The sequence below is a fragment of the Ascaphus truei genome, chromosome 7, assembly GCF_040206685.1.
Source record: "Ascaphus truei isolate aAscTru1 chromosome 7, aAscTru1.hap1, whole genome shotgun sequence".
Taxonomy (NCBI): Eukaryota; Metazoa; Chordata; class Amphibia; order Anura; family Ascaphidae; genus Ascaphus; species Ascaphus truei.
In genome coordinates, this window is record NC_134489.1 from 79,918,026 (window position 1) to 79,990,114 (window position 72,089).

The following is a 72,089-nucleotide window of genomic DNA, read 5'->3' on the forward strand; positions in this document are numbered from 1 at the left end:
TTTACCAGGAAGTAATACATTGAGAGTTACCTCTCATTTTCAAGTATGTCCTGGGCATAGAGTTACAGATGCAGCGGCCGTTATTGAAACACTTCACGCGGTTTATTCCTCGAAATACCCCTGTCATGGCGAGGGATTTCTTCCAACTGTACCGCCTTAAGACGCGAGTGCATAAAATGGCATTTTCGTGTTCTGGCTTTTAAACAACTGAAATTGACACAGTAGCACAGTACTGTACACATTACAATTCGTTCATTTCATTGCATTTAATTGCGCACAATCCATGAAATTCAAACAAAGCAACCGTGATAAACACGTGTGCCTGTGGCGATTGGCAGCGTTAATGCAGCATGGAGTACCCTTGGAGATTGTGATGGCAGATGCAATAGATTTGTTCAAAAAAAGGTTGGACATCTTTTTAGATAGGAAAGGTATACAGGGATATACCAAATAAGTATACATGGGAAATATGTTGATCCAGGGATTAATCCGATTGCCAATTCTTGGAGTCAGGAAGGAATTTATTTTTCCCCTTATGAGACATCATTGGATTATATGACTCTGGGGGGTTTTGTTTGCCTTCCTCTGGATCAATAAGTAAATATAGATAAAGGATAAAGTATCTGTTGTCTACATTTAGCATAGGTTGAACTTGATGGACGTATGTCTTTTTTTAACCTCATCTACTATGTAACTATATGTAACTACTATGTAACTATGTAACTATGTGTACAGCAACGCACACGAAAACGGCACCGTTATTTGTTCAAATAACGGCCGCTGCATCTGTATGATGAAAAATACATGGTTACAAATACATAGTTACATTAAGTGAACAGGGTATACATTATATACAAGATATTGCATGCACAGTTAAACATAATATTTGTTATAGGCGTCTGTAACAGTTACAGACCAGATTAAAATGTGAGACAGCTTTGGTTTTTAAAGAAATTACACTCGTGGTGGCTGTGAGAGTCTCCGGTAGATTGTTCCAGTTGTGGGGTGCATGGTAGGTGAAGGAGGAGCAGCCGGATACTTTGTTGAACCGTGGGTCCATCAACAGTCTCTTGGAGTCAGATCTCAGATAAGTGCTGCATGTGGTAGGGGTGAGGAGCTTGTTCAGGTAGGCGGGTAGCTTGCCCAGAAAGTATTTGAAGGCAAGACAGGAAAGATAAACTTTGCACCTAAACTCAAGTAATTGCCCCATAACATCTATTATGCCTCAGTGATTGCTCCCTCATTACTACTTTACCTATTTGCGGGGAAGGGGTTAATCAATGCTCTGCAGGTCTCTCTCTGGTAATCATGTGTCAGCTCCTCTTTGATTGGTTGGTAGGACAGCCTATCAGCGGTTAATGACTCATCAAGGGTGACGCTGCGATGACTGGTTCCAAATTATAATACAGGTAGATACCGAACGTATACCAGTTTGATATAAAGTAAAAACGAGCAATTGGTTGTTTAAACCTACTATATTAAACATATCACTTCCATTAGTTCAGTTTGGAACTGCAACTTTAATGTTTAGAAGGAGGAAGAAATCATTCTGTAACTTATTTTGCAATAACAACATATTTCTTTTTAAAGTCTGTAAATAAAAAAAAATAAACAAAAGAAGAATTTGGCAGCAAAGTATGGTACAATTATGATCGATTAAAACAATTTGTTTTGATTAGCATAATCTTCATTCCTGTGCTCTCCGGAATAAGAAAAGCATGCACAGAATTCTGTGTGCTGTATGGATTTTGCACAGCATGCTGACTAAGGTTAACGTAAGAGGCGATTCAATTAAAGGACATAGTTCTTCTCAACGTGAATAACAATTTATGGCACTCAAGAAAACCTCATTTCAGCATGGTGCTCGTGAATAAATTGGGGTATACATGATAAACATTTCTGAACTTGAAATAGGTGCGCACTATATTAGTTCAAAAATAGCAAGTTGACACTCAGATCAACATTTTGGTCCCCTTGTAGTTTTGTTTGAACAACAGGCAGAGGACTACTGTATCTATTAATGTTACAATGTGTTGTAGCCAGCAAAGCATTATTCTTGGGAACTGGTTTTCATATAGAGTAGGCCATCTTTAGTAAGATGTGCAACTCATTTAGACACCTTCCAGGCTGTATGACAGCATATGGCCACTCAATGTGCAAGGACAATATTCAAAAAGCAGTGCTAGACCATAGAACAGCTTTCTGGCTGGAAAACACCATACACCCTATTCATTTCAAAGAGCTGTAAGGAGTCATATTTACAAAGTGATGCCAGAAAGTATCTCACTACATAGGAAATATGGCCCAGAAACGTTCAATCAAATAGATCATTGACACAACAGTAGCAGTATACTTTAGATGGAAAAGTTCAGACTGGGTGAGTTCATTCCCAGCTATAGTTCTGTAAATTAATTTAAGTCTCTATAATAATAACTTTATTTAAATAGTGCTTTTCTCCCAATGGAACTCAAAGCGCATAATACAAGGAACTCATTTAAATCTATAAAAGACAAACACAACATAAAAATATAGGATGAACAGAATATAGGTTGGAAGGACTGAATGTCAGATAGGTTGAGGTTCACTTATCAAATGCCAGGACAAAAATGTAAGTCTTTAGTCTGTTTTTAAAGATTTCCAAGGAGGGGGCCAGTCGGATCATATGAGGAAGAGAGTTCCAAAGTATGGCAGCAGTGTGACTACAAGCTTGGGCTCAAAAACACATCAGGGAGATTCTGGGAACTGTTACAAGTCCTTCACATGTGAATGGGAGAGTAAGAAACCAGGAGTTCTTTCATCTAGTTGGGGCCCTGATTAGGAAATACTTTTATATGTCAGCATGTTGAAACAGATTTGCGATTGTACACGTGGCTGGTTCAAGGGTATTCTGCACCCTAGGCAAACCTTTTTTTTATGTTATATCCCAATTCTCTCCCTCCCACCCATTCTGTCTCCCTCTCCCCATTCCCTGTCCTCCTCCCCATTGTCTCTCGCCACCCACTGCCCCTATTCTCTGTTCCCCTCATCTTCTCAACCACAATCCCATCCTCTCACCCCACACCTCATCCTTTTTCTCATCCTCCCTCCTTCCTCACTCCCCCCCCCCCCCCCGCCACCCTCCTCACCCTCTCTCTCACTCCCTCCTCGCATCCTAGCACCGGCCCTGATCTTACAGGCATCAAGTGCAGAGAACAGGTATTGTGGCAAGAACAGGTCTGGTTAGTTAAACACAAAAGACAGAAATGCCCAATGCTACATCCAGTGTGACAAAAATACATAGTAAAATACTTCAATATTCTCGTGAGTAAGGGTCATTTAGTTAAACCCTTTGACCAAAGTGTTATAAGCCTGCAAGCCGCATCACGGCATGACCAGTAAGCAGGTCCTAACTAACTGTGAAAATTCTCATTTGTGTCTCTATGGCCCTTATTCTTTAGCCATTTGAGTGCCAGACGGGCGCTTTGTCAGAGTGCCATGGAGCCTCCGGCCCTCCCATCATGTGACCACTTCTATGATCGATCTACTGTATCACTGATCTGTTCCTGATCAGTGCAGATCACGTCCGATCTGAGTGCGGATGAGGCATTCTCAGTTGCAGAAGTACTTTGATTCGTTTGCCTGTTGCCTGCTCTGGTTGCACGTAACGTTGCTTATTCTGCCTTTAAGCGTTGGGTTAGTGAGGGGCTTAGAGACATTTGTGGTTGGGACTGTATATTTTTTGTAATCTCTGCCTCTGACTCTATTTTCTCTTAGAGGGGGAGGCACATCAAAGGACATTAAGGGAAGTACCACAGATTGCTTGTCTTCTGGGAGAATGGGCCAGAAGGGGCTCACCCCCTGAAACGTCACCCCCTGTCATCCTTTTGTGCTACCTTTCTCCCTTCCTTTCCCTCCCCCTCCTTCACTTGTTCACTTTACCCTGTTTTTCCCCTACATAGTCCCACCCCCTCTTTTTTTTTTACTGATTATTAGTCCATTTTTTGGACCTCTGCTTTATATCACTGAACCTATGTATGTACTGTGTTTGTTTTCATTTATGTATGGCTATTTGTTAAGTTTTCTGCTTTACACCATTTATCCTGTGTATGCACTGTATCTGTTTCTATTTACATATGCTTATTTGGTTCTTTCTGTTTTGTAAAATATGACATATTCCTGTGTGCTTGACCTATTATTTCTTCATTGAGTGCTTGGAACGCTGAGTGTTTTATAATACATTTGAAGAATCAGCAAGCTTTTTTGTAGTTCTGGTCCAACAGATTTTTGACATTATAATTTTTATAAAAATGGTAAAGCTCTGCGTACCTGTTTCGTGCAATAAAAATATACATACATATATTTATGATGTTGACCTATGACACTGTAACTAAGGGTGGAGTTTAATGAGATTAATAACTAAATTGCTCTAGCTCCTGCTTTTTCCAGGACAGCCCTTGTCTTTTGCCATTCTTTTGTATCAGCTGAAGAAGAAACGGTGAGTGGATAACTTTTGGCCTTTACAGAAAATACTTTATTTTGCTATGCCTCAGTCTATGAGGTGGGGGCCTGAGCCCGTACAATTATAGTAACCCTCATACATGCTTGGGACCAGTAAAAACGGGACACCACACCAGGATATATGTAATAGGTTTATGAATAGAAGGAGTAGATATAATACTCAGGTTATCAGTAATCATGTGATCCTCATGACTAAGATCACTTCATCCAAAATACAACACAAATACTAGCTTCACAGTACAACCATGCTGCACATATGTGTGTGTTATAGTCACTGTATCAGGCCTCCCAATCCTGGGAGATCAGGCCGTGCTGTGTGATACCGATATCTCGTTGGAACGCATGTATTAAAATGTAAGTTGCAGGCCTGTACTTCACAAAGATATGTAGTGTGGTACCACTTTCCTCTGACTCTGCAGGAGATCCCCTCCATCGACGTATGACTCCTGCTCTGCTTATCTGCAGCTGGGTTCACTCGCTGACCAGGTCTCCTGCCTTCTTGGGGGACAAATGCAGGTTCCTCTGTGCAGGAGGCTCTGGACACAGCCTCACTTTGTTAGCTCTATGCAGATCTCATCTGTTATGGCTGCCCCCAGCGCTTAAGGCTTACCCCCCCTCGTAGTCCCTCCTCCTTCAACAGCCTTCTTATTGGCTTAGCATAGTCATATGTCCATGGAGAGGAACCTGCTAGGGAGAAGTGTTTTGGTGTTGCTTGGCAGACAAAGGGGGTTACATACAGGAGGCAGATTAGTAATACATCTTCAACTTTATCCTTTTATAGTGTCATATATATATAACATCACATATCCAAAATGGAATATCCTAAATTATTATGGATTATATTTTATAGAGATTTTTTAACTATCCCTAACACATTAAGCCTCTGTGTAAAAAATGAAATTGTCGGCCTTTAGAACTATGTCGGTTAGTGTTTTATTCTTGACGTTTATTTGAAACTTTCTATGATTTGTAATATTTTTTTCTTCTTTCGTTCTATTAAATCCATGTAACTGAGACATCTTATTTTATGTTGAAATATTTCCACAGATTATTAAAGAAAAGCAGCGATTGAAAAGCAAGTAGCATCCATGTGGCCTATATTTACTAAGCAGTACTATGCCATAAGACAGTGGTGCTCAACTCCAGTCCTCAAGACCCCCTAATAGGTCAGATTTTAAGGATATCTCAGCTTCAGCACAGGTGGCTCAATCAGTGGCTCAGTCAACTGAGCCACTGATTGAGCCACCTGTACTGAAGCTGGAATATCCTTAAAACCTGACCTGTTGGGGGCTCTTGAGGACTGGAGTTGAGCACCCCTGCCATAAAACACCTTCTGTCACCAGGAGACATTGTAAGGCTCATTCAAGCGATGTTAAGGGGGATATTCAAGGGTGTCTTATAGCATGGGACTGCTTAATGAATATGGGGCTATATAAGAAGCAGGAGCAACATACAATAAATAATTCATTGTCCTTGCCTCATCTTGTGAGCAATACAGTGACACTGTTTAATTCTAATAGCTTAAAGAGAAGAGCCTTGGATTATTATAATCAAATCATTAAAAAATATATATTAGTAATGTGTCAGCAACATGATACACTTTCATCTACCGGAAACAAACATATACATACATTTTCAAATATATTCTTCGTTATGGTATGGATAAAGCATTTTAAAAACCCTTTTCCAATTCTTACAGTATATAAAAAGACACAAAAAACACAGCGCACGACGCTCATAGTGCATTAAAAATTATATTGACATAAAGAATATTAAAGGTGAGTATTAAGCGTACATCAGAGTAATAATAAACATGCAATTTTGGGATAATGTTACCCAACACCACGTGGAAGCCGGATCAGATGTCCTCACATAAGGATGGAGGCTGGTTCCTTTCACACCGGTTCCTGGTCAGGTAAGTGGGAAGTCTTTGTTAGTCATGCATAGAAAAGGTATTAGCAGCATATTGGTGGCGCATTTAACCTCCCATCATATCACCTTTCTCGAAGGAAAAGCACGAAAAATAGACTAATATGGACTTGTAGAAATTCTAATTAAAAACACAATAAAAAATGCATGCTATATTTTGGCATACATAAACAAAAGATGATATATGCCTTGCACAAATTTAAAAGGACAAAGAGGCAAAAGTTAAAATATTAAATAATATTCCTCTCTTTGGTTTTAGAATCACCTATCGCGTTTTAATACTGTCTATGTACATTTGTGTCCTTGTATTTGCTTGCTAATAAAGTTCATTTTGTTTTTGTTATGTTGTCAATGACAACAGATTGGGCGTGCAGTCTGGGTACTTTGACTCCTCCCCGCCATTCTCTCATTGGTGGAGAAATTAACCGATTGGACCAATGGGGTCATGGCGTGGGGTATTTAAAACCCAAGTAATTTCATTTATACATTTATTCCCTGATGAAGAAAACTTCGGTTTTCGCAACGCGTTGGATGAGTTTAGAGCAGTATTATTCCTAACTTTACTGCCTTACTACGACGAGCATACCCAGTGTAACCGGCGCCAGTATCGGCGAGAAACCCCGCGGTGACGTCACCAACCCGGAAGCGTTCCAACGGAGGGGTGTGAGAGAGGATCTCAGCTGGTGTGGAGCTTCGTCCAATGCAGCGATCGAGGACAGAGCTGCAAACGTGTTGATTCACTCTTGGGAGCAAGGACTAACAAAGACTTCCCACTTACCTGACCAGGAACCGGTGTGAAAGGAACCAGCCTCCATCCTTATGTGAGGACATCTGATCCGGCTTCCACGTGGTGTTGGGTAACATTATCCCAAAATTGCCTGTTTATTATTACTCTGATGTACGCTTAATACTCACCTTTAATATTCTTTATGTCAATATAATTTTTAATGCACTATGAGCGTCGTGCGCTGTGTTTTTTGTGTCTTTTTCTGTTAGCTATAGGGGGTTCCTGAGCCCTCCCTTCTACCGCAGCTGCAGATGCTCTTATTACCAAGGTCACGTATTTTAATTCATATTCATCACATCACTATTTACATTAGTTGCGCACTTTTTTCTTCACCCATTCACTCTTACAGTATATCCCTGGGGAAAAATAGCTATCACAAAACTTGAAGTGAAATAAAATGCATTACGGTGGCAACACATATTGGTAGCTTCACACAGGAACTGATTAATGGGGTGGTTGGGCAGCCGTCTCCCCGGTGTCAACTCAGTGAAGGGCCCCCACCTCCCCTTGGCAGCAACGGTTGGGATGCAGGTTATAGTCCCACCCCAGAGGGCGAGACAACACACACTCAATCAATCTAGGGTTGCAGCTTCCCTAGTACAGAGGGGGAAGGTACAAGGTCTGAGCCCAGGATTGGGCAGAACATAGATGCTTTCCCACCTCCACCCCTGTCACTCAAGGAACCTGCCGTTGTGGGGGAAACCCAGGATTGAGCCTGACACTGCCTGCACTTATCAGGACCTGCATGTCAGGGAGGGTAGACTGGTAGCCAGACCAGACATGGCTACATAAGGATACAACCAGATTAATAATTTGCTAAATTTACATTTATTGTGTAGCATTTATAGTTTTTGAACTAATGTTAAATATTACTAAAAAGTGTTTGGGAATGAATGCTGGCTCCGGTTAAGAAATTAAATCTTTAAACCCTGGATTCATTCATTATAACTCAATAAATTAGTCTGCAGTGTCAGAATTCGTCTAAGTTTACTGACAAATGAATAGATGTTTGCTCTATAGTGTTTATCTTTGCAATATGTTTGGTTTAAAGCAAATGTTTTAACATCAGCAGAGAGCATGGAATGATGATTAGTCTGAAAATCCTCCTCTGAGCCTAGTCAGCAGTATATCTGTTTATCTAATTAATAACCCTTTACAGTTTAGAGGCGCCAGCAACGTACAAATCTGAAATTAATTAAACGGCAATCGCTGTCCATTTGTTGTCCATTTTTTTATTGAACCACTATGGTTATTTTTCAAAACAACATTATTTTGTTATTCTATTTAATGTGCCTATTTACATCTAATCACCAGGGGCATGTCTGTATAGCGCAGGGGTGCTGAACTCCAGTCCATGTTTTAAGGATGTCCCTGCTTTAGCACAGGTAGCTCAATAAGTCCCTGCTTCAGCACAGGTGACTTAAAAGACTGAGCCACTGATTGAGACACCTGTGCTGAAGCAGGGATATACTTAAAACCTGACCTGTTGAGGGTCTTGCGGACTGAAGTTAAGCACCACTAGAATAGAGACTATCAAAGGTACACAAGCAGCGACAATGCTTGTCAAGGTCACTGTCTGTTAAGCCCCTTCTCTACCAGAGGGATCACATAGCAAAGCGAAGGAATCAGAGATAGAAAATCCGTGATGGGCAGACTTCACCCCTACAGCTTTTCCGCTGTTTTAGGGCAGCTCAAGAATCACTGAGTCACATAACATGTATAGCACATCTATAGTACTGTATGTACCTTATACAATGCAACCCATTATTTATAAGGTCACCCATATTTGTATTTATACAGACCACTAGATCAAGAGCGTTATTCACTAATGCAATGCTTCTCTATTCTCCCCTCATGGAACCCCTTTCAGACTAGATGTGTCTGTTGCTTTTTTTCTATGGGAGGAAGCCTTCAGTATGTGTGAACTTTTTGCTTAAGTTTGAGTACCAGGCAGAATTTGCCCATTTCCAGAGACATTTGCAAGAGAAAGATATAGGGAGAGAGACCTATATACAGTAGTTTACAAAAAACTTTGGCAAAATGAATTTTGTTAAATTCACATATCTCTTGGCAAGATCAATGTCACTGGCCTAGGTAAAGCAAAACACATGTCTTTCTTCTTCGAAGAAAACTGCCTATTTTTGAATGCTATAACAGGCATGTTGTTTAAGACAATATGGGGTAAATTCTATATACTCCAAATTACCCGTTTTGGCTGTTTTCAGCTGAAAATCCCCATTAACTTTAACAGCCACTTCGGACTCTATAGACTGTACCCCTAAGAGAAGTTAAGATTCCAGAGCAGAAGGAAGCATGTTTCTCCTTCTCTCTCGAAGTGGATGCTCCTAAGCTAAGCCTGGTTTTAGGGAGAAATAATGAATTTCAAAGCACTCATACAGTATATGCATGTATCCTAATTATGAATATGTGAGTTAATCTTGCTGGCTATTCCCAAAATGTGGCGGACTGAGGAAAAACTTAAGAAAACGTGTGCTGGAAAAAGTAAGGAAAATACTAAATAAATTGAATAATATTGTGTTAGGGTCAGTAATAGCAAAATCTTACATACAGTACCTGTTATTGTTTTCTGTTGTTGTTTCTTTTTAGAAATTGAATTTAAACGTATTTCTAAATCACGGTTTTCCATGTGAAATCATCAAATAGATTTTTATTTTGGAAAAAATTATGATATCAAACTCATAGTAGCCTTAATATTATTGTTTAAAATACATTATTTGACCCAGCCTTCATTATTGCAACTATGCAACTACTGAATCATTATTCTTGTCTAAGTATCAGCTCTCAATGTGCTGCCAACAATAACATTATATATTGGATGTTCCTTGGTAATTGTCATTTTATTGTTTTAAATTAAGCATACAGTCCTATATTCCAATAGCTACTAAACATTACTTACATTCTAAAAAAAAAAAAAAAAAAGTGTACAGTGGCTGTTGCACGGCCTAAGTGTTCCAACAAGGAATTCATTTATCAAAGCCTCATGGTTACAAATCCTATTGGTTCTACAGCCATCATAGAATGGATATATATATATATATATATATATATATATATATATATATATATATATATATATATATATAGCTAATGGAAATATTACTGTATGCTCATTTGCAAGTCTTAGACAGGTCTGCAACCCCGCCTTTCACCATTATCACCCAGCACACAGCACTTCCACTGCAAGGGATTCTGGGAAATGACATGCAAGTGAGCACAAAGTGCCACCTTTTGCTTCAAAACCATTCAACAGGGTTCCCCTATAGGCTTAAGCTTGCTGCATGGTCACAGCTTTGAGCACAGCCAGGGTTAAGATGCATAACCAGTGCACCCACAGACTGTTTCGACCTTAATGGGTCTCTTCAGTGTGGGGTTGTTTATACTGGCTATGCAAAAAAAAAAGCAAGGGATAGGTTTTACCATACTTAGTTAAGTTATGGTGGGTAAAAAAAGTGACAAAAACCCTCCAGAGCAAAAGCATATAGCAAATGGAAATATTACTGTATGCTCATTTGCATGATATATATATATATATATATATATATATATATATTTAGTAAAATGGTCTTCCACTTTAGTTGCTCAATACAGACATTTCAACTGCAAATACTTTCCTTTCATTATCACTGTTAAGAACCAGCACTACAATATCACTGATTCTGGTCCTTGGTGGTTGACATTTCTATGAATGCATGGAACAGATAACCACTTTATTCACAGATAAGTGCTGTTTAGTAAAAGGAGTTAGTACTTGAGTTTTAACTAAATATAGCTGTGAACCTGTAAGCCAAACATACATGTAAAGCATCCACTTGTACCTGTCTCAGGATAACTACTAACGAGGAGCCTTTTGAGCACCTTCACAAGTAAGTAGTGGTTTATCTTAAGTGATGCAGGACACTGAAATGAATGTACAGTATGTCCTGCTCACTTCATTTTTTCTGGCATATTGGCTCTCAGCTGTTTAACTGCTAACAATGAATGTTACTTACTGGGCAACTAAGCTTAAAGTCCCAATTCACTGGTTTTATATAAAAGTTCCTGGAAGTGAAGAATGACAGAAATGACATATGAAGCGTTAACGCTTACTGTAAGTCTACTCGTATCTCCTATGTCTTTTGGATGAACCAAACCTAAGCTTGAAACTTATGCCACTTCATATTTTTTTCAAAGTTTGCGTACCCTGTTGGTGTTTAAAGGGTTAAACTGTTTTGTTTTAAAGACACACTAGTTTAATTTTGGCCCAAGTCTTTGCATTTCTAAGCAAAATGCACCCAAAGCTTCTGATGCATGTTATCGGCTTCTTTAAGTATTATAAACAAAAGTATCAGAATGTGCTTCCAAGGACAAAAGAGGAGCCTTGAAAACCCTGTCATTGGCTGCTTGTTAGTTCTCTCCCACAGTTAGTTTTAATTGGCTTTGACTTTAGCTGGGATCACAAGTTTTTTTTTGCCTGGTGCAGTGTTCCAACAACTATGAAATATTTAACGTGCCTGCATATCTTGGACTATTATTCGTAGTTTATACCTACGAAGAGCAAACATGAGTTTGTATGCAAGAAGGGTAACTTTGCCTGCGATCACTCCACTGGTTCTACAGAAAAGGGTAGGGCATCTGATTATTTACAGTACTTTTGCTTTGGGATATGTTCTGTCAATAACTAAGAAAAAAAACAGCCTTTGCATGGCTGTTGAAACAGTAACTTTGTCTGGGCAAACTAAACTGATTTAGGAAAGCATGGGATAATGCAAAAGAATCATCTGAAGATATATATAGCTTTATAATTTTGCTACAAAGTAATCTTCTGTGTGTAAACAAATCTGCAAGAGTTATTCACTGTCAAATTGTTTAAGTACAGTAAATTGATTACAGTGAAGAATGTAGTTCAGCATACAATGGGAAAATGTAATATTCTTAAGAACGTAAGAGGTTTAATATTAAGAACTGCCAAAGTAATAAAATGTCAAAATCAAATTGTTTGCTATATATAAATGTTTTTGTTTAAACTGTAAAATATGTAACAGAATATTTGTATTTTTTTTACATACAAATTTTTAGTTATACGTTTAACATTTCACAGTCATGGTTTTTGTATACTACTATATTATGTAATCTATTATGCTACTACTATATAATATACTATATAAAACTGCTCTTGAGGAAGCCCTCTGTGTAAAAAGAAACGCGGTGACCTATTTCGTCTTTCATATTTTTGAAGAATAAATCAAATATCCCATTTAAACGCTTGAGTGCTGAGGATATTCTTTTTATATTATATATATATATATATATATATATATATATATATATATATATATATATATATATATATATATATATACACACACTAAATGTAAGACATAAATATTTACATATACAAATACCAATGTTATGTTACTTATTGTATACAATATATAGGTAATGTGTGTGCGTATATATATATATATATATATATATATATATAATCATATGCATACATTGCTTCTTATATACTGTATTATATAAATATTAGTGTTCATTTGCACGCGGACAAACTGGACAAACTTTACATGTAAAGCATCATCCTATATATTAGAAAACTTTAACAGCAAATTTTAATTATAACTAGAAATGGGTGAAACTGTCAAAATCTGTTTCCGGGAATTTCCTGTTCCACGTTGTAAAATCTGTTGACGGATTTTTCCAGTTTCAATCCGTGCGGCTTATTCCAAAACCGACATTGGATACAATCCATTGGCGGATTTTTAAGAATTGAATCTGCGGATTCCACAATCCATTGGCGGATTTAAAAAATCCTCAGATTGGATTCTTAAAAATCCGCCAACGATTACGGAATCCACAATGATTTTTTTCCCCAGAAAGACCATTTTTTAGAAATCCGCAGATCAAAGGAACCGATCGATCTGCACCGGATTCAAATACACACAAAAAAATAAATAAAAAACATCTCTAATTAACAACACATTGGCAAAAGTGTCATTACAGTATAATGTGAGAGGCCCAATACAATAACATAAACGGTAACTGGAATCTATTAAGTAAAAAGGCATTCAGTGATAATGGGTAAGGAGATACTCCCTTCTGTAGGAGCTTACAACTGAACGTCTTTGTCTTTCAATACATTAGGGAAGAAAGGAAACTGCAATGAACCCCCTTATTTGTTTATACAGTTTGAATGGAAGCCAAATCAATCCAAATGGATAGTTCACACAGTATATTGTACGGCTTAAGTACCATGTATATGTATATGTATATATAAAATAAAAAATTGTGTTTTGTTTGCACATGTAAACAACAATGTTTGTCATATGATTCTCATATTTTCCTTTTAGGACTAATGGAGCAGATATTTTAGACTCCCTACAATATTAATAATATTCAAGTTTTACAGTACTTCTAATAGCATTTTCAGTCTCTCATTGTAGCACATCTTAGCACATTCAGATCTCTCCACGGTGCACTTACTGTACATGCTTTGTTATATTAGGTGAATGTTACAATATTGAGACATTTATTGTAAGTCTGAATGCTTTAACAGCTTTGCATATGAGAAATGTACACGAAAAGGTTAAGCAACATGTAGACATTGGAATAGAAGGGGATATAGTGGAAATGTACATTGACATTTACATTCCAAATGCTTTCATAAAGATGTTTAAACAGAATATTACTCATTAGTTTACTCTTTGCTACGACGCACAGTAAACTAGAGATTAATTACATTTTTGTGATCAGTCCAACATTAACTGGCAAAGATGAAAAGTCGCCGATCAAAGGGCAGAAAAAAATGTGGGAGGTTTTGAAAGCTCATGTACAATACAAACTATATGCAGTAATTATTGATAGTAATAATAAATGTGTTACAAAGTACTGTACATAGAATTATACTGACACAATGTAACTCTGTCACCTTACAGCTTGTATTCTGTTTTTTTAGCTTTGACCAAAATCACAAGGAACTGGCATTTGGATGGTTTGTTCACCCATTTCAAAGATAGTGCCATTTTCTCTTAACTATGTGTAGCTCCATGAAATTCGACAAAATCTCAAATCTTCAGTTGTAGTTAATATGTATTTAAAGTTAGCCAGTAAGAAATAGCCAGCTTCAATTTTACCTCGGATTTCAAACTGGTTAATTTAAGATAGTGATTCAGAAATGTGACAACTAAATCAATGGTCATATTGCTAAATATTCATATATTTATATTGATGTACATGTCATTTCTCAATATTGATTATTTTTTAAATTGATTACCATGTGGTTAATGTAACTTTTCTATGTCAGAAAAAAATGTACAGTATATTTAAATCACCTACAGCAGGCAGGTACTGTAGTTAAGTACACAAGGTGTGAATTAATGAACGCAATATATAAATATATATATAATGTTATCCAATATTAAAGATACAATGGCATTAATTAACTTATCAAAGGGGACATTACAAACAAATGTTGGAATGTGTACGATATTTGGTTGGGGTGAGTCTGACATAAAAACTAAAGATTAAGCAGGAAACTTGGGCAGACAAAGTGGGCCAAAAATGGTCTATCAACGGTTGTCAAGTTCTATATTAATTGCCTGGATAGATTTCCTTAAAATTGCCTTGGGTGTGTGAATTATAACATAAAATGAGTTTATTTTACTATACCATGAAATAACCTCCCATATGGGACTCAACAAGGGATAGTGGTGTGATAAACCATAATCTACATTATATCAGAGCTTTGTGAATATTGGCAATAGAAGTGCCTTTTTTTTTGTATGAGATGCCTTTTTGTATGACATTTCTTACCACTATAAAGAACCATGGATACATGTGGCATCTTTTGTGCTAATGACTGGAATTTAGAGCACTTGTCTATAAAAGCAAAGATTGAATTGAGATATTGATTGGGTAATCCTAAAACATATTCTAATATAATATCCATAAACGTTATGTACATTTTTAATTCTAAATGTTATTTCTATTTTGAGCAGTCATGTTAATTATTTATTATTCAAAATGCAGAGATAGCAGTCATAAATCTGGTGATGTTTAGTTTTTCCTTTACCGTACTGGAAATAGATACTTGGTCGTGACAATAAACAGTTATTAGAAGGAATAAATTGATCATTTTAAAACCAACCCGACCTTGCAGTCATGAAATGTTACTCAAGTACTAAGACTAATGAAAATATGAGGTCAAAAGTTCACTAGCAACAACAGGTTATTATCTAAGTTCATTATATTTTCTTTTATATACAGTACCTATTTGAACATAACAGATTAGGACCTATAATTAAAACACTTTGGTTAGCATAATGCTCCATGAAAAGCATTAGCACCTATTGTTATTTGACATTTAGAATAGTATAGGGACATTTATCAGTTTCACTGCTGCAATATTTGTACAATATGAATATGTCACAGCTCCAGATTTATCAGTGAGAAAAAAAAACCCCATTGATTTTAATTGTTGTTTTTTTAAATATACAGTACAACTCCTAGTTCTGTTTCGGTTGCTGTATTTTCCTAGCTATAGAACAGAGAGACTTTGCTTTTACATTTATAGGCTCTTGATATTTTTCAGTAGTTATGCTGTAACATTTTGGCATAGAGTTTCCAAAGGCTGCTATTTAAATTAAATTGTGTCAAAAAAAAGGTTTGTTGTGCAATATGTAGTATCAGCGTTGGCACACGGACAGCGATTGCTATGAGAGCCAGAATTCTGAATTACTGTATAAGGCTCCATGATACAAGCTTGCTAACACCATTCATGATCCTTTGTATTATTGTGTGTACAGTAATTAATGTTATAATATGTTAACTGTGTTTTGCCATAAATGTAAACATTTAAAGAAATAAATACACAGCTATGATTTTAAATCCATCCATCTGTTGTTATTTGGAAATATTGGGGTTGTACAATTACTATTGTAAACACAAATAAGAAAAAAAAACAGCTAGATAAATATAGTACAGTTAGGGTAGTGTATACTACGAACGAGTAATATGATTGTATTATTTACCCTGCAGAGGCCCAGATCCACAAATCTCGGTTAACTCAGGGCTCACGACGTAATGGTGGTAAAACCGGTAACGGACTTTATGTTCCCTGAGGTTAATGTGAATCCAGAAAGCTAATTATATGTAAAAATCAACAGTTGTTAGTTATCTCATTAACATAGGCTTAATAATGTTAAAGTTAGCACTACAGTACAACAGGTTGGCTTCAAATAACTTGCGTTATGCCTGTCTAAAGGTAGCATTAGCTCCCTCCAGAGTCAGGGTGTTGCTGGAGGAGAGAGATTTATCTGCGTTAGTGAGCTTAATGCCTCAGTAAGTCAATATCGGAGCTCTGTGAATCTGGGCCTGAATTCTTTCAAGGGACCACCATGAGATTTCTTTGTAGGTTAAATTATAGTGTGCCGAGTTTACGTAGCCTCACAGCTCTCTTCTTCTTGTGTCTCGTCCCAGTATACATGAAGAGGACACCTGTGATGTTCTGAACACTCAGTACAGATCTACACTTCTCCTGGTGCAATCCTTTTGAAATAAATGATCGCTTTCTTTACAATACTATAACTAAGTATTATATACATTGGTCGTGTGGTGAATTGAAACTAAACCAATTTCTATGTTACACAGGTAATTAAAGTATACAGTGAGGATGACACCAGCAGAGCCTTGGAAGTGCCTAATGATATATCCGCTCAGGATATATGCAAGTTACTTATTGTGAATAATCATTACATTGATGACAATAACTGGACTATGTTTGAGCACCTCTCTAACTTATGTTTAGGTATTATCAAAGTTACTATCTCTTCTTGAAAATGTGTTCCACTTATTATTATTATTATTATGAGAAAATATGCATATTGTCTAATTTTAAAACATATTTTGCCATATGCTTTCTTAACTGTCTCTCTTCCGGAGATGCATGTGATGCATTGCATTATGTTACAGGTGCCACTAACCGTGAAAGGGTTAAATGTGCCTGAATATTTCATTTTTTTCATTCAGCAGTACTACATCCGTATGCATTAAGTTAAATAACTTTACACCCACCTCCTTTTATTAAAATAAAGTCTTCTAATCATGTCCAGCCAAGGTTTGATTTGTGGTGTACATGACAAATCGCGCGATTTCACACAGCAATAAGTAGCCGAAACAATTTTGTCATCATTCTGTATTTTATACATTTTTCCACTTTGAAAATATCTAGTAAAATCCCACATTCCAAGCGAATAAACATACAGTACAAATTGCACGATGTTAACTTAAAAAAAAAACTTTTTAAATGTTTTAATTAAGTAATAATCCCCAAAGAACAGGGTATTACAGGTCAATAATGCCCTGGCTGGAAGAGTTGAAGGCCCGAGGCGAAGCCGAGGGACTTTAACCCAGCCAGGGCATTATTGCCCAGTAATACCCTGTTCTGAGGGGATTATTACTATTATAGGCTAAATGTAGGCTTTTTTTTTTTTTTTTTTTACATTTTTCATAAAAAACATAGAGACTTTTGTAGTCATATTAATTTTTATCAGCATGACCGTCTACATTGTTATGCTTTTACTGCACATGTTTATGAAAATGAAATTGTACATACACACAGCCCCTCTCTATATACACACACTCTGCAGTTCCCCCACTTTACACATACAAACACACACTCTGCAACACCCCCTCTATATACACAAACACAATCTGCAGCCCCCCGTACACACGCTCTGCAGCTCCCCCTCCTCTACACCCACAAAACAGACTCTGCATCCCTCCTCCACCCTCTACACCAGGGTTTCTCAACTAGGGTTCCTGCTCCATGGAGCAGTCCCAGGGGTTCCACCGAGCCGCCCGCACTCACTGCAGCCCGGCGACGGCTTTCCTGGCTCTCCCCCCTCCTCCTCCCTAGGAGCGCGCTCTAGGAGTCCGGCACTTCCGGTGCCTGCTGCTATAGAGCGTGTGCAGTCTTCCCGCCTCAAGCCTCCTACATGCTTCTGCCCGCTGCTGCTGCGCCCGAGGTGCGGAGATGAACCCTGGTGGTGGTGGGTACAGCTCCGGGGGGAGGGGGCGCACGCAATCACAACCTTAGCCTGCCACACATTGCTCATACTGAATGGGTAAAATACAGGGGGGGATTGATGTGACATACAGGGGGGATTGATGTGACATGCAGGGGGGGATTGATGTAACATGCAGGGAGGATTAATGTGAGATGCAGGGGGGATAGATGTGACATGCAGGGGGGGTGATGTGAGATGCAGGGGGGTGATGTGAGTTGTAGGAAGGATTGATTTGAGATGCTGGGGGGGATTGATGTGCCATGCAGGGGGGATTGATGTGCCATGCAGGAGGGGGGATTAATGTGAGATGCAGGGGGGGGATTGATGTGAGATGCAGGGGGGGGGATTGATGTGAGATGCAGGGGGGGGGGATTGATGTGAGATGCAGGGGGGGGGGATTGATGTGAGATGCAGGGGGGGGGGGGGGATTGATGTGAGATGCAGGGGGGTGGGTATATTAGGAGGACAATGATGCCGTATTTAGGGAGGTGGGGCTTTTTGGTATGTATTTTGTGGGGGGATTGAGTGAGAGTGGGGTAATTGACGGAAGGTAGAGACAAGTAAGAGGAGAGGGGGGGAGTGAGTGAGGAAAAGAGGGAGTAAGAGTGAGACACAGGGGAGATAAATACATGCGAGGCAGGAGAGTGAGTGAGGCGAAGGGGAGAGAAATAAATGGGTAGAGGGTGGGAAATAGAGAGGGCTCGTGGGGTGTGAAATTAACCTAATATGTGTCAGCCAAATAGGGGTTCCCCGAGATTTTTCAAAAAACTTCAAGGGTTCCTCCAAACAAAAAAGGTTGCAAATCACTGCTCTACACTCACAAAACACACAGACTAACACAGCTGCCCCCCTCTACACCCACAAACACTCACTGCAGCCCCCTGTAAATCCACAAAACTGCAGAGACACACACACAAACAAAACACAAGCTGCAGCCCTCCTCTTCACTCACTGAAGACACACGCTGCAGGCCCCCTCTACACCCACAAATCACATTGCAGACAGACCCACACCCTGCAACAAAACAGATTGCTGCACCCTTCTACACCCACACACTGCCGACACACACACACATACACACACCAACAAAACACTCTGCAGCCCTCCTTCACCCACAAAATACACTTAAGTTTAGACACAGACACACACACCAACAAAATAGACTCTGCTGCCCCCCTCTACACCCCCAAAACACACAGCAGACAGACACACAAACCTTCCTTCTCACTCTCCTGTGTGGAGCTCTCTGTAGGCAGGATGGGGGTTGGAGTCAGTGCCTTGCTGCTGCCTCCTGTCCAATCCCCTCCTCTGTCTGTGAGCTGCTCTCCCTCTGTGTAGATGAGAACTGAATGCTGATTGGCTGAAAAACTTGGCATGGTTCCAAAAATTCCGGGCCATTACTGAATGGATAATGCCCGGAATTTTAATCAATCAGAGAGCAGGAATTTCAATAATGCTTGAATTTACCAGCTTTAGACTATAATGTTTGTTATATAAGTGTTTCTATATTGCAAAGAGGTTCAGTACATTTTAACATTTCTCATGGGGTATTTAATTAAGTGATCGACGTTTCGGTCTCCGTTGTGACCTTTGTGAAGATGTCAAGATATTTACACACACCACCCACACCATTTTATATATACCCCTTGTACCCCGGAGGAAGGTCCCATTTTGGAGGACTGAAACATTGGGTTTCTTGATGTACCACTATTTTCACCAATACACTTTGTGAAGATTTCTACAACTGTCTCTTGCTTTACCAGACCTTGGAACGGTAATGTATGTCTATATATATATAAAAAATTGTATTTATATATATATATATATACACAAAATTATATTTTTATTTTATTGTTAGAAGAACATCCTACAGCACGTTCCGGTAAACTATTTTACTAAAATTCTACATAGAAATGGGCATTACTTTCCACCATCAGCTTCGAATTGGCCCTTCAACTCTTCCAGCCAGGACATTATTGACGAGTAATGTTTGCAGTAGTGTATATAATTACGTAGACAATACAGGAAACAATTAGAAAAGGGCATGAAAAAGGTAGTTGAATAAGGGAGTGCCTGCCTAACAGAGCTAAAACAGCTAATCTTGCATCTAATGGGGCAATCTGGCCAGCCTTGAGGTGCCAGGTTTGGCATTTTGGATTTAATAAATGTACTAGAATACCAGAAAATTAGCAAGGTTTGCGAGATTGGTTTATTTTGGCCATATTTCATGGATTTACAGAGTCGGAATGAAATTGCTTCTAAAACGTCTTTCTTTCATGGTTTTGACATACGAGAAAGTGTTTACAATGCGGAAAGGGTTCTTCTCGCATGGAAATTCACTTTTTACCGCTACTAAAATAGGCCGCTCCCTTAATGTACTAAGTCCTTGGCAGACAGACAGTCTTTGAGTCTCTGTTAGTAGCCCATGGTTACAATGCTGCTACTGGGCCCTTGGAAGAGTGAAAATTCGCCTTTTATTTAGAAGTGGCTATGCTGATGGCTGCCATAAGTATTGCTCATTGGAGAGTACCATTTGTGTTGTTCAGATCAGATAATAATTTGACGTTAAACTGTGACCTGCAACAGTAGTGAAATATACCCTTTTATTTCAGAAAGAGTTATAGAAGACCACGAGATGGTGATTGAAGTGCAGTCAAAGTGGAATATGGAAGAAGAATGCAGGCTGTACTTTAGGAAATATTATGCAAAATATGAGTTTTTCAAAAATCCAGAGGTAAGTAGGATACATTGTCTGATACAGTAGTAGATTTTTTTTTAACTACTACTGTATTTATTTACAAAAAGTGCATAAAAGATCTTACAAAGACTGCTGAATTGATGTGGGAGTTAGCACTGTATATGAAATTAGTGAATATACATTTCACTTAAAGGTGCAGTGCTTCTACAAAAAGTCTTTGAGAATCATGATGCTTCACTTTCTAGATACTCCAAGATATCTGCTGTTGTATCTGTTGCCTAAAAGACACAATATGGCCAATGTGGTCATCAACACTCCAGCGGCCAATAGGAAACCATGACATCATCTATTGCCCATATTGTTTGTTTGCTGTATTTCTAATTCTTGTGTCAGATACACCAAACAAATCTGGAACCTCTCTGGAGTGCTTTGATTTAGTTCTGAGGGTCTCCACTCACCCATCTCAAATGCTGATTGAGAAAATATACCCATTTAGGAAGTATTACTGTCTTAATGATATTTTTTGATTAAGGATGCTGAATTCTAGTTCTGCAGCACATACAGTATGCTTTAACTTAAATGGCCAGCTTAAAAATAAATAATCTCCTTTCAGTACTAATGATAGAAGTATGACAATAAGCAGAGAGCTAAGAATCTTTTGGTAGTTTAGGCCAAATTACTATTTGTAGGTGGTGGTATGATACTTATATTTGCAGAACTAAAAGGTTAAACAGTTTTATTTGTATTTTAATGATTTTATTTTAACAGAACTATTTTCCAGATACAATGGTGACCTATTCAAGTGAAGTTAATTGTGCAAATACCCCTACAGACACATTAAAGGTAAGCATAATCAACATAAATGATGAATCTCTTTGAGTGACTAATGTCTTTCTATCTCTCTACATATATATATATATATATATATATATATATATATATATATATATATATATATATACAATCTATGTCTTGAGATAGATTCTTGTATGAACCGAAATGTTGATTATTAACCCCTGTGTATTGTATTTAAGACCTCTGAGTCCCTTACTTCTTCTTCTGTGAATATCTGCTTTTCTTTTTGAAGCACCCACTGGTTCCCGAGATAGTTAAAGCTGCAGTTCAGTCAATATCCTGCATGTGTGTTTTTTTTTGTAACAAATTTTTTATTGGTCACAGTCACAGATAAATTTACATACAGTAGTGTCGTGGGCCCACAACATTTGTGCTCATTATTTCCAGAGAAGGACCAATAACAGTTTTCCTTTTTCAGTAGGAAAAAGAGTACGGGGAAGAGGAGGGGGGGGGGAGGAGGAGACAAACATGGGAGGGGGGGGGGGGAAGAGGGGGAGGGGGGTATGTGGGCTTGCCCAGAGGTGTCCCGGTGTAGCTCTCCAATTGTTTGGGGGTGGCTGCTAGACCTATGTGCTTTGACTTTTTGGGGGTTTATCTCTCGATCCAGGGGTCCCATGTGTTCCAGAACTGGGGCATTTTCTTTTGGAGCATGGCCGTAAGCTTCTCCATAGTCATGACCTCGTTAACCCTTCTCACTACTGTGGTTCTCGAGGGGGCCTTAATTTGTTTCCAGGCTGCTGCTATAGAGCATCTTGCCACTGTCAGCACGGCCCTGGTCAGCCAGGACATTGGTCGGGGAGGTCATCTATGGGTTTGCTCAGCACCATGGTCAGGGAGTCCAGGGGGAGAGGGATTCCAGTGATCTCGTAGATAAGTGTCTGGATCTTGGTCCAGAACTTCTGGATCTCCGGACATGACCACCAAATGTGGGCCATGTCTCCCGTTTGACCACATCCCCTCCAGCACAGGTCTGGTGTGCCGGGGTAGACCTGGCTTAGCCTAGCCGGGGTCAGGTACCACTGGAATATAATTTTATAGATGTTTTCTTGTATTGTCGTACAAATTGAGGTTTTAGGGGCTTGCTCCCAAATGTCCTCCCAGTCTTCCAGGTCTATTGGGAGACCTAGTTCGTCCAACCATTTTTGCATATAGCGGTGTTTCGGGGGGTCTGATGTCGGTTCCGTGCTTTTGTATATCTGTGATATCAAGCCTCTCTGGTATATGTCTTTGAGACATAGGGTTTCAAATCGGGTCAGCGGGGGGAATTTGGAGGTTGGAGACATTGAGTGTAGGAAGTGCCTAAGTTGTAAATATTTAAATAGATGAAGGTCTTGGATCTGGAATTTGTTTTTTAATGCCTGTAAAGTTAGGATCTGTCCCTTCTGCAGTAGATCGGCAACCATCCTAATATTGTGACCCTGGAATTGGTCAAATTGTCTTGTGGAACACCCTGGCGGGACGTTGGGGTTCCCAAAGAGTGGGGTGAGCTGGGAGGGAGAAGCTAGCAGACAATACTTCCCTTTGCTTTTGAGCCATGCGTCCCACGTGCATCTCATTGCTCCGAGGCCAAGCCTCTGTGGCCCACTCCCTCTCCCTCCTGTGGTCCAGAGTGCCACTTGGATGGAGTGAAGCTGTGCGTAATGTGACTCTATTGCGAGCCAACAGGCCGAGGCTGGGTCGCAATTCCAAACTACAGCCTGCTTCAATTGTGCTGCGAGGTATTATCTGACTAAGTCGGGGACCCCCATGCCTCCTCTTGCTCTTGAGGAGAGCATCAATGACCTTGGAACCCTAGGTCTCTTATCGTTCCAAATGAATTGGAGCATTAATGACTGGATGTTCTTTAGAGCCGGGCGTGGCACTACGATGGGGAGGTTTTGGAAGAAATATAGTAACCGTGGGAGGACGTTCATTTTTATGGACACTATCCTTCCAAACCAGGAATTTGGTGTTTTTTCCACGTTTCCAGGTCCTTTTTAATCTGGTCAAATAAGGGGGGGTAATTGTGTTGATAAAGGGAGTTATACGAGTTTGAAATTTTGACCCCCAGATATTTTATATAGGTGGAGCTCCACTTGTATTTGTAGTGGGCTTGGATAAGTTTCCACGTCTGGGGAGGGAGGGAGATATTTAGGGCTTCCGATTTGTCTATGTTGACCTTATAGTCAGAGACCTGCCCAAATTGAGTCAGATGCCTTTGAAGGCTAGGAAGGGAGGAAAGGGGGTCATCGAGGGTCAGAATCACATCGTCCGCGAATAGGGAGATTTTGTACTCTCGGTCCGCAATTTGAATCCCCTTGATACTTTTTTCGGCTCTAATTTTGGCCGCTAGAGGTTCAATGGTTAGGGCAAATAACAAGGGGGAAAGCGGGCAGCCCTGTCTGGTCCCGTTCCTGATTTTTATTGGATCCGAGAATCCGCCTGATAGTTTGACAAACGCTGTCGGGTTTTGATAGAGGGCTCTCACTCCCTCTAGGAAAGGGCCACTGAAGCCGAACCTCAGCATTGTTTGGTCTAAAAAAGACCATTTGATTCTGTCGAACGCTTTTTCAGCGTCGAGGCTCAGAATCATTGCTTTGGATCCGGTGAGATGCACGTGGTCTATTATATCCACAATTTTGCGGGTGTTGTCGGAGGCCTGTCTTCCTGACACAAAACCTACTTGATCTATGTGTATAAGTCTAGGGAGAATTGGATTTAGCCTGTTTGCCAAGATCTTACTGTAGATTTTGAGATCGGTATTTAACAGGGAGATGGGCCTGTAGTTACCGCAGAGGAGCGGATCTCTACCCTCCTTGTGGATTATAGCCAGATTTGCTGCTGTAATCGTAGCGGGGATTGGGGGGGGGTGGGGAGAGGGGGGAGGGTGGGGAGAGGGGAGAGGGTGGGGAGAGGGGGGAGGGTGGGGAGAGGGGGGAGGGTGGGGAGGGAGGAGAGGGGAGGGGAGGAGAGGGGAGGAGAGGGGAGGGGAGGGGGGGGAGGAGAGGGGAGGGGGGGGGCTAATGGTTTGCTCGCAGTTTCAGGGGTAAATAGTTCTTTTTTTGGATTGTTTGGGAGCTGGCGTGTTGATGGGGACCCAGGTCTGGGCCTCTCTGGGGGAGAGGTGGGGGGAGGGGCATAGGGGATCAGAGAGGGGGTGGGAGACAGTGGTGGTGGCAGAGGGGCAGGGGGGTAGGAGTAGACTGGTGGCATATCGGGGTCAGGGGGAAAAAGGTGGATCCAACCCTCCGACTCCAGCTCCCCCAGCTCTGGTAGGTGGCGGTAGGAAAGACGGGGGGCAGGTAGGGGGGAGGTGGAGGGGGGGGATTCAGGAGGGGGGTGGGTGTAGGGGGGGGGGAGGGGTTGGGGGGGGACGTGGGGGAAGGGGTCGGGCGGGGGGGGGGGAATGAGGGGAGGAAAGGGTTGTGGTGGGGGGGGAATGAGGGTTAGTGGAGGGGGGTCTTGGCTGAGTTCTAGGCGGCAGTGTGCTGGGGGGTCTGTCGCTGATTGTCTCGGCGTTTCTCCACTGGGAATGCTGTGCTACGGCGCCAGTTGCCGAGATTGGAGGTATCAGGAACATCAGGTAGATGGGTGGACTTGGCCTCTCTTCGGGGGGGGGTTCCCTCTGGTTGTCTTCCTCAAGTCCTCAGCGGGTCTGTCGTGGCAGTATGGGCTTTAGGCAGGTTTTGGTGGGGAGCTGGCGCTCCCAACCCATAGCGGGAGATGAGGTTAGTTGGCTCTAGTGTTGCTTCTGGCTCTCCAGCCGTTCCGAAGCACGGGGGGTCCCAGAGGAGGCGGGTTTGTTGGCCGATCTTGGGGGAGGCTGTTGGGGTTGTGGAGAGGGTATTCCGAGAGCCTTAAGGAAGTCCTGGATATCCTCTGGGTCCACAATGGTTAGAAAGCGTCCATTTCTGGGGACCACCAGTTTGAAAGGGAATCCCCATCTATAGCGGATGCCTTGAGCCCTCAGTATAGTAGTTAAGGGTTTCATGTCTTTGCACTTGTTGATTGTGAAAGCGGACAGGTCAGCAAAGATCTGCAGGGTGTCTTCTCCTATTTGGATGTCACCCACCCCTCTGCTAGCCACCATGATTCGCAACTTTGCTGTGTAGGTATGCATTTTGTCTATGATGTCTCTGCGGCGGTTGGGGTCTGGGGATTTGGGACCCAGGGCACGATGGGCGCGGTCCATCAGTAGCTCATGCTCCTGCAGATCCGGGACCAGCTTCAGGAAAATCTTTTTCAGGTATGCTTGTATGGCGTCCGGCAGGATTGTTTCTGGCACATTTCTGATGCGGATGCTTTGTCTCCTCTGTCTATTTTCCTGGTCATCGAGGGCGTCCCTTAGCTCATTCACGAGGTTACCAAGCCTGTTCACCTCGTCCTCTGTTGTCGATTGAGTGTGGCAGACCTCCTCTACCTTTGCTTCTAGTGTGTCAGTGCGTGCGGTAAGGCTATCTACGTCGGATCTGAGGCCTTCTATGGCTGAAGCCAAATCTTCCTGGAAACCTCGCCTGATTTTATTAAATAGGGCCTCAAAGAAGTCTTTGTGCAGTCTGTGTTCGGGCAGTTCAAACTCGGCGGCCGGCTCCATCTGGCGTTGTGCTGGTGCAAAGAACTTAGTGACCGTATTTTGGGTCCGCTTGTTCTTTGGCAGCATTGCGCCTTCTTTGGGGGGCGTCTCCGAAAGTCTGATAGTCCCCTCTTTATTATTTTTATTATTTTTATTCCCTTTTATTTTAGGGGGGGAGGAGGTGTGAGAGTGTTGTGGAACTTCTGGGGTGTTTCTGGAGCTGCTGAGTATTTATTTATTTGGCTCAATGCTGTGTTGCTGGGGAGGTAGGGGGTTGTGGCACACTGAGGCTCAGGCAGCAGTTGGAAGTTGGTGGTTAGGACAAGCAGCCGTATATCTCTTTAAGGGGAGCTGGTGTCTCAGTGTAGTGCTCCTTTAAGATGGCCGCTTCCTCTCCTGCCGCCACGTGGTGGGTCTCGCAGTTCCTGCAGCCAGGGGGTACTCTCCCCTGCCGGGATCGCCTGATGGGGGTATGTATATATATTTTATTTATTCTGGGGGAGGGAGGCAAGCGGGGACCGGGACCGCAGCGGGGAGATGCTGCTGCAGCTCCGGCATCCCCTCGGGGCCGCGGGAGGCCGCCGCGGGCGCACTTCAAGGGCAGCGCGCGCAGGGGGGGATCCCCAAGCCCCGAAGTTAGAGCGGACTCCGCGGGACACTTGGAGCTTAGCCCCACCGCCTCTTCCACCTCTCGCACCTCTCCTCCCGGCGTTTCCTCTGACTTTGCGTGAGGGAACCGCAGCGGAGTGATGCTGCACTGGCTTCCTCACGGGGCCGCGGGAGGCTGCCTCAGACGCGCTTCAGGCACCGCTCACAGAAGGGGGGGTTTCCCCGTGCTCCCCAGTCCGACCGGAGTCCGCGGGACACTCGGAGCTCAGCTCCACCGCCTCTCCTACCTCCCGCCCCGCTCCTCCAGACGGCTCCTCCGATTTTGTGTGTGAGGCAGGGGGAGACTTCCACCGGGGGTCGGGGCTCACCTGAGGCCTCCCAGAGCGCCGGCAATCCCTCTCCAAATCGCAGGGAGAGGTCACGCTTATGCCCAGCTAGTCTTAGGGGTTCAGGGCTGTAAGGTTTGGGGGGGGGGGGATTTGTTTATTTAGGTGCTTTAAGGTTGGTTATTCGTTGGAGGGGCCCTGGAGCAAGTCTCTCAGGCAGCCATTCCTCTTGACGTCACAGGAAGTCTCCCCATGTGTGTTTTTTTTAAATAAATCAGTTCTGTAGTAAGAAAAAATACTTTTAGCATTTTCTGTTTTAAAAAAAAACAACTTTTAAAGACCAATTATCTTGTATTCTATTTTAACAGCCATTTGCTAAGGCACTGCCCCTTCATGTCCTGTCACAAGCTCTGGCACACCCCTTTGTCAGCCCTGCCCTCCCTCTAGCACATGTCAGTGCAGGATTGCTCATGAATATTCATAAGCTTCCACTGACAGACAAGCAGAATATAAACAGATCCCTTCACTAATTATGTCACCAAATTTCGACCTATCAATACATGGAGAATAAATTGACCTGCAGCTATACAGTTCTTTAGGTAATTAGAGATTGCACACATAAAACTATTGAAGTAAAAAAATAAATAAAAAAAAAAAAAAGACTGAACTGCAGCTTTAATGGGGAGGTTACAGTTTAAAAACTCCCTTCAGGGGAAACAAAATGCCTGCGAACTCCGCAGGCCAATAGGAAGCCACAACGTAATTGGTTATGGCTTCCTATTGGATGGCCATTTAAATGCCTTTAAAAAAAAAAAAAACAGGAAATAACACTGATAATTTCATCGGTAAGTATCTCGGGAACCCAAGTGGTCACTGGAGCTGAAAATAGCATTGTTCAGCTCCAGAGGTATCCTCTGTTACAAAGCTGTATAAAAAGGGGGTTAGTTAGGGGCATTTGCAGCTTAAACTTCAATGGAAAGTATATTATCATATGTCTTCCCATGTAGCCTTAGAATTTTACTGTGTCAATTGTTATCTTTATAGATGTTTCTCAGTACGAGCACATATCCTGAAGTTCACAGCTATTTATACATGAAAGAAAAAGGGAAAAAGTCATGGAGAAAAATGTTTTTTGTTTTACGGCGCTCTGGACTATATTTTTCGACAAAAGGAATGTCAAAGGTATTGTGACAATATAAAAATATATATGAATTAAACTAAAATGACATTATTATTATTTTTTTTTATATTCTTTTCTAATGACTCTACATTGTTCTTTTTAGATTAAAGGTGTAATCCCACACATTCGGACAGTTGAATTTCTTAGGGGCCTCTGAATGGAGGTGTCTTTTTCAGAGAACCAATAAAGTTGTTGGGAGGGGGGACTCTGGCTGCACAAGCACTTGCTGACATCACACAAAAGCGAACAGCCAGTGGAAATCAAACCTTCCCAAGTCTCATTTAAAAAAAATACTTGTAGGTGTCAGATTTGGGTAAACTCTTTAATGAATTATCCAGATGAGACCCCTTAAACAAATCACTGGAATTAGTTCACGTAGGTCCTAGAAGGGATTGCCCCTGTAGTATGCCATCACGAACCACACATCTAGAAGAGAAAGACAATGATCTTATAAGATAGTAATATCACAGAACAGTCTGAAAATAAAAACATGTTTATTTGTCACTTGCATATCGTCCAATGTAATAACATGTGGGAATAATTATTGCCAAGAAAGCCAAATGCAATTGATAAGGTCTTTAAAATATTGCCTGCAACATGAGACTGTCCCTTTAACAATCTGATCTTGAAAAGGAACTGGAAATTATTTATATAACTGTATTCTTAACTCCTTTGCTGCCAGAGATTTGCTATGCATTGCAGACCCATTTGGAAGCAAAGGTGTTAAATTAAAAATGAACTTTAAACTTGCATGTATACTTCTGTGCCACAATAGTGTCAATTTATAGCATATCTATTATAGACCATATACATTATAGTCACCTATTCAATATGCTGTAATTAGAGATGTGTGAAACATTTGCAGGAGATTGCGACCCAGGTGAAATTTGCCTTTTTCCTGCCAATTTGATAGACATTAAATCAATAGGATTTTCCTAGCTCTAAAACTGCTAGATTCACTTAATGCTGAGACAAAATTTTGGGGACACACACCATGTGCTTGGGAATTTGGGATGGAGCTAATGGTAGAATAGCTAATATTATACACATAGGGGCCTATGCTACAAGCGTTCATAAGCCACTTATCGAGCACATATCGGCCAAAATGCCTGCTGCTATTCCGTAAGCCTCAATAAGTGGACGATAAAGGCATGAATCGCCAAAAATTTCAGCCATCATAAAAAAAATCGCCGGGTAAGCGGCGATAAGCCACTTATCGGCAGATTCTGAAACTCGTGCAAATCTAGTAGCCACGATTAGGTTATTGAGGCCTATCATGGCTCTAGAATGGCAAGTTTCTCTCAAAATCCTCACGCCAGAAAAAGTGAGGCTGGTGAGAAGCTGCTCAGAGGCGGCGAGACGGGACAGAAAAAAGGCTTTTTTCCTGCATCGGAATGATGCTGGGGGTCTCAGGAGCTGATACCCATTAATATCAGCACCGGAGACCTCCAGCATGAATCCCATGCAATAAAAATGCATTTACAGCCAACTTCATCACCTTAGCGGCTAATCGCTAAGGAAATGAAGGGGTTAACACCTCCCGCTACCCACCAAGGGCCAAATACCCTCTTCACCCACCCTCACTACCCACAATAAACACTTATCCACCTCTCCTAACCTCACATGATGATACCAGAGGCCATGGCTGCCCGGGAGTCCTCAGGTTGTCCCCACGGGTGTCTGTGGGCCCTCAGGTGGTCCCTGCGGTGTCAGAGGTGCCTGTGGGCCCTCTGGGCCCTCTGGTGGTTCCTGTGGGTGTCTGGGGGTACTCAGGTGATCCCCGCGGGTGTCTGTTGGCGCTCGGGTGGTCCCTGCATTGTTCGGGGGTCCTCAAGGGGTTCCTGTGGGTGTCTGTGGGCCCTTGGGTGGTCCCTGCGTGTGTCCAGAGGTCCTCAGGTGGTCACCGTGGGTGTCTGAGGGCCCTAGAGTGGTCCCTCCAGGATTTGTGGTCCCTCGGGTGGTCCCCGTGGGTGTCTGTGGGCCCTTGGGTGGTCCCCGTGGGTATCCAGGGGTCCCTCAGGTGGTCCCTGCGGGTTTCTGGGGGCCTTCAGGTGGTCCCCGTGGGTGTCTGTGGGCCCTCAGGTGGTCCCTGCAGGTGTCTGGGGACACTCGGGTGGTCCCCGTAGGTGTCTGGGGTCCCTCGGGTTGTCATTGTGGGTCCCCGCTGGCCAGCAGTACCAATTCTCTGGTCAAATCTTTTTTCCAATACACTGAAATAAATCCACCCTCTCCCCCCCAACACATACAGTACTGTAATAGGCAAAATAACTATTATCCAAATATGGATAATTGCCTATTATAAAATCAAACATTAGCCAGTCAGCAAAAATAAAGTAAATAAAACATTCTACTTACACCTGACATCATGAAGGGTGTCCTCATCAGCATACTCCAGGTCCATGTCCTTCGATGTCAGAAAGAATACAATAAAAAATACAATCTTATGGCCCTTAACCCCTTAATCACCTTAGCGGTTAATAACCGCTATAGTAATTAAGGGGTTAACCCACCCAACCCGGCTACCCACCCAGGAGGCCTAACCACCCACCCCGGGACCACTATACCCACCCTGTACCCATTGATTGACATAGTGGTACATTATACCCATATAATATGGGCATGATAAGCACTATAGCAGCCAATTGTCACTGTAATAAAAAAGCATGAAGGCCAAAAATATACAATAATAAAAGATATACACAAGCACCTAAACACCCCAACAATAAAAGAACTAAAAAGCCTAATTGTAAGCCACATCAATAACATTTATCTATCTCCAAAACATCACAATAATAAAAAATCTGCCATTCCAAAACATAAGAATACAATTCAATAAACATCTAGCCAAGCAAACTATTTAAGAAATAAAACCACTAGCCAAACAAGCAATTCAATACATAAAAGCACTAGCCAACAAATCAATTAACTAATTTATACCACTAGCCAACACATCAATTAAAACCAGTGGCCAACAAAATAAATAATTAATTAAAAACGCTAAACAATCGGAAAATGACATATAAACAAACCATCCAAATTACAAACAATTTATTTATATATAAAATGTTTTACCAGGTAGTAATACATTGAGAGTTAAAGAAAAAAGCAGCGATAAACACTAACCTAATATAAATGAGTTAATTACAAATATACAGTGATAACAAACTTAATAGTGCTAACGGAGGAAGATAATGAGTCCAATACAGATATTATTAGGTTCAGCAGCCAGAGTCCAGGAGAGAGTTCCACGTCCCTCCGGATGTGAGCAAAGAAGAAAAGACGGCACGTTGTCCCAAGTATATTCGTTTTAGCCCAAAATAGAAATAAGAGAAGATAGCAATGTATCAATTACAGGTTAATTAACCCTTAATGTTCATACATTTGAATTCATGCACTTACAATTTTGCATAGCTTGTGTTGTAATTCTTTTCCTAACTGGAGTGTCAGAGGATAATCTAGACAGGCTAGGTCTCCAGTGCAATGGAAATAAAAGAGAGAAAAGACAAGGCACAATACATTTATTACAAAAGACTAGATTACTGTAAGAACAATATTGCACTTACAGCCAGTATCATCAAATACAGCGTTTTTGGATAGCTTCCCAGCGTGTGGTAGTAACTCTTTGCTTTGATGGTAATGTTGCTCACATATTGTAGAGTCCACGGTCCCCTTCCATTGTGTCCGCTGCACCCGTCACCTCCAATTTCCTTGAGGGGGGGCAAACCATTGTTTCTGGTGGCTACTTGTGGCCAATAAAAAGTTATTGCAACTAACAGGTTAGAAATAAGTTTTTGAATGGAGAGCGCCATCTTCAACTCTAATCTCTAGAAATTCAATTTTAGTCCTGCTCTGATTGTGTGTAAATTTTTAATTACATTGGTTGTCATTAATGTATTTCAAGAAATCTTCCAGAGTGTTTTCCGTGCCTCTCCATGTAATGATCACATCATCGACGTAACGGCGCCAGAGCACCAGGTTCGTGCCGAAGATATTATTGGACCATATAAATTGGTCCTCCCAACAACCCATACAAAGGTTGGCACGAACCTGGTGCCCATAACAGTGCCCATAATTTGTAAATAATGGTCTCTGTTAAACCAGAAGGAGTTGTGCTGCAATATAAACATGATTCCCTTAATGATGAACTGCATTTGTGCATCCTCAAGGTCTTTATGCTTCATTAAATTGTATAGTATGGCATCACATCCCTGTCCGTGATCTATACTGGTATGCAGGTATGTGACGTCACACATAGCCATGATCAGATTCTCATCTCATCGAAAGTCTCTTAATATTTGTAGTGCCTGCATGGTATCTTGTAAAAAGAACGGCATTTTTTTTACATAAGTTTGTAGTAATACATCAATGTATTCTGAAAAGGAGTGAGGGGCCCAATCCCCGAAATTATGAGTCTGCCAGGTGGGTTTTATATGTCTTTATGGAACCAGTGTTACTTGATGTGCTGTCTTGATGAACTCATATTCTTTTTTTTTTTTTATCTAGTATATTCAAAGAGAAAGCCCTCATCCAGCAATTTTATCATGTCTTTAGAGAATTCTATTATTGGATTCTGTTTCAAAATGGTATATGTTGTTATATCGCTTAGTAGTCTTACTGACTTTGATGTAGTCTATTTTATCTAGGATCACAATTACCCACCCTCCACGCTTATCAGCGTTTTTTTATTACAATCTCCTTATTTCTTCTTTATTTGTAACAAAGCTCTCCCATCGTACTTTCAGTGTCTCTTCTGCGAACACCTCCTCCTCATCCTCTATCGAACTCTCCATAGGGGTACCCCAGGGCTCTGTCTTGGGACCTCTTCTCTTTTCTCTCTACACAGTTTCTCTAGGTGACCTAATCACATCACTTGGGTTTAAATATCACCTCTATGCTGCGACACACAAATTTACCTTTTAACCTCTGACGTTACTCCTACTGTACAGACCAAAGTTTCTGAATGTCTCTCTGCGATATCATCCTGGATGGCCCTCCGCTGACTTAAACTTAACATGGCAATAACAGAGCTCCTCATACTTCCTCCCAAACCTGGCCCTACCACCTGCTTCCACATTACTGTTGGAAGTACTATCATTCACCCAGTAACCCAAGTATGCTGCCTAGGGGTCACACTCGACTCCTCTCTCACATTCGCCCCTCACATTCAAAATGTATCTAAAACCTGTAGTTTTTTCCTCCGCAATATTACAAAGATATGCCCTCTCCTCTGTTGCTCGACTGCTAAAACTCTGACTCAGGCCCTCATTCTCTCCCATCTCAATAACTGTAACCTCCTACTGTCCAGCCTTCCTGCCTCTCACCTGTCTGCCCCACAATTTATCCTAAACGCTGTTGCCAGAATCACTCTACTCTTTCCTAAATCTGTCTCTGTCTCCCCTGCTGAAATCACTCTCCTGGCTTCCTATAAAATCCCGCATCTCACTCTCAATTCTCCTCCTCACTTTTAAAGCTTTACACTCTTCTCCTTCTCCTTGCATCTCAGCCCTAATTTCTCACTATGCACCATTCTCTTGTGTTCTTCTCAAGGATGTCTTCTCTCTACCCACTTTTTGTACCTAAAGCCCTCTCCCGCCTTAAACCTTTCTTACTGACTGGCCCACACCTTTGGAATGCTCTTCCCCTCAATACCCGACTAGCACCCTCTCTATCCACCTTTAAGACCCACCTTAAGAAACACTTGCTTAAAGAAGCATATGAGTAGCACAGTGGCTAATAATATACACATGATACATAAAGCTTGGGCCCCTGCAGACACTTACCAGAATTCCCTCCAAATGTCTAAACATTCTTTCTACCTACCTATTAGATTGTAATCTCTTGGTAGCAGGTTGTCCTCTTCCAAAATGTTACTTTTATGTCTGGAGCACTTATTCTCATGACCTGTTATTTGTATTATTTTTTATTTTTATGATTGTCACGTGTATTACTACTGTGAAGAGCTATGTACATTAATGGCGCTATATAAATAAAGACATACATACATACATTATTATTAGAAAGTTTGTTGAGGGCTTGTACTTCAAGTTTGGTCACATTTACTTTCTTAGGGATGTAGAGGGAGAAAGGGGGTGGCCGGGTAATAAAGGGGTTGCACCCCATATGGCCATCCCCTGACCTCACCAGAGAGACAAGGGGTTAACTGGACTGCGGTCCAGGGATGAGGTTTGCACCTTGCTGTACCTTGAAAATGTATGTTCCCCTGTTCCCATGTTTCATTATAAGCATGTATTTTAATGTTTTAAAGTGCGTTTCTGTATCTCCAGTTCTGGAGGTCGCAGAGAGTTGATATTTGGCCAATATGTGGAGTCACTGTAGGCATTAAAAACTGGCAAAGCTGAGGAAGCTGTTTCATACAGGGAAACGCGTAGAGCCTGCTTCCTTGCAGCACAGCTGTAACACAGTCTGGAAGCTGCTCCATCTTTGAAGGCACAGAGTCTGCACTGCGATCCTGCCATCCCCTTCTCTGCCTACTCCAAGCCGGAAGTCGTCAGTTCAAGGCCCGGACGTGACGTCAGACGCTCTCCATCCGCGATCCGGCGAGGGGGCACTCTCGTGGAGGGACATTGAAGTGGCTGCAGCTCTAACACCTCGTTTGCTGACCTACTGCCTCAAGTAAAATCTTATGTGATCTTGTTCTATGTACACAATGTGAGTACATGTCTTATGTGTTTTTAAATATAAAACTTGCGTTTTTAAGATCTACACTATGGCCTCTCCCTGTTTTGCATGACTCTGACTGCGAGTGGAAGCCTGCATGAACCATCTCCCATTTCAACACCAGTATATGCTGCTGTAATACCTACCTGTTACTGTGAGTGGAAGTCTCCACGAACCACCTCTTGTTTCAACTTCAATAATTGCTGTTTTAATACCTACTTGTTGTAAGTAGGCATTTTATTAGAGCCAAGATTTGTCATAGATCCACATTCTGTGTTTACTTGCTGCACCATTATTCCCCTTTTTTCTTTTTTTTGGGTGTTCCTGATACCATCGCTCCCTTCCTACCCTGGATCCATGCTATATAAATAAAGACATACATACATACATTATTATTAGAAAGTTTGTTGAGGGCTTGTACTTCAAGTTTGGTCACATTTACTTTCTTAGGGATGTAGAGGGAGAAAGGGGGTGGCCCGATATTAAAGGGGTTGCACCCCATATGGCCATCCCCTGACCTCACCAGAGAGACGAGGGGTTAACTGGACTGCGGTCCAGGGATGAGGTTTGCACCTTGCTGTACCTGGAAAATGTATGTTCCCCTGTTCCCATGTTTCATTATAAGCATGTATTTTAATGTTTTAAAGTGTGTTTCTGTATCTCCAGTTCTGGAGGTCGCAGAGAGTTGATATTTGGCCAATATGTGGAGTCACTGTAGGCATTAAAAACTGGCAAAGGTCGACCCACTGAGCCCACCAGAATGGAACTTATTAATATGTGTAGATATTAAAGTGTATATGTATTTTATTTTGGATCTGTTCTGAAAATGCAGACGCCATTTGTTAGGCTAATAAGTCATGAAGGGCAGACGGCTGAGTAGCCTAAGCACGGTGATCAAAAAGTAACTGCCTTGATTGTTACCCAATGTCTAGGGATTAAGTATTAGTCAGTCAATAAACTCTGCCAGTCTAATTGTTACCTGAGGGCATGGGTTAGTCTGTTAGTCTGTGTATCCACATTAGAGAGTGGATACAGATAATTGTTCACCAATAGGCTGTGTTCAATGTTAAGAATAGGGTTGCACAGGTATATAAACTGTGTCAACCCTACAGTTTTTAGTTGTGCTGGAGTTGTGCTTCTGATACCATCTTGAATGTCACTGGACTGCTGGAGAATTGCTAGCGGATACTTCTCCATCCCCCAACCCTAAGTAAGTGTTACCTTCTTGTCTGTTAATTGTACTATATTGCTGTGTTCACCTTATTAAGGAATAGAATAAATTATATTTTATTATATCTAAGCCTCGTTCAGTTCAACCCAGATATTTGGTGTTCATTATATCTTGTCATAAGCTACCGTGACAAGCTCTTTAATTAACTGGTGGCAGCGGCGGGATTGAACTGAACCTGTATTACAGTGTACGGTAATTACCCTGTAATATAGTGGGAACTCGAAGGGAATTGCGAGTTCCTGGGACTAAAGATATTGAACACACAGTAGTGCAACAGTTAACACAAGTTGTAACACCACCTCACTGCTGCGACTGAACTATGAGCGAGGCTGAAGGCTCATCCAACATGAGGACCCGAGCTCAGCTGAAGGACAAGTGCCGTGAATATGGACTGCCCTATGAGAACTAGGAGGTCGCAGACATGGTTGACGCAATCGGTGACTATGAAGCCCGGCTTGCAGAGCCTCAGGATATGGCTCAGCTTGCCCTTATACAGCCACCCGGAGATCAGGGAAGGAACCCAGTGCCGGGGCGGTGGAATCTCGGGGAGGGAATGAGTGCACCTCCCAGGAGCAGTGCAACAGGAGGGGTATTGGTTGCTGCGGCTACCAGTCCGTTCACCCTTGAAATGTTGGCACTGATTACTGCATGGGGAGAAAAAGGGACACCGGAGGAGCGGCTGCAGTTTATCACTATGGCAGTGAACAGACCCGCTTATTGCCCCCCTGTCCAACCCAACACAGATGAACTCAAACTGGACCAGCACAGTCTCAACAAGTTCGTGGAAGGCACTGACCAGATTGACAGTTTCTTAAAGAACTTTGAAACGCAGTGCCGGTGGTACAAAGTGCTTCCCCAGCATAGGGTTGCACGTTTGGACCCTGGCTAAGCAGACGATGATGGCGCTTCCAGATGAGTATGCTGATGACTATGACCACCTGAAAGAACTGTTATTGTTTCAGTACGGTTTTACCCCTGAAGCCTACCTGGGTAAATTCCGGCAGGAGGAGAGGCAGCCCCAGGAGTCCTATGTTACCTACGTGACCCGCATGGCTTTATACGGGATACGCTGGGTGGAGGGCTATGAGGCACGGACTTACCAACGCCTGCTGGACCTCATCTTTCAGGAGCAGCTCATGGAGCAGTGCCCGCCAGCGGTGAGGGCTTGGGTGTACGACAAGAAGCCCAAGACTTACCAGGAGGCGGCGAGGCTTGCAGATGACTATGTGGCCAGCCGAGCCCTGATGACCACCAAAACAGTAGCCAAGGTGGCGGTGGCGGCGGCACCGGTCAGAAAGTCTGCCAATACCCCCCAATGGACTCAGAGGCCGCTTGCGGGCAGCAGTCCACCGAAGGCGGGGGAGCTCCGGCACGAGTGCCGGTGCTACAACTGCAACCGCCCTGGTCACATCAGACCAGATTGCCCGGAACCCCTGCGTTCCGGCGGACCCCATCGGGGGCAACGCACCCCAGCTGCGAAGCCGGTAGCCCGCGTGCGGGTGGCTTCCACCACAGACTCAGGACCGGTCATGGAACCAACTCCCAGCGAGACGTCCCATGCAACGCCTGTCCCGGTTTCATTGGTGCCGGACGGCCGGAGCAGACATCTGACTCCGGTCACAGTCGGTGACCGGCAAGCAGTCGGCTTGCTGGATTCAGGAGCTGCAGTGACCCTGGTCCGACCTGATATGTCCGGCCAGAGGAATTGATCCCAGGCCCTGGGATACAGATCACTGTGGCCGACGGAGAGCCACATTTCTTGCAAGTGGCCAGAATCTTTTTGGATTGGGGGAGGGCCAGGGTGTGCGGGAGGTGGGGGTTTTACCCAGTTTGGATGCCGATGTTCTACTTGGCAACGATCTGGGACCGATGACCTGCACATACGACCGAGTGCCCAAACCCACTGCAGTGGCGGCGGTTACCCGGAGCCAGACAGCGGCAATGGCGGCGGCGCCAGTCCCCCAGCCTTTGGGACCAACGTTAGCGGAGGGCGCAGAGGAGCCCGGGGAGGTAAGCCAGGATCAATTGCAACCACAGACTGACTTACTGTCCCCCTCACCCTTCCCCATTCTCCAGACAATGACATGACTGGGGGGTGGCCAGAACTAGGAGCCCAGTTTAGGGAGGCAGTGAAGACAGACCCTACCCTGGCCGGCGTGAGACTTCGGGCGTCCGAATCTCAGGCAGGGGAGGGCACTGAGCGCTCCCTATGGTATAAGGGACTCCTGTATAGAGAAGAAGGAAACCCAGGGATAGAGGAGGGATTGACCGGTAAGCGACAGCTAGTAGTGCCCCAGGGGTACCGACAGCAACTGTTACGGGTAGCTCATTCTATTCCGTTAGCGGGACATCAGGGGGTCAACAGAACTCGAGCCCGGTTATTACAGCGTTACTACTGGCCAGGGGCATCTCGAGATGTGGGCAATTTCTGCCGCTCTTGTGATGCCTGCCAGCGAGTGGGTAAGGCAGGCGACCGTGTGAAGGCAGCTCTGAAACCTCTACCGATAATAGGGGAACCCTTCCAGAAAGTAGCGATGGATCTTGTAGGACCCCTCATGATTCCTAGCAGGTCAGGGAAGCGCTACATCCTCACGGTGGTGGATTTTGCCACCCGGTACCCTGAGGCGGTAGCGCTTGGCACCATAGATGCCAAGACAGTGGCAGCAGCTTTGCTGAACATTTTTACTAGGGTAGGTTTCCCTAGTGAGATCCTAACCGATCAGGGTCGCAGTTCATGAGTGAACTGTTACATTGTCTCTGGGATGCATGCAGTGTACGGCACCGGCGCACTACCCCTTACCATCCCCAGACCAACGGATTATGTGAGAGGTTTGACGGTACCCTGAAGCAGATGCTTTGGACCTTTATAGAGGCGGAGGGGAAAGACTGGGAGATTCATTTACAGCACTTGCTGTTTGCATACCGAGAGGTACCGCAAGAATCTACAGGCTTCTCCCCCTTCGAGCTACTATATGGCCGCAGGGTACGTGGACCTCTGGACCTATTCCATGAGGGATGGGAAGGGGAGGCTACTGCTACTGATGCTTCAGTGATCCAGTATGTAGTAGATCTCCGAGACCGGTTAGAGATGCTCATGGGGGTGGCCCAGGACCACCTCAGGGCCGCTCAGAACAAGCAAAAGCAATGGTATGACCGGAATGCCCATAGCAGGGAATTCATTCCAGGACAGCAGGTGCTTGTTCTCAAACCCACTCGGGAGAACAAGTTGATGGCTGCCTGGTCGGGACCGTACCCGGTCATCCGAAAGGTGAATGAGTACAACTACGTTGTACAGATAGAGCCTGAGAGGCATAAGACATATCATGTTAATATGTTGAAAGAATACAGAGCACCGAGTATGGGAGCAGTGATGGCCATTTGTAGCCCACTGCTGGAGGATCCGGCGAGCAATGCTCTGCCTGATCTCCTAGGGGAGGCTGGGCAGGGACACACTGTGGAACAGGTGGAGATAGGGGCACAGTTAAGTGCTAGGCAGAAGGGAGAAGCCAGGGACATGCTAGCTAAGTATAGGGCCCTCTTCACTGACATGCCAGGGACCACACATCTCACCAAACACCCAGTACACACAGGGGCCTGCAGCCTCTGCATAAGCACGCTTATAGAGTGTCAGCAGAGGTCAAGACCAGTATGGAGAGGGAGATAGAGGAGATGCTGACCCTAGGGGTAATTACTCCGTCCCAGAGTCCTTGGGCAAGCCCGGTAGTTCTAGTCCCTAAGAAGGATAAGACCACCTGGTTTTGTGTAGACTACCGCTTGCTCAACGCTGGGACGGTGTCAGATGCCTACCACATGCCCCGCATGGATGAGTTACTGGATGAACTCGCGGGGGCAAGGTATCTGACCACTATGGATTTGAGCAAAGGCTATTGGCAAATTCTACTGACCCAGGAGGCTAGGGAGAAGTCAGAATTCATCAATCCAAGTGGCCTCTATGAGTTTTTAGTGATGCCATTTGGGATGAAGAATGCCCCGGCTACCTTCCAACGCCTGGTCAATAGGTTACTGGAAGGGATGTAGAGCTATGCCAGGGCTTACTTAGATGACATTGCTGTCTTTAGTAATTCCTGGGACTCCCATTTAGGACATGTAGCTGCGGTGCTAGATAGGATCAGGGAGGATGGGCTTACCTTGGAACCCACTAAGTGTATGGTAGGGATGGCAGAGGTCCTGTACTTAGGGCACAGGGTGGGTGGAGGGCATCTCAAACCAGAGCTAGCCAAGGTAGAAGCCAAAGTTCAGTGGCCTGTTCCAAAAACCAAGAAACAGGTCATGGCATTTTTGGGCACCGCAGGGTACTATAGGAAGTTTGTCCCACAGTACAGCGCCGTGGCCAAACCCCTGACTGATTTGACTAAGAAGCAACTGCCTGTGATTATCACCTGGACTCCTGCCTGTGAAACTGCTTTCCAGGCACTGAAAACTGCGCTTGCTGGGGCCCCCATACTGGCTGCCCCAGACTATACCAAACATTTCCTCATACAGACTGATGCCTCAGACTATGGCATTGGGGCTGTGTTGAGCCAAGTGAGGGACGATGGTAGAGAGCACCCTGTTGTGTACCTCAGCCGAAAACTACTCCCCAGAGAGGTGGCCTATGCCACCATTGAGAAAGAGTGCTTGGCCATTATGTGGGCACTCAAAAAACTCCAGCCCTATGTGTATGGAAGGGCTTTCACGGTCCTCACAGACCACAATCCCCTGAGTTGGCTGCAGAGGACATCAGGGGAGAATGCCAAGTTGCTAAGGTGGAGCTTGGCCTTGCAAGAGTTTGAGTTTACTATTCAGCACAAAAAGGGTAGTGAAAACAGCAATGCTGATGGACTTTCACGTCAGGACTATCCCTCTGAGACTGAGTTCGTTAAGGGTGCCAGCAGTGCCCCACTCCCCGTTAGGGCCAGTGGGCCACAGGTCACCCATTAAGAAGGGGAGGTGTAGAGGGAGAAAGGGGGTGGCCCGGTATTAAAGGGGTTGCACCCCATATGGCCATCCCCTGACCTCACCAGAGAGACAAGGGGTTAACTGGACTGCGGTCCAGGGATGAGGTTTGCACCTTGCTGTACCTTGAAAATGTATGTTCCCCTGTTCCCATGTTTCATTATAAGCATGTATTTTAATGTTTTAAAGTGTGTTTCTGTATCTCCAGTTCTGGAGGTCGCAGAGAGTTGATATTTGGCCAATATGTGAAGTCACTGTAGGCATTAAAAACTGGCAAAGGTCGACCCACTGAGCCCACCAGAATGGAACTTATTAATATGTGTAGATATTAAAGTGTATATGTATTTTATTTTGGATCTGTTCTGAAAATGCAGACGCCATTTGCTAGGCTAATAAGTCATGAAGGGCAGACGGCTGAGTAGCCTAAGCACGGTGATCAAAAAGTAACTGCCTTGATTGTTACCCAATGTCTAGGGATTAAGTATTAGTCAATCAACAAACTCTGCCAGTCTAATTGTTACCTGAGGGCATGGGTTAGTCTGTTAGTCTGTGTCTCCACATTAGAGAGTGGATACAGATAATTGTTCACCAATAGGCTGTGTTCAATGTTAAGGATAGGGTTGCACAGGTATATAAACTGTGTCAACCCTACAGTTTTTAGTTGTGCTGAAGTTCTGCTTCTGATACCATCTTGAATGTCACTGGACTGCTGGAGAATTGTTGCGGATACTTCTCCATCCCCCAACCCTAAGTAAGTGTTACCTTCTTGTCTGTTAATTGTACTATATTGCTGTGTTCACCTTATTAAGGAATAGAATAAATTATATTTTATTATATCTAAGCCTCGTTCAGTTCAACCCAGATATTTGGTGTTCATTATATCTTGTCATAAGCTAACGTGACAAGGGATTTTTGGCTTGTGTCCAATTTTTCAATGTCATCCTCTACTCACTTTTGTAAAGTTTCCAAAAACGGACTTGACAAAAAGTTGGAAAGAATTTGGAAGCATTCGTCAGTGTTGTGTGTTTGTTTTGTGTATCATCTTCATTAGATAGCGGGATCTGATTATCGGCACTGATCTCTGCATTTGATTTCAAACAATATCTTTTTAAAGTTAACCTTCTTTATCCACCAGTGTCTGCAGCGCCTCCCCATACTCAGCAAAGATACTCAGAAAACTGAAGGCGATGGGTGCTGGGCTTAGAGGAACGAGTGAGAAAGTGCTCTCAACTGTGCTGCCAATGTGGTGGCACCTGTACTACTACTGGTGACGGTGCTAGCAGTGATAGTAGTAGTGCTGGTAGCTGTAGTGAAGGTGGTAGTAGGGGTGTTTTGGGACTCCTAGGACGGCCTCATTTTAAACTGGGTTGCGGGGGTGCCCCCTGATCCATGATCCGCCTGCTTCCCAGTAATTTCCTTCTTCTATCGTCTTCTCACACTCCTCTTCCTCTTTTACTTTTCCTCCCCATTCCTTTCCATAGTAACAAAAAATATAGAAAATAACAAACAATAGAGAAAGGAACTGAAATATTAAGACTGTAAGAAAGGAAATAATCACATTTACAGTATAAAAATGTAAAAGTAAATTAAATAAAACAACTATTCTAATGCAGGAAAATAGCTAACAAAATTACAACTATTAAAGTAAACTGTGTTGCAGCGTACATGCAACTACACATGCGGGTTCTTTGGATAAGGCTTATTTATTTTATTTAAAACCAGAGACATAACATAAAACACAGACAAAGCTCAGTGCACATCCAGAAAAACTTATATACGGTACAGTGCCTAAATATACATGTATAAATAAAATGGTCTTTTAGTTTAACATTTTGGCCAAATTGTTGTAAGCCCTTGAGCCAACTGCACGGCAGACCACGTTTCAAGGGTCCCTACACTAATATAGATTCTTAATAACCTGTGCATTGCCAGGAAGAATGATTTATAATAAATCTGTCAATATTAGTTGCAAAAGTTCTAAGTCTGATTGAAACTTTTATTAACCTGTACATTACCAGGAAAAGCACTCTGTAATAGATTTGTCACAATCACACTGTAAGCAGGCAAGTTCCCCTGAGAGTGGGAGATGCCATGGAGTGAGCTTTTAACCATTTAAATGTGGGAGGGAGTGAGCTTCAATTAGGTAGGAGGTTGCCACCCTCCAATCAGCTAAGACTAGCTGAACAAGAATTATAAAACATACAGAACACCTACAAGCTCATATTGAACCCCCAAAATACCCACAACATATATATAAGCATATCAGTTTCACAGAGGAGTGCTACTGAGCATGGCAATATATATATTTAAAACCAGAGACATAACATAAAACACAGACAAAGCTCAGTGCACATCCAGAAAACTTATATACGGTACAGTGCCTAAATATACATGTATAACTAATAAATAAAATGGTCTTTTAGTTTAACATTTTGGCCAAATTGTTGTAAGCCCTTGAGCCAACTGCACGGCAGACCACGTTTCAAGGGTCCCTACACTAATATAGGTTATTAAGAATTTATATTAGTGTTAGGGACCCTTGAGATGTGGTCTGCCGTGTAGTGGCTCAAGGGCTTACAACACTTTGGCCAAAATGCTAAACTTAAAGACCATTTTATTTATTAGTTATTTATACATGTATATTTAGGCACTGTACCGTATATAAGTTTTTCTGGATGTGCACTGAGCTTTGTCTGTGTTTTATGTTATGCCTCTGGTTTTAAATATATATATTGCCATGCTCAGTAGCACTCCTCTGTGAAACTTATATGCTTATATATTGGTTTTGGGTATTTTGGGGGTTCAATATGAGCTTGTAGGTGTTCTGTATGTTTTATAATTCTTGTTCAGCTAGTCTTAGCTGATTGGAGGGTGGCAACCTCCTACCTAATTGAAGCTCACTCCCTCCCACATTTAAATGGTTAAAAGCTCACTCCATGGCATCTCCCACTCTCAGGGGAACTTGCCTGCTTACAGTGTGATTGTGACAAATCTATTACAGAGTGCTTTTCCTGCGGATCAATAGGAAGCCATAACGTCACCCAGTGGGGCTTTCTATTGGCCCATGTGACATGAGACGTCAGTGAGAGTGGATGGGCTGCTCACGGTGGAGGCAGTGAGACAGCGGTTTGCCTGTAATGAATGTGCATACTGTAAGTACCTTTCTTACGGTTTTAATTTTTTTTATTAAAGTACCATTTTAAACTGATCTGCGCTATAGTATCCTGTATCCCATGCTATTGAAGTTATCTGTATACGAGACCACTACGACCCCCAAAGAAAAAAAGCCAGTTTGTATATGCGAGTTTTTATTAACACACTGTGAGTAGAAAATCTACAAGAGCCAAGATTCTCTTCACAACACATTAATTAGTTCTAAAAACATTATTGCATTTTTACATGTTTTCTTTTTCCATGGTGACTTCCATTGCACCCCCTGGATCTTGGAAAACTGGTTAAAAACCAGTAGTGCCCTGTAAGCGACCTGTGCAGAGGTACACTCAGGGAGACAGTTTGGGGGAAATTAAAGCATGGCTTTATTCAGCTTGTCACTTTAAACAAGGCAAATCATACATAAATAAACAAACAGCCTATCCCTGTGTAAGGGCTAACTCACTTCCCCAGTCCCTCTCTGCGATTGGGAGGAAAAGCCCCTTACCAGCCTATCACTTTCATGCCAGTCTCTGGCTCCAGGTCTGGATAGTTGTCTGCTTGAGGGTCCAGCCTCTGGCATGTTCCTGCATCCTCTGTGTCCAGGCATAGAGGTCTGGTCTCCTCGTGTCTTTTTGTCAGTACACAGCCTTCTGTGTGCTGAAGACTCTCTTTGGGAGTTCCCAGATAGAGGGTTTTCAAGCTGTCTTATTAGCCAGGTGGAGACTGGTTAATTGACTAGCAGCAATTAACCAGCTCCCTGCTGGATTCCTCAGACTATTACAGGCAGCTTTATTTAAACAGGGATGAGTCCCTGGTACATGCCCAAATAAATAGAGTGAAAAAATAAATAAAATAAAGTGCAATAAAATAAAGTATATATATACTTCCTAAGCTTATTGTTGCAGCAAAGGTTATCGCCACCTTTCTGCTGGGGCAAGCAATCTCTCAATGACCACTACAATTACCTGTGTGTGCTTGGACCTGCTGATTAAATAGGGTGGGATGGGTAAACTAAGAGGAGGAGCCACAGACCTCCCAACAACACATAGCACATATAGAGCTTCGACATTTTAAGCCCTTACGCACCGCACGCATGTCACGTATCCCATGCTATTAACTATAACATTTCCTCATTTCTCTGTGCAGTGCATGAAATACAAAGGACAGGGAAGTGTAGGAACTTGCTGATAGTGTTTATACCTTGACATTGTTGCAGGCTTGAAATGTTTTGGCCAAAAGATTGAACTAAATGACACATACTTATGAGAAGAAAAAAACAGAAATTAACAAAATAATTTGTCATATTGGATTTGCATAGGGAGTTCTTTGTTTAAGGTTTAAGGAATAACCAAGGCACCTAATTTGCTGTTCTCCCCCTCCCATCTCTTGCCTGCTCCCTGAGGAGAGGGTTGAGGAACACTCAACTTATGTGCAAGATGCTAAAGATGTATCAAATTAATCAAACTTGAAAACATTTACACTGTGTTCAGAAAAAGCGGGACCCCTTTTATTTTTCGTCATTTCTTGCAGAAAAAAGCACTATATTTTCAGGAAAATGTGAGCAATTATAGGTTTGTCACAGTAGATTATTATATTTAAGAATGATTTGATAATCTAATAAATATTCTTTGGAATTGGTGACAGCGTGATGATCTCATTAAGTGTATGGTTACAAAATGCTGTTTAGTGACGGAGATAAGCACGTTATAAATCGCTTGAGACAGAGCAAGAATTATGGTCCAAAACGCTTTCATAAAATGTTTCCTGATAAAGGATGGTCGCTAGGAGGGCTGAAAATAATAAATAATTAGTAAAACAATGTATCATTCAGGAGGGAGAGCAGCTGGATCAAAGCGTTATCTATTATGCATTCAGACAGCGGCGTTTTTGTCTTCGGCGTGCGTTTCAGCAGAAGGAGGACATTTTAAACACACTTTGAACTCAGACTTTATAGTAATCTTAGTGTTTTAGATAAGATTAAAACAGTGTAAATCATTTACGAGCTGCAAAGGAAAAATGCCTGTTTAATTAACATGAACCCAGTGCAGAGTATCTGGTACTTATTGACATCAATTCAGTTAAAATCAGTTGTCGTGCTTCTTATATAGTATTAATCTACATAACAGATCTACAATTGTGCAAATTTTGATGGGGATTGATCGAGAAATATATAAGATATGATGAAAAACTAAAGGAGTCTCTTTTTTCTTGAACACGGTGTAAATTGCACACGGAAGCCAAAGGACATTTTATATATATATTGCTGTGGAGGGTTTTTGTCACTTTTTTTTACCCACCATAACATAAGTATGGTAAAACTGATCCCGGCTTCTTTTTTGCATAGCCAGTAGAACCAACCCCACACTGAGGAGACCCATTAAGGTCGAAACAGTCTGTCTGTGGGTCGGTTTACTGGCTATGCATCTTAACCCTGGCTGTGCTCAAAGCTGTGACCATGCAGCAAGCTTAAGCCTATAGGGGAACCATGTTGAATGGTTTTGAAGCCAAAGGTGGCACTGTGTGCTCATTTGCATGTCATTTCCCAGAATTCCCTGCTGCAGTGAAAGTGTTGTGTGCTGGGTGATAATGGTGAAAGGCGGGGTAGCAGACCTGTCTAAGACATGCAAATGAGCATACAGTAATATTTCCATTTGCTAGCTGCTTTGCTGTGGAGGGTTTTTGTCACTTTTTTTACCCACCATAACTTAACTAAGTATATATATATATATATATATATATATATATATATATATATATATATATATATATATATATATATATATATAAAAATAGCAAACTACATAATATTTAGGAATTAATAATTGACCATCAATTGCTTTCAACATGTTCTAAACGCCAATAAATGGTTTAAAACTGATTTTAAAACAACAAAACTTGTATGTTTTTCTTTTGTTATGTACTATAGGACCCCAGACATCTACAGTTTTTCTGTGATTTTAGCCAAAGTGACGTTTACATGTTATTGTCAGGAAAAAAGCTATTCGGAGCACCAACAGACTTCGGATTCTGTCTAAAGGTACATGTCCACATTGTTGTTAATGGAATTGTTACATAGTTATCTAAAAATAATTATTTTGTAATCCAGTCACATAGTACAGTATATTGATGCTCTGCCTATGTTAAATAGGAGAATTTTAGTGACTTTTATTTCAACAGGTATTGCCTGCAAGATTTGCATTAATGATAAAAAATGTGCTGTGGCCTTCTAGCCTAACAAGACAGGAGGAACCAAGGACCTGAAACTGCTCTGTACAGACAATGAAGAGACTAAAATCTGTTGGGTGACAGCAGTTAGATTGTACAAGGTAATATTTCTCTTTATTGCAGGTATGAATTGCTTTTTGATTATATATGAAGTAGCTAATGACCTTAAAGCTGCAGTTCAAGCTGTGGTTTTTTTTTTTTTTTCATTCAATATGTGCATCAATACAATCTACACACTGACAAGAGATTAGTTAAATTGCTAATAGATTAGTTCTCCTGTAACTGATCGCTGAAGATTCGGCTCGGGATTCACTAAATGCACCCTGGGTCCTCTTCTGCTGCACTGACAGCCAACGTTCTGTGAGGAAGATCTTGTAACCAGGCAGGCACTAGATTCAATTGGTTCACTGCTAGAGAGGGCAGGGCTCAAAATGGTGATACTATTTCAGAAGGGGAAGGTGATGTGACTTTGTAAATTGTTGGCATAGGAACAAAAGTGTTTGTTACATTAGAACAGGGGTGCGCAAACTTCCTGTGCTGCGCCCCCCTGCTTGCTCTCCCCCACTGTCGCGCCCACTTACCTTTAATCGGCATCAAATTACACCGCAGGGTCATGTGACATCACTGATTTATTAAAGAAAACACATGTAGTTTATTGCTTGAACTGCAGCTTTAAAACACATTAATGTGGATTTGTATATTTATGCCTTTGGTACTGTAATATGTTTAATTTCAGCATATTTGCATTATATGTGATGTCAGACAAGGCTTTCTTGCTTGCATACATTCACCTTCCTACCACTGAATTACCCAAGTTTCATGATACTGAGTTGCTAGCTAAACTCAGGTCATTACCTCTGTAGCTAAACGTTCAAACGGCCTAAAGCTTTAACCTTGAGTAAGTGGCATACAGCAATGTTTTAACATCATTAGTCACACATTTTAATTGTATATTACACTTGCCTAATTTTATACCAATATTTCTTTGTTCCAAACTACAGTATACGTTAGTTGCTTCAGATATACGCATATTCAGTGGGGGACTTTTTGATGAACAGCTTAAGGAGTTGCTCCTTCCATAAATCTTCTGGTTCTATAAAATGTTAAGCATGCTTGTCTGCAAAGTACTGTATCTAAGAGGATTAACATAGGATCCGATGTGGACAATGGTTACTGCATAGTTTCTAGCCCATAATTTGGTTCTATTTTTCACTGTGACAATGAAACCTTTTTTTTAAATTGAATGAAATCCCAGATAGCATTGCAGATATGTAAACATACTGCTTAAAGAAAACTCTATAGAGCATATAGAACTATTGTTGTGACAGCTTGACAATAAAGTTATATAATGCAACAACAGCAAGGCAAAAAAATCCTATACAGTACGTTTTCTTATAGTTGAATTATTTCAAAATAAGACTACTTCAACAATTAGCAAGTACACTACTGTATGTACATAAAATTGACAAATATTTAAAGGGGAAGTTCAATTTACATGGTACAAAATGTTTTTATTTTAATCTGGTGCTGTTTCTTTTCTAGTTTTTTTGCATCAGTTAATGTTCGCTATACATTAGTCCTATTCCATTGTATTTGCTGCATTTTATGAGGGTAAAACACCCACATTTATTAATCTGATAAATGTAGATTATCCTAAGGAGACCATTAAATTGACCCCTTCTCATGTTCAGGACCTAAATACTATGCATTGATTTTCAGCATGGGATGCAGCTGTACCAAAGTTACACAAGACCAAAACAACAGAGTGATTCCAGTACCCAGTGCATATCACCTATGGTATGTATGCAAATATGCCAAAGCTTAATATGTGTAGTCCTTTTTCTTTCTTAAAGCTAGATTCACTGAGCTCTGTTTAACCAGGGCAAATAATGTGACCTCACCTAAAACAGGAACGGCCATTAACGCATTGTTCACTAAAATAGTCATAGGGTTAACGTCCTGTTCTTTCGACCGATCGTTGGCGAGAGAGTGACCATTGTAGAAGAGGGCCCATTGACTTATATACCTCCAAGTACATAAACCTATACTCCACCTGATACCTGGGAAAATATACAAATTGTAATCATTTGAAAAATATTACAATTATTTACATTTGCATATTTCCCAGATATAACAGGTTTCTCGCCATGTGGAGTATAGTTCAATCTTTTCAGAGGTATATAAGTCAATGAATCTTTTCCTAAACTGGTCTCACGCCTCTCCTCCAAAAGCCCTATTTCAAGGTCTGGATAAGAGTTGGGTATGACTTAAACGATGCAGCATTATTTCCTGCTATAAACCTTACTAGAACACAGTGAAATTTGGATGCATATCATTTTGTCTGTAATGAGCTGGAAGAGCACGCAGCCTCTGTAACTGCTGCGCCCCACCTGAAAAATCTTGCAGGCCCCCCAGTTTACGCACCCCTGTATTAGAATATTGGATCTTGCTTTTCACTGGAGTACTGGTTAATGTCACGGTACTGTATTTACTTTAGTGAATACTGTTTTAGGATTAATGGGTGTTAAAGTCACATTTAATTGGCTATGGTAGTGCATCTAGCCCTTAGTTCTGTTGTAAAGTTCAATAATATCTATTTCTACCTTCAGTCATATAGATTAAAATACAATCCTTCCTTTTAATTGTAATCACAGTTTAAATGTTTTGGTGGTAACCACCCCAACATTTAAACTGTGATTACCGGAATTGGGCCGGGGAATCGCGCGGGGGCCTCTGTAAGTGCTGGAATATTCTCCTGCTACCGCTCAATGACCCAATGTGACATGAGGGTGGGTAAGAGGCCAGGTGCATCATGGGACGTCATTAAGGCGATGCATCGTCACATGGTAGAAGGAGGAGATACCTGCTCTGGAGGCGGTAAGAGGTTCGGTGCGCAAACACTGTGCATGGTCCCAGCCATACTCCCAGCTGGCGTGAAAAACAAACCTATCAATAGTGGCGCTCTAGAGTAATCAAAATGTGAAAGATCATACGTGAAAAATAGTGATACTTATACAAACACATGTGATGGATGCTGCTGTAACCCAGTGTGGGATTGCTCTCTCAATCCCGTTGTTATGGATTACAGGTATTTTCTGGCATATAACGCATAATGAATACAGGTCACAGGTACATATATACATAGTATCATTATAAGGCCTAGTATACTGTAGCTTAGAGTATACTGTTAAAATCCTGGCTTTTCTTGTCTTAGAAATAATAGCTTGTTTTGCTGAGAAGTGGCAGGATATTGGGACAGGTTACATAGGCATAGAAAGGGAACTAACTCACGTAAACAAGCCGTGGTCTAACGGTAACTTATGAAATATATCATACGTCAGTAACTGTAATTCCTGATGGTAAACAACATACGTCACAAACCACAGAGCATGGACACATGACACGTTTCACACGTACGCAGGAAACAATGAAACACTATAATAGGTTTGCACGACTCCATGTTAAACCAGAACCGAACTTAGGTGTGAAGTCACACAGATGAGACTTGAGCTGGGACTGGCTGACCTATCGGAATATCTTTTGGTTTGTGAGTTTTGACAATGCATATATAGCTATATAATCTCTGCATTGTTAGGAATGGATTGGTAACATACTGTAACTGCTAGCCATCAGCTTATAAGAAGCTTGTTGTGATATTTCTGATATTTCTGAATATTGTTGTGATACAATAAATGATAGACCTTATCATATACAAACTCTGAGTGACCTTTCTTTATAATAATCTCGCAATACTCTTCATAATATTATTAATATTTGAGAGTGTGGCCGAGACTCTACAAGTACGGCAGTGCTCTCTGCTTAGTGCGGGACATAACTCACCACGAGGCATTACTTGGGAGAGGAAGGTAGGCTGAGCCCAGATTACAGTGGCAAGTGGAATGGTGTAGATCATCGGGAAGCGCAAACATGTGAAAACATAAAAATAGTCTGATGGTGCAATATTGTTATAGCAAAAAATGTGAAGTTAATAGTGTCAAATCGATATGTAGAATACTCACAAACGTGAGGTGGGTAGTAAACTGTACACGTAAGGGTGTCTTTAGAGGATGATCCGCCAACACTGCGGTGAAATATAGATGATTCCAATGGAGATGTATTTTCCGGTAAATCTTAGTATAAAACAAGATGACCGGACATAGTGCAGACTGTATATAATGTTTATAGAAAGTAGATAAAATCCAATACACTCACATGATTAAAATAGTACGTAAGCATTTAGATCTCACACAACGGATCTCGGCAGCAGGATCAGTAGCTTCTCTGCTTCCCCTCTGTTGTAGCGTGCGTGTCATGGATGCGTCTCACTGATAGCGGAAGTGACGTCATCCGTTTCCAGGGGTTCCGGTCCAGTTGTGGATTAGATTGGTCAACGTCACTCCCAGCTGGCCCTGACTTGTCCTGTCCCATATATATTATAATTGATTAAATTAATCTTTGGAATTTGTATGTGAGCAACAAATAGTAAAAACACCCATTCAGAGAATTGATGTTGAGAATTGCATCATGCAAGGTTTATTAAATGGTAAGAAGTCTATCAACAGTAAGATATCACTATGTCTTTTGAGGTAGTGAGTCAACACTACAGTATGTAGCTACATCAGTGGACCAAGTCTAGTACCTAAACTGCATTGCCTTTCCTTTTTGTCTCCCTTCTCTTTTTCCACAATGTACAGTAAGTCTTCTTGCCATAAGGTTTTTACATGTTTTTGCAAGCTTGTGCTGATATGTGTGTCTTTGTTTGTAGAGGAGCATATCTGAAAATTCACTGGTGGCAATGGATTTCTCAGGACATAAAAGCAGAGTCATAGAAAATCCTACGGAAGCACTATCTATTGCACTACAAGAGGGATTATTATGGCGGGTTTGTAATCTCTGCATTTAGACATGACGCTTGGTTTTCTATAGCTGTAGATATCTGAACTAAATAAATATCCTCAGGGGAAGTAACGGAGCACAGCAAGCAGACGAAGGGGGCTAGACACCAGTGAGTATATAAAAATCCTTTATTCCATGGTAGACATCATGGTTTGGGATAGTTAAAGCTCTAACGCGTTTCGGGCCGTCGCCCTTTGTCAAAGAGATATCTCTTTGACAAAGGGCGACGGCCCGAAACGTGTTAGAGCTTTTACTATCCCAAACCATGATGTCTACCATGGAATAAAGGATTTTTATATACTCACTGGTGTCTAGCCCCCTTCATCTGCTTGCTGTGCTCTGTTACTTCCCCTGAGGATATTTCTTTTGTACTATTATTATGTGACGCACGCTCTGAGAACCACCACTCTCATCAACGACCGTGAGTACCCCATTCCGTGCCTTACGGTCTGGGTGTTCAATATTCAAGTGTCTCTCTCCAGGGGGACGTGTGTTACTGTGCAACTGGGTGGTCAGACATTTATTACCGACTTATACCTAGTATACAGGTCCCCATACATGTGTAAGGAGTTCATATATGGAGATACAAATTATCTATGAGCATTAATAGTGGTTTTGTTCCCTGCTATTTGGACATATTATTGAGACTTTCATGTTCTCTAAGTGATACCCTACAGCTGAGCATGGACTTCTGGAACTCTGTTTCCTATTTCCGATATCTGAACTAAGGAGAACTCGTTTCTTTTTTTAAACAGAGGAAAAGCTGTGGACGTGCCAGTACCCATGGAATCCCTACCACATCTTCTCAAAATTCCACAATGAACCTAGGTATACTTATATTTACATAATGTCTTTATAAATAGATGTTTAATTTATACAGATGAAATACTTACATTCTTGAAATGTATGGGAAATGTCCTTAGGGTCCGGTCAATGTGTACTGGTTACCGGTCCAGACATGTATTTATTTTTGATTGACATGTGCCATTATCATACTTACTGATTAAAATGGGCCTATCAAGTTGCAGTGATGTTCATATTTGTCAAAGAGTTTCTCACAATCTGGTGGTTCTTACAAAGCAACTGATGACATTCAAAAATGTGTGCAAGCTTTTTGACCATGCACATTTCTTAATAACATTGCGTGAACTTTCACAAAGCAAATTGGGACAACTTGCTATATTGCTTCACAATGTTTTCCCATTGAAATTTAAATCAGGGTCATATTGTGTAAACTATTTAAAACAACGTGTATGAAATGACATGCATTTTTGGTTTATGCCTTCTAGAGAAAATGTTTCACTTTGTCTGCTTTTTATTTGAACTTGGATTAATATAAGTACCACACAGATATATTCACTCTTTACATGTGTAATATTTTTAGCTGTACACATATCACAACCTTGGTTCCATCATAAAATGTCCAGAGGTGAAGCTCAGAAACTGATATTTCAGCAAGGACTTGTAGATGGGTAAGTTGGATTGACTCCTTTTTTTATTTAAACATGACCCTACTTATTTCTTGGAACATTTTACTTTTATTTTATGTGTAAAAGTACATGCATTCAGTCTTCTGATTGTACTGTTTTATTTAGATAACAATATTTGAAGATGTTTTGCAATAAAAATTATTTAAGAAATACAAATGGCTCTCAGCCTGCAGTGGTGGATGTACTATAAAATCTTTAAGGCATGTGCCTATGTTAATGTTTTAGCTCCTGGATCAGATCGGGGTTTGAAGCCCAGGTCATACCGTATACAGCCCAATCCAGCTAGTGTGCTACTCAAAATGTGATAGCTTGGACCTATAGAGATGAATCACTACTTTAGCCATTGAAGTTTCTTTGAAGGTGTAATCAGGCTTTTCATTGCCTTCTACTTCTAAGCAAGAGCAGTTCTATATCCTATTTGACTTTCTGCAAGCTTTCTAAATGCCGCTACAGAACAATTTCATTTTTTAGATACCTGTGTAGATCAAACCAAAGACCAATCTCATGGAAAGTAGTGTGGTCAATTTAAAGAAAAGATAGCACATATGTATTTGGCTCTGTGCTGCTTTTATTTCGTTTCACCTTTTTTATTCTGCTTTACTGATTGGACTCCACTCTTTTTACTCTCTTCGCCTTCTTCTTGGTCTCTTATTCTTCCCTCTCATCTGTAGATATTGCACTCTTTCTGACACAGATACGTGTCTGTGATTGATTAGTTAGAATGGTTTTTGATGTGTCTTTAGTCTTCATTTGAAAATGATTTTATTCCAAACCCAAAATGCCTTTTATGGTATAAATCACATTTATTCAATGTATTAATCTTTTAGTATTAGCACTTCTGATACAGCTATTGTTTTTTGTTAAATGTATAAATCCTGGATATATATATATCTATATATATCTATATATATATATAGCAACTGTATTACTGTGGAGGGTTTTAGTCACTTTTTTTACCCACCATAACCTTAATAGTCATATATATATATATATATATATATATATATATATAATCTCCATTCATTTTTATTCACACTGATACACATACACACTCTTTCTTCACTTGCTTTCAGTTACCCTTTGACACCTCTAGCCATAAAACACATCCACACGGGGGAAGGAACAGCACAGATAACATTCCAAGAGACACTGTTTTTAAGTTATCCTTGCTTCATTCATTGTAACATCGCCGGAAGAAGAGATCAGTGTATCTCGAAAGCTCGCACAAATAAAAGCATTTTGTTAGCCACAGAACGGTATCATCTATTTATTTTTTGATTATTGAAGCTCGGCTAACACGGTACTGATACCTCTACATGTATATATATATATATATATATATATATATATATATATATATATATATATATATATTCTCAACTGACAGCGATGATCCCTATGTGAATATTAGATATACAGATTGGCTTGGGCGCTTTAGTTACTAAGGGTTTAATATATGAATAAGTTCTACATTGTTAATATTATGTATTTTTATAATCTATTCTAGGTTAGCTAGTCTTATATTGCTTATGTATATAGTAGCCATTATATAGGCAAGATTATATTATATGGGCAAGATAGTCCTGGGTTAGGTGATAAATGTATGCACAATTTTATGGTGGTAGCCCAATAACTCCAGGTATTGGAGTTTATTAAATAGCATGTAAATAAGTAACTAATTTCCATGCTCATTTTCAAGGTTCCCAATACTCAAACAATAAAATATGCGTTATTTTATATTTTATTCTATAACACATTAATGAATTAACCGGTGCAAATAACAGGGTTTTTATAATGCATATTTTTACTCTTATCTGAGTTTCGTGAATCTGTACCTATATGTGCAAAATGTTTTTGACCCCCAAACACAAGGCAAAATGGATGCTAAGTGCCTTCATACATTGATGCAAAGAGATGCACAGTGACAACTTCTCTCTTTGCCCCACCTTTGCTCCAAAACTTCCTTAGTGCAGCTGTGCCTAACCCCTAGTGTGTATTTCCTTCAATCTTGACCTGAATTCAAAACTGCAGATCATTATGTGTTATCAGTCCGTTCACTCCCCTTGGATAGAGGGGGAAATCCACAATGCAGCATTTGAGAGTATTCAAAATAAACATAATTGTTTTTTTTTCCAGAGTTTTTTTGGTACGGGATAGCCAAAGTACACCAAAAACATTTGTCCTTTCAATGTGTCATGGGCAGAGAATAAAGCATGTTCAGATTGTACCTGTAAGTAAAGTATGTCTTTTTTTGTAAAAAATCAATGTGGTTTATGATGGAAGTTTCAACTTTAGCTGTGGCATCTAACATTGAGACACATTATATCAGACTACAACCGTCGTCATAATCATTAACATGTTTATTTACTCATTTGGTCTATTTTATTAATGAATTACTACATATAAATGGTTTTGCCATGTAAGCTTTAAAACAAAATAAACCATGACACATAGGCTGTCTTAACACTAACCTGTTATGAATAGGATAGCAGCTCTCTCGGTGACAACTCTGAACCTCAGACTACTACAGATTACTTACTCAAGTCATCCGGCTGCAAAACTGGAGGAAAAACCAGTCCAAAAACAAGCACCATATTTATGTATTTACCTAAAGTATAGGAAACAAATTGAACTGGAGCATTTCCTTCGATACATCTAGTGCAATAAAGACATACATACATACATAAAACTCTTTTGCACTGGTTCTGCCCCAGTTTTGCAGGAGACTTGCAAAATAACCTCCTACAGTATAAATGCAACAGCTGTCTTACTCTGTTAGAAAAAGCCAACTAAATGCAAGACTCACGACATTCATGTTTCTGTTAGTCTAAGGACCTGAATGTCTTTGGGCTTCTGGATCCAAAAAACACAATGATGGAAATGTTCTGGTTAGAAATAAGGGGTTTCCACTGTAATAAATGAGAACACTGTTGTTATGAAGAATGTTTAATCTAATGAGACATGCATATCTCCTAGTAAACCCTGAAAGGAATCTTATTTCTGAACTTGACAATGTAATGACTTAGGGGTACACATTGTAGCTGTGTAATATATTATTGTGTGTTCATTTCTAACAGATAGAAGATGACGGAGAGCTGTTCTACACTTTAGATGATGGTCACACAAGATTTACAGATCTTACGCAACTTGTGGAGTTTTACCAGCTGAATAAGGGAAATTTGCCCTATAAACTCAGGCATTACTGTACTCAAATTACTGTTTAATGGAACTTCAGTGGATTTAGCATCAAACTTTGGCACAGATAAAGTAAATCATTTCACTTGTGCAGTGTTTGAGGAATCTCATTACTGAAAGGATTTAATGTGCAATGCAAGAAATCCTCCTTAAGCAATAATGTCCACATACACAGTGCACTATTATGGTACAAAGAAGATATATTAGTTCATTACCAGATAATGGTGTACAAATAGATTTCATTATGTTGTAATCTATATTGTTTGATGCTATAAAATGTAGCTTTGTATTCTGTGTTTCATTGGAAAAGAATTAGTAACAATTTAATACCATTTGACAAGACTCCTTTAAGATCCAACAATCGTACGAACCTGTCAGGGTTCCATGGAACGCTTGGGTTCCTCGGGCATCCCTAAAGGGTTCCCTGTAATTTTAGGGTCCCTTTAAAATTTTACCAAATACTGAAGAATTTACAATGCGTCTGATCTCAGACAGGCTGTTAGAGATGTTTGGGGTTCCTCAAAATTTTACATAGGTTCCTTAACCAATAAAACGTTGAAACCACTGGTTTAATACATTGCAAAACAATATATTGTAAGTATTTTATTTGAAAATAAAAAAATAGAATACAACAAGCACACACATATTTGCAATACTCACAGCTCTGACCTTTTTCAAAGACACACTGAACTGTTAAGGTACTGTATGTTGTGTTTTAGGATAAGATTTGAGATCACCAGGTGTTTTCTGTTAATACACTATGCACGCCAAAGTATTTATACTATTCACAGATATAGATAGATGGCAATTGTATAACAATCTGTAAGAAAATGAATTTACATCAGGACATCAATCAATGGGGTTATAACATTTCCCTTACAAATTTGTGCAATGCAGAAATTAGCTGATCTGCACTTATTGGTTATTCAAACACACACATACCCAGTAAGCTCATATAAGTGGGTTATACAGTTGGTTATTCCGCAGAAGATAATATTCAGCTGTTGGTCTCCACTGACTTTTAATTATCTTCAATATTGTCACTTCTTGGCATCTCCTGGTATTTTTCACTGCTCTTTTATACACGTGACAAAGAATGAACAATTTTGCAAAGAGAGTCTTTAGGAGAGCTTTTTTTCTGAAGGAAATGTCGATCTCTCTTTTCACTAGTCATTTATAGATAGTAGCACAACTGTACTATTAACAACCAGTGCAAGGTCAATAATCATTTATAGACTTTGAGACATGTGCAAGGGCCCTTGCTTAGAATTGTGTTTCCTCTGCAATATTTAAAGTGTCCCTAAAAGCCTTATGCTAAAGGTCGCAGAATAGCTTATTTCAGTAGATATTACAGTGGTTGTTTCCATGAAATAGAGCTGTAGAGCTTAACTAATATCCAGGAATCCTCTTTTTTCCCCACTGTGTGTGTAATTCTCTCTCTGCCTCTCAAGCTTCTTAATTAGTCTTTCTCGTTGTCACTGTGCATGTCCTCTGTGTCTATTTCCTTCTACTTATAGCAAATAACAAAGGAGTCATTGGAGGCTCTGAGTCTCTCAGAATCAAGATGGCACCCATGATTAATTTCTATTGTGCATTCACAGCTTCCTACAAATCAATATAAAATGCTGCTTGCCACTGTTGCAATAAATGTTTTAGCTGCCTTGGTAAAACTAGTAAGACAGAACTTACTCACAATCATTTATATATCTCCTTCATGCTTACTAAAGATTGTACTTATGCAAACCTGAATAACTTGCAGTTAGTAAGGCTTTACCTAAGTCAACAAAATACAATCTATTCTTTCATGAACATTTCTGTTATGCTATCCTGTTTTCCTTCCCATCCATTCTAGGGCTCAAACTGAGGCCCTTATTCTGTAAGGTGTGATAGCGCAGATGGCGTGCTTTCACATGACAAGTCCCATTGACTTTAATAATGCTTTTCATGCAATAGCACGTCATCTGCATTTATCACACCTTACAGAATAAGGGCCCCAGACTGTAAGCCCTCCGGGACGGGGATTTCACTTCCTAATATCCGATTTGATGTATGTTACGTTGGCACTTATTTTATTATAATTTCCTGTACTGTATTGTCTCTTTTGTAAAGCTCTGTGCACACTGTTGCCACTCTATAAATAAAAATATACATGCATACATAAACAGTATGGTTGATTTTCTTTTACATAAAAATAAACTATTTATTATGTATAGTGCAGGATACAATGGTCCTTTCTCTTCCTTCCCTAAGGCAGTTCATTTTCTTCCACTAAATCCACATTAATAACAAAACGCCACTCATCTACTTCAATGTTCAACTCACAGTGGGGCTCAACTCCAGTCTTCAAGCCCCCCAACAGGTCAGGTTTTGAGGATATCCCAGTTTCAGCACAGGTGACTGTATCAGTCCCTGCTTCAGCGCAGCTGGCTCAAACAGAGGCAGCTGTGCTGAAGCTGGGATATCCGGAAAACCTGACCTGTTGGGGGGGGCTTGAGGACTGGAGGTGAGCACCCCCTGGTTTACTGTATTATCTTCTCCCACTCTCTCCTTTCTAACCTCATGTGCTCAACTCAATACTTTACTGCACAACTTATATCTACCACTGTGTTGTACGTTTAGCCTTTTTGACATACTGCTCATATCTAGAACGTGATTACTGTTCACAAATAACCAGATTGTCTTTAGGATTTGAATAATAATTTCAATATCATGCAAAACAATGACCACAACACCATCTCACCAAATAATTTAGTTACTGTACCTTCTTTTTATACACTAAAATCGCCCATACAAAGAAGCAAGTGTAATTTAAAGTGTACATAATTAAGGATGGAAAATAGGTCAAATGAATGTTCATTTTAAAGAACTCCGTGAAGTTATTTGAAGTAAAACACTTTCAGATCAGTATCATTTGTAATGTTAATACATTGACATGTTAAATATTGGCCTCTGGATGTCAGCAGTGCACCATAGAGTGTATTTGTACAATCTTTGTGGCTATTCTCCCAGCATTAAATGTACGGTCTTTGTACACCTTTTAAACAACCATGTTTTTTTTTTTCATTCTATAAATTATTTACTTATTCAGTACCAATTAGTTCTACCAATTGCTAGGTTTGTTATCAAGTTAGGGGTTTAAGAGGAAAACCTGGACTTGAAGAATGATTAAAAATTCATCAGCAGAGCAGATTAAATATGCACATATTCCGCTTGTGAAGCTTGTTCTTAAAACCATTATGTTAACTTTTTTTATTCTAATGATTTCTATAATTAATATAAAGAAGCCTGAAAAGACTTTTGAAAGCATAATGAGACTTTTCAAAAGGGGTGAGATGCAAATAAGGCAGTAAAGTTATTGCAAAGAAACCCTATTTAAATTGAAGTCGACACAGTTGACCACACTCTACTCCTTTACATATTTTATCCTCCTGGACTTTGTGACATTTCTACTTCTCCCGATTGTCTTCCCATGCTCGTTTTTAATCCTCAATACGAGACTATATAATGTGTTCACTCTACTTAATGAAATCATTCTGAGATGGGTTGAAAACTGGTTTCCAAATCCACATGGAAACTTAATTTCCAACCAGGTTGATATGGACCTATAAATGTATTAACAAAACCAATGCGTTCATTTGCAAGCAGTTTTATCAGGGGATTACTATAAATAATTATTCAATTAGTTTCCCCTCTTTGCTTCTCTGTATATCCTTAACTAATTTCCTATTCACAGTTTCCTGCAGGTGCTTCCACTTGTACAGTGCTTTAGTTACATCATATGTTAGTTATGTACATTATATTTTTCAACTACTTTCTTGTTACTACAAATTTGAATGACACAAAAAATAAATATACAAATTAAATAATTATTTTGTCAAAGGGGTAATAAATTGGCACATTACATTTCCCTTTGCTGCCAAAGTGACTGTGTATTCAAAGTAATTTATGTGTCACTCCAGTTAAATTAAAAAAAATAATGAAGATATTTCTCCATTCTGTATTCGTGGCTGTAACTGCATTACTCCATATTTGATGGGACTATCCTTCAGTTATACAGTACACCGTTGCAACCACATTTTTTAGGTTAATAAATAACATCCTACACCTCTCCTTGCACCCTTATCCCTGGGTTGCACTATTGAACAGATTAGTCCCAAATCTAAACCATAAGGAACGCAAGTTACTCACTCAAATATTTTCCACTACTTGCTGTTGTATTGAGGCATCCTGGAGGGGACCTAGACCAGGGATGAAAAAGGCAGGAAACTACATTTGCTAAAAATTAACAGGTTTTCTTAACGATACAGTTAAAAAAAATTCAGAAATGTGGTATAGGATTTCCAGGTGTCGAGTATTGAACAGGACTGTCCTGTATTTGAACACTCTGTCCAGTAAAAAAAATAGAGGTAATACTGGTTTTGTATGTGTTCGGTATTACCTCTCCAGACATAGTGACCTGACTGGCTTGGGGGGCCGCAGGATTTCCCTGAGCAGGGAGAGAGCAGGGCGGCTGCTAGGGGGCTGGGAAGCTTCCTTCATCCTGATTGGCTGTATTACCCAGCAGCAGCCAATCAGGATGAGGTGTCAGGACCCTGGGGGTGGGGCCAAGGAGAGGAGCAAACAGCATGGACAGAGAGAGGTGAGAAGGGTGTGTGTCTGTGTGTGTCTCAATGTGCGTGCCTCGAGCACATTGCACCTTTCACCCTTATGTCCAGTATTTTTGGAAAAGCCACCTGGCAAAACTATGTGTGGGACACATGACTCGTGTGTGTATCATTTTTAAATGTACATTCTGTGTTCTACTCCCCCTCCCCTTTCATTTTTAATTCCTGTACTCAAGTTGCCCTTTCAATTATGAAAATAAAATAAAAAGTAATATATGTGAACATTTGAAATGAGGCAGATTAGCCCACCTAGTAATTTTTTCATGAATGCTTTCACATTTTAGAATCTACAGTATTTAATGTTCAGGTAAATTCTATTTCCTTGTCTCCTTGTTTGGTTGAAACTTTTTCCAGCTAGATGAGACCCAAAAGGTTGAGACAGTTGTCTGTGAGTAGGTTTTACTAACTATGCACTTCTATAACCCAGGCGGTGCTGAAAAGCTGGGTAATACGACAGGCATATGCTTATAGTGGTCCATGTTAAAATGGACATGAAGTAAAATTTCAGCTCATTTGTATGTAATTTCCCAGAATCCCTGGCTGCAGTGGAAGCACTGTATGCTAGTAGATAATGGTGAAAAGCAGGGTTGCAGACCTGTCTGAGACATGTGAATGTGCTCACAAGTGATATTTTTATTTGCTATTTCCTTGTCTTCATAGGATCATATGTGCGTTAGTTTTGATTTTTAACCCAATATTTTATTCAATATTGTAAATAAAAGATTGTTTTAAATGTATTATCAAATCCCCCAAATGATGGTAGAGTGCTCTTACTGGGCTCTTTCTCTTCTTTAGTATATTTCCTTGTCTCCAAAGCTCCCTTGTGCTTTTAAATGCATGTTGTAATGATTTATTGCAATTTTATTAGTCCTCTCCTCCTAGGAGTTTGTTCCATTCATCAACCACCAGTGAAGTAGTACTTTCCGTAAGTTTCTTCAGAGGTGCGCAAACTGGGGGGTGGGATTTTTTTTGGGGGGGTGTGGCGGTTGCAGAGGACCTGCACTCTTCACCAAGGCATTTAAGTTAAATGCCGGGGAACTGCGCGAGGCCACTGCAACCTCAACTTACCAGGATTCAGTAGGCTTCTGGAAGCGGCGTCAAATGACACTGCGGGTCATGTGACGTCACATGACCAGCGGTGTCATTTGATGCCGGGTCACAGGAAAGGGACCTGTTCTAAGTAATTCACCTGCATTTTATTATAATTTGCCCTTAATGTGACCTTAATTGTTGTGATTGCCTATAATCCTAATTGTCCCTATATTTATGGGAAAATGCATGCTAATAAAAGAAATAAATGTAATCCTCCTGATTTTTATGTTGTCCGCATTCTGGATTAGGGGGGGGGGTGTCTCTCACACTCACGGTAATGACAGTGTATAGGTGCATCGAGAAGAATCTTCTCTGCCAGTGCTCAAAGTTAAATAATTTGCTTGTCCTTAGAAATATTTAATAGCTATATAGCATGATCATTATTTCAATTGCACCATTGTTGCAGGATCCAGGTAAATGTATTGAGTAAAACTGTAATAAGGTCAATTATGCTCATTGTTAGGGGTGTGGGTAACACATAGAAAAGGGATGTCAAGGGAATCTAAATAAACCAGGGACCCTGACCACTATCTAAATAATAACTCCAACAGCAACCCCTAGAGCTAGACCATAAAGATAAAGAACAGTGTCAAAGACATGTTACTCACAACCCTTATAAATGCGGTCCTTCTCGTCTGGTATGCTCTCAGCCCGACGTGTATAGTAGTAGAAAATCACCCTGGATAGGGGGAAAGATGGCGGTGCACAGCGTGCCAGCAACTGCCTCATGTGTTCCGGAAGCAGGAAGTAAAACAGAAGCTGGATGGCGATTTTCCAATACAAAAATTTAATGAACAACACTGAAAAGCAAAGACATCATTAAAAAGAAAAAATCATCTTGAGAAGGAACTCTGACGCGTTTCGTGCATCTACTGCACTTTGTCAAAGAGTAACGGTAATGACAGTACCTGTCATTATTCTGCAAACTCCCAGTTCTGGATACATTATCATCCATCTCTGTCCATAAAGGGGACAGCTGAATTATATTGTGGAAATGTAGTTCTAATGCTCATGGGAATTGTTTAAATGAATGAAGTTGCATTATGGCTCATTGATATAACTAGGTATCTTAGTAAAAAAGGAAAAGGTGATACCATAATATCGATGACTAACTTTTTATATTATGGATATTGTCACGGGAGACCAAGACTCTTTCACACGATAAAGCACCAGACAGGACACAGAGATCAAAAAACAGTTGTTTATTTAGTCCAGAGCTAACAGACACAACACAATATCACCAACAGAGCTATTCTCACTCCAAACAGGGAATACAAGGGGAATCATGGCAGTCGAAGGTGCCCGAAATGGCCTACCTGAAGCTTCCACTCCCATTGGGGATTTGGGGATTACTCAGAGTACACTGCTTAGTCCATCTCCACGCTAGCCTCAGCAAAGTATGTGCAGCTAAGATCGGCGGCACGTTTTCTAGATTCCCCGCCTCCATAAGTAGTAATGGAGAAAGGGGCAGCAGCCAATCACAGCAAAGATGCTGTATGTTAGGCCAATCACAGCACAAGGACTCACCTGTGTTGGCCAATCCAGGCTGGGGGTGTGACAGGGATGCTAAGGCAAGGAGGGCTACTATATGGAAAATGCTGCACATCACATAAAAATAATATAAGGATACAACTACCTGTGCTCTTGTTCAGGATTCTCTGTGATGATCCAGCTTACAATGGAAGGTATAAAGAACAGGGCTCACGGAATTTTCAAAACTAATTTATTGCCAACAAAATGACTGACGTTTCGGCCACACCTGGCCTTTCTCAAAGCATTCTTTATGCCATTCTGCTTTGAGAAAGGCCAAGTGTGGCCGAAACGTCAGTCATTTTGTTGGCAATAAATTAGTTGTGAAAATTCCGTGGAGCCCTGTTCTTTATACTTTCCAAGGCAAGGAGGGCGGCATTACAAACCAGCCAATGAGAACAGTGTCTACTTGCCCATGTTCTCAATGCTGACCTGCTATCTCTTGATGAGATTTGTGCCTCTCTGTCTGGTTAAGCAATGGCTCCAAGATAGCAGGCCAGCCCAACCCCACTGTCCTCAACCCCCTCGTGGAACCAGCCGAACCCTGATCTCTGGATGTGTAGGCTGGGTAAGTGTATTACCAGACTAGCATGCCCAGGGCACAAAGAAACACACAGTTACACAAGCACAAATACATTTCACAGAAAATAAAGGTGTACACATATACATTCACATAAATATAGTTGGATTGATGAGCCACATTAGGATGTATATACAGGGCAACCCTATATATTCATCCAGATGATAGGGCAATGACTCGGCTTCACCTTTATTATAAGAGCCTCATTGCCCATATCCTCACAGATATCATATTTGATACTAGTTTTCCTGAACTCTTGTTTTGAAATTATTCATTGTGATAAAAGAAAACACCAATCCAGCTACTTCCTTTAGTAAATTGTTCTGCAAAGAAATGCCTCGTAAGGGTATTCATGAAGCACACTCTACAGATAATATAATTACATACAGTACCGCTAGGAAAACTGGAACTCTCTTGTAAGAAGACAGACCATTTTCAAACCTTAAAGATCTTTTTTCATTCTTGCAGTAGAAGGCACCTCAGGGAAAATTACAATTAGAATGGACGGTGTGTTATTTACTTTGCACTATTAGGCTTGTGCATGCAATCACTTTATAGCAGCAATCATTACAGTTAATACTGCTCAATATAGTTTTCATAAAACCCCATTCTTAATTACTGGATCTTGCAAGCACTATTTGAGCTGAGCTGTTTAGCTGAGGTACTGTTTGGTTAAAATGCAGCTGGATTAAATGAGGGTTTAAAACCAGAAGGTTTTTAAACAAAAAGGATTTAAACAAGGTATTTGGATTAGAAAAGTAATTTGTATTTATCACTTGTTACAAATATATATTCCCTATTGCAGAGCTTGTTCGCAGCATAATGACTGGGAACAGGATTGAGAATGCAACTCAATGCACGAGAGAAAGAAATATATTTTATTAGAGTCCCAACTAACTTATATACCTCCCCAAACACTCCTTTATACAATGGCGCATATTCTATAAGCTCTGAAAGTGCTGATTCGAGCAGTCTGCATGGAAATCCCCATTGAAGTGAATAGGGTTTTCCGGGCAGGTTGGCACCTTAGGCGTTTATACTGTAGAATATGCCCTAATGCGTGTGAAGAAAACTGAAGACACCTGAGATACGTGGGAAATATGCTACTTTGGTTATGAAAAGTTCACAGGTATCTTCCTCTCATCTGACTTACAAGGAAAGGCTAGCCAAATTAGGTTTCTGTACAAGAGAAAAAATGCATCACCTTTCAAGGGAATTTGTTATGCCAAGGGCACAGTGGTCGTATTTTGAGATTGGAGGAAAGGAGATTTGACCAGCAGCAAAGGAAAGGGTTCTTTACAGTAAGGACATTTACAATGTGGAACTTACTACAGATGGAGACTGTGATGGCAGATACAATAGCTATCTTTAAGAAATTATTTTTTAGACTGGAAATGTATTCAGGGGAATACCAGAAAGGTTGAACATGGGAAGGATGTTCATCCAGGGAGAAATCTGATTGCCATTACTGAAGTCAGGAAAGAATTAGTATTTTCCCTTAATGAGACATCATTGGCTTATGTTTCACTAGGTTTTTTTGTTTGCCTTCCACTGGATCAATAAATATAAATACAAATATAGGAGTATCCATGTTGACTAAATTTAACATAGGTTGAACTTAATAGATACAGTTCAACCCCGTTACAACGCGAATCCGCTTATAACGCGATGCAAGCATGGCTCCCAATTTTCGTATTTATGAATACTTTACAACACGATTATTGCGCAGGAAATCTTAGCCTAATTGGTAGAAGCGCAGGACAATCTTAGCCTATGTAGCCCCTCTTCTCGATGCCAATGGCAGATCGGGCCCCCTTCCCTGCATTAGGGTCTGGCTATGTGTATATGTGTGGTGCATACCTGCTGGCAACAGGAGGGCCTGAGTCTCCCGCGATGGTATGGGGGATACAGGATCAGGTTACTGGGGTGAATGCCTCCGTCTCATTTAATGGTGCAGCGCCTCCATCTCTGGTAAGCCCCAGGAACGCGGGTGGAATCCTTCAAAGAGTCCCCCACTCAGGGACGAGAGATTCCAGTCTCGCACAGTCTTTAAAAGCAGCAGCAGCAACTCTTTATTATCACAGCAGCAGGGATAGCAGCAACACCTCCAGTCAGGTACAGATTGTCTTTCTCCTCCAAACTGCTCTCCCTCAGGATGGTATCTTTGTTCCCTGCCACCACCCCAGGCCAAGGGCACCCAGGGTGGGGCTAGCTCTTCCTTCACCCCCTAAACAGGGTGAGAGGAATTGGTCCACCTAGCTACTATAATTCTAGCAGCTCTACTCAGAGGCCGCTAGCTCTCCTTCTCCAACTGTACACCCCATGTACATCTAACTCACTCTCCTGTCAGACTAACTCCTCCTGTCAGACTAACTAACTAAATAGGCAGTGCCCTGCTCTTTATGATTTCAGCAGGCCCCTCCCCTGTGTCTCTGCCTTCCACACAGGGTCAGGTGACCTACCTCCACCACTCAGAGCAGTGCTTGAGGTGGGGGAAACCCATCATAACTTCTGGCAGCCTGCCCTTACCAGGGCTTATACCAGAAGGAGGAAAGACATATAGCCCAATTTCTTACCAGGGCTACACCTAATTGGTAGGAGGGCAGGAAATCTTAGCCTAATTGGTAGGAGCGCAGGAAATCTTAGCCTAATTGGTAGGAGCGCAGGAAATCTTAGCCTAATTGGTAGGAGCGCAGGAATCGTTCTTTTTCTATATGTAAGGCCTATCTTTTTACTTGCAGTAAACTTCTATAGGGAGGAGCGCGGTATTATGTTAAGTTTAACATGATTATTGGTACCGTCAATACTTTATTGTTCAATGCATACAATTGTACATTATTTCTAATGCGATCCGCTTATAGCGCGATGTGATTCTTTGAACCCCAAGCACAGCGTTTTAAGGGGGTTGAGCTGTATGTCTTTTCTCAACTTTGTCTCCAATGCAACTGGTGAAACTTTCCGTATACCTGTTGCTGAGGTGGCGGCCCGAGTCCATAATGACTAAATGATATGCCACACATGGCTTGAGGTCAGACAATGGAAAATAACTACAAAGAGGTGTGATATAACCAAATATATATATATATATATATATATATATATATATATATATATATATATACACAGTATATAATATGGATACTTTGGAACCTCGTGGATCAACAAAGTCAACATAACATTACACATAAACGCTGTGCGGGTGTATGTCAATGTCAGGGAGAATGCAGCCACTGGAGAGGAACCTGACAGGGAGAAGTGTGAGTGTGTGGCTTGCATCACACAGGAGGTTACATACCCAACACAGATAACCTATCTGGGGTTAAGCCACCCCAAATAGAACTGATTGATTTGTATACTAATAAGCAGGTGAGGAGGTGGTATCTCTATGCCAATCTAGTTTACTACTGTATATACCCAGCACAGGTAACGTGTCAGTGTTAACTCAACTGGAACTGACTGGTTGGTACTGTATATGAGTAAAGAGATAGTCAGATAAGATGGTGGTATGTCTTTGCTCCCCTACTGTATATTTTACTATATTATATACTAGCTGATATACCCGGCGTTGCCCTGGATGTAAATGCGTGAAATGATATGATGTAGTTGTTGTTCAAAAATTGTGAGGTGGGGTGGTGTGGGGGGGAGAAGAGGTGGTGTTGTGTGGGGGGGAGAAGAGGTGGGGTGGTGTGGGGGGGAGAAGAGGTGGTGTGGTGTGGGAAAGAGGTGGTGTGGGAAAGAGGTGGGGTGGTGTGGGGAGGGAAAAGAGGTGGGGTGGGGTGGGGGGGGGGGAAAGAGGTGGGGTGGTGTGGGGGGGGGGGGAAGAGGTGGGGTGGTGTGGGGGGGAAGAGGTGGGGTGGTGTGGGGGGAAAAGAGATGGGTTGGTGTGGGGGAAAAGAGGTGGGTTGGTGTGGGGGGAAAAGAGGTGAGATGGGAAGAGAGGGGAGGGGGGGAAAGAGAGGGGAGAGGGGGAAGAGAGGAGGGGGTGGAAAGAGAGGGGAGGGGGGAAGAGAGGATGGGGTGGGAAGAGAGGGGAGGGGGGAGAAAGAGAGGGGAGGGGGGAGAAAGAGAGGGGAGGGGGGGAAGAAAGAGAGGGGAGGGGGGGAAGAAAGAGAGGGGAGGGGGGGAAGAAAGAGAGGGAAGAGGGGGGGAGAAAGAGAGGGGAGGGGGGGAGAAAGAGAGGGGAGGGGGGAGAAAGAGAGGGGAGGGGGGGGAGAAAGAGAGGGGAGGGGGGGAGAAAGAGAGTGGGGAGGGGGGAGAAAGAGAGTGGGGAGGGGGGGAGAAAGAGAGTGGGGAGGGGGGGAGAAAGAGAGGGGAGTGGGGGGAGAAAGAGAGGGGGGAGAAAGAGATGGGAGAGGGGGAGAAAGAGAGGGGGGGAGAAAGAGAGGGGGGGAGAAAGAGAGGGGGGAGAAAGAGAGGGGAGGGGAGGGGGGGGAGAAAGAGAGGGGGGGGAGAAAGAGAGGGGGGGAGAAAGAGAGGGGGGGGGGGGAGAAAGAGGGGGGGGGGAGAAAGAGAGGGGGGGGGAGAAAGATAGGGGGGGGAGAAAGATAGGGGGGAGAAAGAGAGGGGAGGGGGGGGGGAGAAAGAGAGGGGAGGGGGGGGAGAAAGAGAGGGGAGGGGGGGGGAAAGAGAGGGAGGGGGGGATAGAGAGGGAGGGGGGGGATAGAGAGGGAGGGGGGGAAAAGAGAGGGAGGGGGGGAAAAGAGAGGGAGGGGGAAGAGAGAGAGGGGGGGGAAGAGAGGGAGGGGGGGGGAGAGAGGGAGGGGGGGAAAGAGAGGGAGGGGGGAAGAGAGAGAGGGGGGGAAGAGAGGGAGGGGGGGAAAGAGAGGGAGGGGGGGGAAAGAGAGGGAGGGGGGGGGGAAAGAGAGGGAGGGGGGAAGAGTGGGAGGGGGGGAAAGAGTGGGAGGGAGGGGGGGGGGAAGAGAGGGAGGGGGGGAAAGAGAGGGAGGGGGGGGGGAAGAGAGGGAGGGGGGGGGAAAGAGGGAGGGGGGAAGAGTGGGAGGGGGGGAAAGAGTGGGAGGGAGGGGGGGGGGAAGAGAGGGAGGGGGGGGAAAGAGAGGGAGGGGGGGGGAAGAGAGGGAGGGGGGGGGAAAGAGAGGGAGGGGGAAGAGTGGGAGGGGGGGAAAGAGAGGGAGGGGGGGAAGAGTGGGAGGGGGGGGAAGAGAGGGAGGGGGGGGAAAGAGAGGGAGGGGGGGGGGAAGAGAGGGAGGGGGGGGAAAGAGAGGGAGGGGGGGGGGAAGAGAGGGAGGGGGGAAGAGTGGAGGGGGGGGAAGAGTGGGAGGGGGGGAAGAGTGGGAGGGAGGGGGGGGAAGAGAGGGAGGGGGGGGAAAGAGAGGGAGGGGGGGGGAAAGAGAGGGAGGGGGGGGGAAAGAGAGGGAGGGGGGGGGGAAGAGAGGGAGGGGGGGAAGAGTGGGAGGGGGGGGGAAGAGTGGGAGGGGGGGAAGAGTGGGAGGGGGGGGGAAAGAGAGGGAGGGGGGGAAAGAGATGGAGGGGGGGAAAAGAGAGGGAGAGGGGGAAAGAGAGGGAGGGGGGAAAGAGAGTGGGGGGGGGGAAGAGAGGGGGGGGGAAGGAGGGAGGGGGGGAAAGAGAGGGAGGGGTGAAAGAGAGGGAGAGGGGTGAAAAGAGAGGGTGAGAGGGAGGGGGGGGGGAAGAGAGGGGGGGGAAGAGAGGGGGGGGAAAGAGAGGGGGGGGAAAGAGAGGGAGGGGGGAAAGAGAGGGAGGGGGGGGGAAGAGAGGAGGGGGGGGGAAGAGAGGGAGGGGGGGGGAAGAGAGGGAGGGGGGGAGAGTGGGAGGGGGGGGAAGAGTGGGAGGGGGGGAGAGTGGGAGGGGGGGGAAAGAGAGGGAGGGGGGGGAAAGAGATGGAGGGGGGAAAAGAGAGGGAGAGGGGGGAAAAGAGAGGGAGGGGGGGAAAGAGAGTGGGGGGGGGGAAAGAGAGGGGGGGGGGAAAGAGAGGGAGGGGGGGAAAGAGAGGGAGGGGGTGAAAGAGAGGGAGAGGGGTGAAAAGAGAGGGGTGAAAGAGAGGGAGGGGGGGGAGAGAGGGGGGGGAAGAGAGGGGGGGGGGGAAAGAGAGGGGGGGGGAAAGAGAGGGAGGGGGGAAAGAGAGGAGGGGGGTGAAAAGAGAGGGAGAGGGGGGAAAAGAGAGGGAGGGGGGGGGAAAGAGAGGGGGGGGGGGAAAGAGAGGGAGGGGGGGAAAGAGAGGGAGGGGGAGGAAAGAGAGGGAGGGGGGGGGAAAGAGAGGGAGGGGGGGGAAGAGAGGGAGGGGGGGAAAGAGAGGGGGGGAAAGAGAGGGAGGGGGGGGAAAGAGAGGGGGGGGGGAAGAGAGGGGGGGGAAAGAGAGGGGGGGGAAAGAGAGGGAGGGGGGGGGGAAAGAGAGGGAGGGGGGGGAAAGAGAGGGGGGGGGAAAGAGAGGGGGGGGGAGAGGGAGGGGGGGGAGAGGAGGGGGGGGGAGAGGGGGGGGGAGAGGGAGGGGGGAAAGAGAGGGAGGGGGGGGAGAGAGGGAGGGGGGGAGAGAGGGAGGGGGGGGAAAGAGAGGGAGGGGGAAAGAAAGGGAGGGGGGGAAAGAGAGGGAGGGGGAAAGAGAGGGAGGGGGGGGGGAAAGAGAGGGGGGGAGAGGGAGGGGGGGGAGGGGGGGGAGAGGGGGGGGGAAGAGAGGGAGGGGGGGGAAAGAGAGGGAGGGGGGGAAAGAGAGGGAGGGGGGGAAAGAGAGGGAGGGGGGGAAAGAGAGGGAGGGGGGGGAAAGAGAGGGAGGGGGGGGAAGAGAGGGAGGGGGGGAAAGAGAGGGAGGGGGGGAAGAGAGAGGGAGGGGGGGAAGGAGGGAGGGGGGAAAGAGAGGGAGGGGGGGAAGAGAGGGAGGGGGGAGAGAGGGAGGGGGGGGAAGAGAGGGAGGGGGGGGGAAGAGGGAGG

The 72,089-nt window shown here is 42.3% G+C and overlaps 1 protein-coding gene across 1 annotated transcript; it reads left to right on the forward strand.

Moving 5' to 3' along the window:
- The first annotated feature begins 11,667 nt into the window (after positions 1–11,667).
- On the forward strand, positions 11,668–59,470 carry GRB14 (growth factor receptor bound protein 14). The gene is made up of 13 exons (XM_075609200.1): positions 11,668–11,836; positions 16,862–17,018; positions 20,892–21,013; positions 21,746–21,820; positions 28,364–28,501; positions 47,444–47,554; positions 47,748–47,843; positions 49,462–49,539; positions 52,508–52,624; positions 53,394–53,466; positions 54,023–54,110; positions 56,265–56,358; positions 57,206–59,470. The coding sequence occupies exons 1-13, from the start codon at positions 11,774–11,776 to the stop codon at positions 57,350–57,352; spliced, it is 1,359 nt and encodes a 452-aa protein (XP_075465315.1). The 5' UTR covers positions 11,668–11,773; the 3' UTR covers positions 57,353–59,470.
- Positions 59,471–72,089: the final 12,619 nt, after the last annotated feature.

Bases quoted from the DNA above. Each gene is read 5' to 3' on its own strand.
- GRB14 (XM_075609200.1), top strand. From the start codon at position 11,774: ATGAGTTTGTATGCAAGAAGGGTAACTTTGCCTGCGATCACTCCACTG. The intron at 21,014-21,745 runs GTAAGTAGGATA...TTATTTTAACAG, and splicing joins AGTTTTTCAAAAATCCAGAG to AACTATTTTCCAGATACAAT. The intron at 54,111-56,264 runs GTAAGTTGGATT...TTTTTTTTCCAG, and splicing joins CAGCAAGGACTTGTAGATGG to AGTTTTTTTGGTACGGGATA.